Source organism: Hylobates moloch, unplaced genomic scaffold, assembly GCF_009828535.3.
Source record: "Hylobates moloch isolate HMO894 unplaced genomic scaffold, HMol_V3 SCAFFOLD_9, whole genome shotgun sequence".
In the NCBI taxonomy this organism is placed as follows: domain Eukaryota; kingdom Metazoa; phylum Chordata; class Mammalia; order Primates; family Hylobatidae; genus Hylobates; species Hylobates moloch.
Window position 1 is genome coordinate 12344709 of NW_026652284.1, and position 71514 is coordinate 12416222.

General features: G+C 49.5%; 1 protein-coding gene across 1 annotated transcript; it reads right to left on the minus strand.

Moving 5' to 3' along the window:
* Positions 1-17657: 17657 nt before the first annotated feature.
* Positions 17658-60334, minus strand: LRRC38 (leucine rich repeat containing 38). The gene is made up of 2 exons (XM_032758979.1): positions 59145-60334; positions 17658-18781 (listed from the first exon to the last, which is right to left on the minus strand). Exons 1-2 carry the CDS (start codon positions 59773-59775, stop codon positions 18528-18530), a joined length of 885 nt encoding a protein of 294 aa, XP_032614870.1. The 5' UTR covers positions 59776-60334; the 3' UTR covers positions 17658-18527.
* Between the last annotated feature and the right edge of the window lie 11180 nt (positions 60335-71514).

Below are 71514 nucleotides of genomic sequence, written 5' to 3' on the forward strand. Positions count from 1 at the left end.
CAAAAGCAGCTCGGGGCTGGTAGATGGCAGACCTCAGAAGAGACTTCTGGGTGCCTCTCAATACCCATTCTCCCCTTCTTCCCAGTTGAAAAACAACAGTAACAACATTTCAGCTAGTCACATAACTCCCCAGCTAAATGACATTTCCCAGCCTCCCTTAAAGGAGTTATGGCCTGAAGGCCAAGTTCAAAACAGTAAGAAACAAACCCAAGTGTTGTGTGGAACTTTGGGGAAGTCCTCTTTTTAAAAAAATTTAATTAATTAATTTATTTATTAATTATTATTATTTGTGGGGGGAGATGGAGTCTCACTCTGTCACCCAGGCTGTAGTGCAGTGGCGTGATCTTGGCCCACTGCAACCTCTGCCCCCTGGGTTCAAGCGATTCTCCTGCCTCAGCCTCCCTAGTAGCTGGGACTACAGATGCCTGCCACCACGCCCAGCTAATTTTTGTATCTTTAATAGACACAGGGTTTCACTATGTTGGCCAGTCTGGTCTCCAACTCCTGACCTCAAGTGATCGCCCACCTCAGCCTCCCAAAGTGCTGGATTACAGGCGTGAGCCACTGGAAGTCCTCTTAAAAGGGAGTGGGGGTGCCCTCCCCCTCTTTCCCTTCAGTTCTTTCTTCTTGCTGGCTAGGATGGTGAAGTGATGACCGGAGTACAAGCAGCCATCTTTGACCATGAGGTTCCTGGAAGTCAGAGCCACAGTGAAAAAAACCTGGGCTCCTGGAATTGTGGAGTGGAAAACAAGTCCTCTACTGACCACCCAGTCTGAGAGAGAAATAAGCTTCTATCTCGTTCAAGCCACTGTTGTATTTTTTTGTTGTTGTTTGCTTGTCTGTTGTTATTTGTAGCCAGACTCAATCCTGAGTAATATACGGGATTTTTCCTCCTGCTTCGCCATTAGCCAGCTTTATTTATTTATTTCTTTATTTTGAGACAGGGTCTCACTCCGTCACGCAGGCTGGAGTGCAGTGGCACAATCTCAGCTCACTGCAACCTCCGCCTCCCAGGTACAAGCGATTCTCCTGCCTCAGCCTCCTGAGTAGCTGGGACTACAGGCATCCACCACCATGCCTGGCTAATTTTTTGTATTTTTAGTAGAGACGGGATTTCATCATGTTGGCCAGGCTGGTCTCGAACTCCTGACCTCAGGTGATCCACCCGCCTCAGCCTTCCAAAGTGCTGGGATTACAGGCATTAGCCACGGTGCCTGACAGACTATCCACAATTTCAAGCATCCACTGTGAGTCTTGGAATGCATCCATCTTGAATAAGGGGGACCTACTGTATTGCATTAAAGAATACCCCCATCTTTTCAGGGATCTCAGGCCCCTCTGCTGGCTTGGAGTAGACCCGAGAGCTCCCACCTAGACAGCAGGAGGTGACAAGACCTGGGGAACACATCAAAGCTGAAACCATGCTGGGGAACACAGTCACTTTTCTGGAGACCCATGACACAAATGGCCAATTTTGAGGAGCCACAGGCATGGCTGGAGTTTGCAAATAAGGAGTCTTGACTGCAGCCCAGGAAATAGCATCAAGAAACTCAATTTAGGAGCAAAATGTGAAGAGTCAGTGGTGAGCAGGGGGCAGCCCTTTTGGAGGGCAAGTGTACACCTTGCCAGCAGGGACTGTGAATTGGAGCCACCATTTGCTGCAACGCCTGCAGTTGGAGTTACATGCTAGTGCATGCCTGGGCCATCTGGTAAGAGTATAGAGAGCCGAGGGGAAGGAGCTGCATCCCTTCTGTAGGTCTCCTGGCTGAGACCAGGCTCCCCCTTACCCCGAGCCTTGCCGTCCTAAAAACAACCCATCTTCACCCCAGCTGGGTCAAAGCAGGTGTTCTAAGAGCTTTGCTTCGTTTCCCCAGGGTGCTGGCCTCCCTGTTGGGGCATGGTTCAGGACCAGACCCTCCACTAAAGAGAGGCTGTGACGATGAGGACAGGAAACACTGCAGCCAGAAGGTTCTTTACCTGGGCCTCATGATGGGGCCTGTTTCACCTGAAAGAACCTGGACCCACAGCGTCACACGTGGGAACCCAGGCAGCTCTCGGTTACCTGCCCTGGTGAAGCGTTTCTCAGTGGCGCTTCAAGAAGAGCAGGGACTGCAATCTGAGCCCCTGAGGTTGAGGCGTTCTCTTCAACTTACGCACTCCAGCCTGGGCAACAGAGCGAGATTCCGTCTCAAAAAAAAGAAAAAAAATTGTAGATGGTGCCAAACCCTAAATATACTAGGTTTTTCCCTATACACACATATATATCTATGATAAAGTTTAATTTGAAAGTTAGGCACAGTAAGAGATTAACAACGATCATTAATAAAATAGAACAATTATAACAATATATTGTAATAAAAGTCATATGAATGTGGTCTCTTCTGTCTCAAAATATCTTAATATTTTCAGACTATGGTTGGCTTCGGGTAACTGGAACCTGAGAAAGCTAACTCACAGGTAAGGGAGACACTGTAGCTTATTATAACTCAGAACCAAGAAAGAAATGAAGGAGGGCAAGCAGGGAGTCGACGGTGCCACCAGATTGGGAATCCAAGCTGCTTTGCTCTTCTTTCTAAAGCGGTGTAGGTAAGGCTTTATTTACTTACTTGTTTACTTGTATATTACTGGAGAGAGAGAGCTAGAATAGCAAGGGGGCAGTATTCTTTTTTTTTTTTTTTCCTTTAAGACGGAGTCTTAAAGTCTGGTTTTCTCACCAGCCTCCAAGAGGAGCTGGAGAGGAGTCTGGTACCACTCTGTACACAAAGCCAGAAGCAGGGAGGGGTGAATGGGATGAAGGGACAAGAAGCCATGCGCCACTTCACACCCCCAGGATGGCTGGAGTCAAAAAGATGGACCATAGTCACTGGCGCTGAAGATGTGGAGAAACTGGAAGCCTCGAACATTGCTGGTGAGAATGGAAAATGGTGATGTCACTTTGGGAAATAGGCACTTCCTCAAAGCATTGAACAGTGTTACCGTGTGACCCAGCAATTCCACTCCCACATATACACCCAAGATAACTGAAAACATATGTTCATAATAACAATATGTACATAAATGGGCCAGGTGGGGTGGCTCCCACCTGTAATCCCAGCACTTTAGGAGGCTGAGGCAGGTGGATCACTTGAGGTCAGGAGTTCAAGACCAGCCTGGACAAAATGGTGAAACCCCGACTCTACCAAAAATACAAAAATCAGCAGGGCATGGTGGGGCACACCTGTAATCCCAGCTATTTGGGAGACTGAGGTGGGAGGATTGCTTGAGCCTGGGAGATTGGAGCTGCAGTGAGCCGAGACTATGCCACTGCACTTCAGCCTGGGTGACAGAGTGAGACCCTGTCTCAAAAATAAAAATAAATGTATACAAATGTTCACAGAAGCATTATTCACAAACCAAAGAGCAGAAACAATCCAAACGCCCATCAGCTAATGAATGGGCAATCAAAATGGGGTCTATCCACACAATGGAATATTATTCAGCCATAAGAAGGCAGTGCTGGCCAGGTGCAGTGGCTCACGCCTGTAATCCCAGCACTTTGGGAGGTCGAGGTGGGCAGATGGTTTGAGCCCAGGAGTTCAAGACAACACTTGGCAACACGGTGAAACCCCTTTCCTACCAAAAATGCAAAAATTAGCCAGTGTTATAACCCAGTCTCAAAGTAAATAAAAATTTTAAAATAAATTTTTGTTAAAAGGAAGTACTGATTCATGCTGCAACATGGATGAAGCTTGAAAACGTGGTGCTCAGGGAAAGACGCCAGACACCCAAGGCCATGTACTGTATGATTCCATTCATAGATGTCCAGGATAGGCAAGTCCACAGACACATTGGTTGCCATAGGTTAGTGGCTGTCAGAGGCTGGGGTAAGTGGGGAATGGAGGTGACTACTAATGGGTAGGAGTTTCTTTTCGCAGTGATGAAATGTTCTAGAATGAGACAGTGGTGATGGTTGCACAACCTTATGAATACTAAGAACCATTGATTGTACACTTTAAAAGGATGAACTTTATGGTATGTGAATCATAACTAGATTTGGGGTTTTTTTTAGTCTTCCTAGTGCTCCAAAGGAATGGTTTTTGGTTGGTTGGTTGGTTGAGACAGTGTCTTGCTCCGTTGTCCAGGCTGGTGTGCAGTGGCACGATCACAGTTCATTACAGCCTCAACCTCCTGGGCTCAAGCCATTCTCCCACCTCACCCTCCCAAATAGCTGGGACTACAAGCACATGCCACCATACCCAGCTAATTTTGGTATTTTTTGTAAAGATGGGGTTTTGCCATGTTACCCAGGCTGGTCTCAAACTCCTGAGCTCAAGCAATCCACCCAGCTCAGCCTCCCAAAGTGCTGGGATTACAGGTGTGACCCATCGCACCCAGCCTAACTCTGTTTTTAAATGGGGGCTCCGGGAAGGCGTCAGCAGCATCCTCGTGGAGGCTGGGACAGCCGCAAAGCAGCTCCTCAGGGAGAGGGCAGGGCGGGCTGAGAGCCAGCTGGGTAGAGCTGATCGGAAGAGGGAAGGAGGCTGGATGGGTTGGGAGCGGCTTCAGTGAGGTCAAAGGCTCTTGACACCTCGGTGAGAGGCGGTCACTGGGGATAAAAAGGGCTAGGACAGCCTTGGGCCGACAGGGTGGACCAAAGACCTCCTCCCCTTTCCGTCTCCAGCCTGTCCAAGCCTCTTTTGTCTTCTCCCTTATTCTCTGCTTGGAACATTCTTGCCTGCCCTGCCTCTGTGCCTCATACTCACCCACGAAGCCGGGCTAACTCCTTCTCAGCTTTCCACCTTCAGACACAATGCCCCTCCCACAGCACCAAAGAGGAACAAAGCCAGGTGCGAGTTAAAGCAGTGAAAACAGATGATATCCAAACAGTCGCCGGAAGGGCTGAGCTCCACCCTGATTTGTGTAGAGGGGACCGGGTGTTCTGAAGGCAGAGGGAGGGAGGGAAAGATAGGCTTAGTAGAGCCTAGAAGTGAAAAATCACAAAAGGTTGGTCGGTGCGAATGTGACGAGACCAGTGTCTTCGGGCTTGCAATGACTAAAGTCAGGATTCTAATTCCTACAGAGTCTGGGAATTGGAGGTCCCATCCTTCCTGATTACGTTTCAAGGAATGGCTGTAAGTCCTGGAGAAAGACACTTCTGAGGTGCAGGAGATACAAATGCATCTCAAAGGGACAGAAGAAGAGTTTACCATAAGCCCCTTTCAGTAAATGCGCTAAGAAAGGGAGGCCGGGGTCCTATGTCAGTTGCTGGACTGGCAGCCTGGGCTTTCCTAGGCAGGCATCTCGAGGGGGTGCTGGCGTCATGCTAGAGTCCAGCCATCTCTGAGTGCAGGTGTTTGGATGGAATCGTTATGTGCCGAGAGTTCCACAGTTCTTGCGAGGGGCCCTTTTCCTGACCCCTGACCCTGAGATGGTCCCAGTTCGTGGCTCCCCAAGCAGCCCATGTTTCCTATAGAAACTCATTACATTTGTTGCAGACACTTATTTGTCTTCTCTGATAGAAAGCTGCTTGTGGTTAGAGCCTGTGTGTCCTGTTTGCTGCTCTGTGACCAGTCCCTTGCATAGGTTAATAATAAATCACAAATGAATGAATGAATAAATGAGTCTCAAGTCAGAAGCATCTAGGATAAGGAGGATTTAGTCAGGACAAATGGGGGAAATGGGGGAAAAGTGCAGACTCAAATAACATGGGTGCATATTACACCCTCCCTTGAAGCACTGGAGGGCTGGGAACAGGTACCGTCGGCATCAGGTGTTGATTTGAGGGTCGACAGGAGCTGTGGGTTTTTTGTTTTGTTTTGTTTTGTTTTGTTTTGTTTTGTTTTGTTTTTGAAACAGTCTCACTCTGTTGCCCAGGCTGGAGTACAGTGGGGCAATCTTCGCTCACTGCAATCTCCATCTCCTGGGTTCAAGTGATTCTCCTGTCTCAACCTCCCGAGTGGCACGATCAGGGCTCACTGTAGCCTCCGCCTCCTGGATTTAAGCAATTCTCCTGCCTCAGCCTCCCAAGTAGCTGGGATTACAGGTGCCTGCCACTATGCCCAGCTAATTTTTGTATTTTTAATAGAGACAGGGTTTCACCATGTTGGCCAGGCTGGTCTCGAACTCCCAACCTCAAGTGATCCGCCCACTTCGGCCTCCCAAAATGCTGGGATTACAGGTGTGAGCCACTGCACCTGGTAGTGGAAGCTGTAGGTTTTTATGCCACGCTTGAAATTCTGCACCGTGGACTGGGTTGCTCCATGCTGGCCTTTCCTTGGATGTAGGAATCAGAGAGGGGACCCCAAAACAACAGAAGTGGTTAATTTCACACCGCACAGCTGACGAGGCGCATTCCCCCTCCCTCCCTCTCCTGCTCTCACACTTGTTTCCCCCATCAGGCAATCAGTCACCAGAAGATTCAGGATTAGTGAAAGTATAAGCTCTTCGAGGGAACCCATCAGAATGACAGTCATGGCTCAGAATCTGAGAGAGAACAGATCTTTGGGAAACTGAATAACCCGCACAGTGTACCGACCGCCTCCTTCCTCCAGGGACAGGTGGTGGACAAGGACAGATGAAGGACATCCCCTTCCCGCTGTCCCTGGGTTTTAAGCCCTTTTGGCACAGAAAGCCTGTCCAAGTAATTAACAGAAGTAATTAGAGGTCAGATGGTCACAAATGGAAATCACTCAGTGCCCAGCCGCCGATGCCAAGGCTGGTGGTGCCAAGGAGGCAGGAGGGCTCAGAGGGGAGAGGGCGGCCTGACCAGACATGGTGATCTGACTGAGGGGCTTATTCCCCCGGCCTCTCACAGGAAAGGCAGGGTGTGAAGTCTGGGGGTTTGCGTCTGTAATCAGCAGCCTGAGGTACAACGGGAATAGGCAACTGCTAAGAAAGGAAACACCACAAACGGCTCCTGCTGTTGCTACAGCCTTGGGTTCAGAACCGTGCCCTCGGCAAGATGAAGAAGAGGAATTTTTCTTTAATGAACTCAGTATGAGTCTTGTAAATCCTTCCTTGGTCATATTTCTTACACATTATGTGTGGCTTTCACATCTTTGGAAAGGATAGGACATTTATGACCCACCCATCTACCCATTCACCCATCCATTTACCCACCCACTCATCCACCCACCCACCCATCCACAGCTCAGCCACCTACCCATCCATCCATTCATCCACGCACTCACCATCCACTTCACAAATATTAATCAGGCTCCTGCCAAGCTCAAGGCAGGGCTAGGCTCTGGGCATGCAGGGTAAGCAAGACAGGCATGGACTTTGTTCTTGAGGTTTATAATCTAGCAGGGGAAAACAGTATACAAGCAAGCATCAAAACCCACAAAGCCCACACAGTCGTGAAAGCTGTAAAGACAAACAGGGTGACAATGCATTAGAGGGTGTATTAGTCAGGGTTCTCCAGAGAAACAGAACCAATCGGATAGATAGGTAAATAGATGATGATGATGATGATGATAGATAGATAGATAGATAGATAGATAGATAGATAGATAAATAGATGATAGACGATAGATAGATGATAGATAATAGATGATGGATGGAAGGATGGATGGAAACATAGATAATAGATGATGGATGGACAGATAATAGATGATAGAATGATTATAGATAAATGATAGATGACTGACGGATGGATAGATAGAGAGAGAGAAAGAGAGAGAGAGATTTTTAGGAGAATTGGCTCATGGGACTAAAGAGGCTGAGGAGTCCCGCAGTAGGCCGTTTGCAGGCTGGAGAGCCAGGCAAGCTGATACTGTGGTTCAGTCCAAGTTCAAAGCCTGAGAACCTGAGGGTCACTGGTGCAAGTCCTAGAGTCCAAAGACCAGAGACCTGGAGTTCTGATATCCAAGAGTAGGATAAGAAGGCATCCTAGCGGCCGGGCGCAGTGGCTCATGCCTATAATCCCAGCACTTTGGGAGGCCGAGGCAGGCGGATCACGAGGTCAGGAGATCGAGACCATCCTGGCTAACATGGTGAAACCCCGTCTCTACTAAAAAATACAAAAAATTAGCCGGGCGTGGTGGTGGGCGCTTGTAGTCCCAGCTACTTGGGAGGCTGAGGCAGGAGAATGGCGTGAACCCAGGAGGTGGAGCTTGCTGTGAGCCGAGATCACACCACTGCACTCCAGCCTGGGCAACAGAGCGAGACTCTGTCTCAAAAAAAAAGAAAGCATCTTAGCTCCAGAAGCCAGAGGGAGGAGTGAATTCGCCTTTTCTCTGCCTTTTTGTTCTGTCCCAGCCCTCAATCGATCAGATGGTGCCTGCCCACATTGGGTGAGGGCTGATCTTCCTTACTCAGCCCACTCACTCAAATCCCAGTCTCTCTGGAAACACCCACAGGCACACCCAGAAGTAATGCTTGACCAGCTACCAGGGTATCCCTTAATCCAGCCAAGCTGACACCTAAAATTAACTGTTGCAGAGAGTGGTGACAAGTGAGGGTTTCTTTGGCTGGGATGGGCAGGGAAGGCCTCTCCGAGCCGAGACAGTGACCGGGAGGCCTAGAAGGAGCAAAGATCTTGGGGGAAAGCATCCCAGGCAAGGGGACAGCCAGGTGCAAGGACCCTCTGGCTGGAGCAAGCTAGGCCTGGGTCAGAAACCGAAGGAGGACCGAGGGGCCGAAGGACATGAGTTATGGGGACAGGGACAGGGCAGGCTGGCAAAGTCTGGGACCTCTCACGACAGCAGTACAGAACCTAAGGGCTGGCTGGGTGGGCAGCAGGCCCAGCTCAGCTGCCCCCTAAATACTCAGGTAGAATGTGAATACTCTGATATTCGGTTTGAATATTTTGTTACTCTGCTATTCTAATACTTAGGTAACACTACTTCCAAATATTCTATTAGAACCACTTCAACAGTTGTGGGTTTCTGAAAAGATCAACTGCAATAAACTCTAGCTTGAGCCCCAGCTTGGGCTCTGCCATGCCTCCTCAACCCACCTTGGACTTACTTCCTTAAGGCAGGCCACACAGTATGGCCCTCTGCAGGTTAGGAGCTGCGTCCGTGTTCCTCAGTTCATGCTACAATCAAGGGTTCCTGTCTGCCAAGCCTGCGTCAAGGCTTGGTATTTACTGATGAGTGACACCCATTAGTCATGACCTCATGGAGCTTACAGTCTAGGGCATCTCTGGGGACAGAGGATTCCATGGGGAGGAGGGGAGATGACCCAGGGGGTCCCAGACCCTGCATTTCTCGCCGTTTCATGCAGCAGCTCCTAAGGGTGTGTGGAGTCCACGGCTTTCTGGTCACCAACAGAAAGAACCTTGCAGCTTCCCTGGCGATCAGGAAAGAGCAGAGGTGCAGGCTCACAGCCATGCACTGTCCCACCTGAGCCTGATCTGGAGTTAGGAAGCTGGCCAGCTGCTGTGGCTTCAGGGCCTTCCCTGCCCCAGGGAACCTAATTTCTTACATTGATTTTGTTTGTTTGTTTTTTTTGAGACGGAGTCTCGCTCTGTTCCCCAGGCTGGAGTACAGTGGCGCGATCTCGGCTCACTGCAAGCTCCGCCTCCCGGGTTCACGCCATTCTCCTGCCTCAGCCTCTCCAAGTAGCTGGGACTACAGGCGCCCGCCACCACGCCCAGCTAATTTTTTGTATTTTTAGTAGAGACGGGGTTTCACTGTGGTCTCGATCTCCTGACCTTGTGATCCGCCCACCTCGGCCTCCCAAAGTGCTGGGATTACAAGCGTGAGCCACCGCGCCCGGCCACATTGATTAACCTGAGTGGAGGAGGCCGATGAAAGGGAGGTTTTGATGTCCAGATAAGAGACTGGAGAGATGGGGAAACTGGGGCAATAGGAGGAAATCTGGCCCTAGGTTGGCCTAGGGAATAGGTCTGACCTCGCGGAGGGGACACTGTCCCTGTTTCTGGGAGAAACGCTGTGGTCCTGTGGGGTGAGTATGAGCCAAAAGGAAGCTCATTCTACGAGGGCACCTCCAGGGATTGGCAGTTTGGGATTAAACACCTGGGCAGGGGCCAGGTGCAGTGGCTCATGCCTGTAATCTCAGCACTTTGGGAGGCCAAGGCAGGTGGATCACCTGAGGTCAAGAGTTTGAGAGCAGCCTGGCCAACATGGTGAAACCCTGTCTACTAAAAATACAAAAACTAGCCAGGCGTGATGGTGCATACCTATAATCCCAGCTACTGGGGAGGCTGAGCCAGGAGAATCGCTTGAACCTGGGAGGCAGAAGTTGCAGTGAGACGAGATCATGCCTTTGCACTGCAGCCTGGGCGACAGAGTGAGACTCTGTCTCAAAAATAAATAAACAGCTAGACAGGGCGGACAGTTTCAGGAAGAGAACCCCAAGAGGGCTGGTGAAGGCCATACTGCCCCAGGGTAACGGTGGGCCCTCAGCAGATACCCTGGACACTCTGTGGTCAGGAGTTAGGCTTGGCTTCAAGCCCAAGAAAGCCTCCCCATCCCCAGAAGTCCTTAGTGCCCACGGGCTGTAGCACAGAGCATGGGAAGGCACACTTTCACTGGGGTGAAATCTTGCATTCAGGTGGTGGGATGACCAGGACAGCATAATTTGGATATTCATGTGGCCTCATTTGTACGCCCAGGTGAGTGGACTCTGGGGACGTGTGGGTCACATGTGTAAAAGCCGCCTCTGACATTTATGCAGATTCTCGAGCACTGAAGTGCAGCTGGGTCATTAAGCCAACAGCAGGGGGGCCTGGGGACTAATTATGAAACAGTAAAAATGAGAACTAAGGTCTTCAGGCTGCCGGCTGTCCATTCTGTTATCTGATGCTGGGATTTGGGCTCTGATGCTAGGGTCCTCTTGCCACTGCATCCTCTTCCATGCACCTGTGAATTCTCAAGGAGGCACCACCAGGATTCTGAAGGAGGAGAGAAGGGAACCCACGTTTGCGGGGAAGTCCCTCTCATTACCTCACTGTGCTCTCACTGACTGCCAAGAAGTCAATGTGACTGTTTCCCAGAGGAGGACCCGTGGCCCTAAGAGAATCCACAGCATGTCCAAGGCCACTCGGCTGTGAGGACAGAGGGGATGCTCCGCTGAAGGGCTCTGTTGGAGACCAGTTAACAGGCGATTCCTGCTGTGATTATTCACAATCAGAGACTCAGATAGGGATGAGAGCTCTGTGCTGAGTGTCAAACTCTGAGAGAATGATTCTCGGAAAACCAACTCCCAGCTCGGGTTCCAATGGAACTACAGAGAGCAAATGAGTTCATGACTACTGGTCCTGAATGTGAGTATAAAGTTTTACCCTAAAAGTACCTTGTATTTTTTTCCAAGGCCAAAATATAATAACTCATTTGCACCCTGGAAAGGTATGTTTATAAAAAAAAAAAAGATTGCATTTGCAAACAGTAGAGAACACTGCTCTTTTTTATTAAAAAAATCTTTTCCATAGAAAAACAATGTAAAGTTTGCATGTGTGTTTATTGGTCTGGGGACTTAAAGAACAAAGATACCTTGTGGATTGCAGACAAATGAAACCCACAGAGGTTTGCTTTGGGTAGGTTTCACCATACAGGTGTTTCAATAGACCACTTTGTAAATAATAAATTACTTAACACTCAAGGCCACTAGAGGCCACTAAAAAGGAGTTTATGGCCAAGGCACAGGGCTGGTGGCTGGCTCAGTGAGCAGTGGCAGGATATTAATGAGACTCAGAGCCTGGATGTGCTCTGGATCCAGTTCAATGTAATAGAGTTAGAAAACCACCTGCCCCCAGCCACTGACTGCGCCCAGGATTCATGCCTGTAACTTTGACCATCTGAGCCTGTAGGGACATTGGGGAGGAGGGGGAGGGTGAGAGGAGGCAGTGGCAACAGCAGCATGGATGTTCCATGCAAACCCTTCTGTGTCACCAGGGAAGGCAGTCTGAGTACATGCATTTCTTAGCCTCTCTTCCAGGATAAAGCCTAGTTTGGACAAGCACTGCAAGGTTGAAGTGTTGCTGCATCCTGGGGCCAGAGCCGGGGCCTGTGGCCACCCCCTTGGTCCCTGCTGTGGTACCCAGAGTCATCTGGAACATCTGTGAAGCCAGGACGAGAGTGCATATACCCTCCAGATGCTGATATCTAAATATTTACAAGTCACAAATACAGATATACTGTTTTTTTTTTGTTTGTTTGTTTGTTTTTTTTTTTTTTTTGAGACGGAGTCTCGCTCTGTCACCCAGGCTGGAGTGCAGTGGCGCAATCTCCGCTCACTGCAAGCTCCGCCTCCCGGGTTCACGCTATTCTCCTGCCTCAGCCTCTCCGAGTAGCTGGGACTACAGGCGCCCGCCACCACGCCCGGCTAATTTTTTTTTGTATTTTTAGTAGAGACGGGGTTTCACCGTGGTCTCGATCTCCTGACCTCGTGATCCTCCCGCCTCGGCCTCCCAAAGTGCTGGGATTACAAGCGTGAGCCACCGCGCCCGGCCTCAGATATACTGTTAAAAAAAAATGTTCTGGCCAGGCACGGTGGCTCACGCCTGTAATCCCAGCACTTTGGGAGGCCAAGATGGGCGGATCACGAGGTCAGGAGATCGAGACCATCCTGGCTAACACGGTGAAACCTGTCTCTACTAAAAATACAAAAAAATTAGCCAGTCATGGTGGCGGGCACCTGTAGTCCCAGCTACTTGGGAGGCTGAGGCAGGAAAATGGCGTGAACCTGGGAGGCGGAGCTTGCAGTGAGCTGAGATCGCGCCACTGCACTCCAGCCTGGGAGACACAGCGAGACCCTGTCTCAAAAAAAAGTTCTATACAGTTACCTTGACAAAAGTACCTTCTTTTTTTTTTTTTTTTGAGATGGAGTTTCGCTCTTGTTGCCCAGGCTGCAGTGGTGCAATCTCGGCTCACCGCAAACTCCGCCTCCCAGGTTCAAGTGATTCTCTTGCCTCAGCCTCCCAAGTAGCTGGGATTATAGGCATGTACCACCATGCCTAGCAAATTTTGTATTTTTAGTAGAGACACATCCCTATGTTGGTCAGGCTGGTCTCAAACTCTGATCTCAGGTGATCCGCCCACCTCGGCCTCCCAAAGTGCTGGGATTACAGGTGTGAGCCACTGCACCCGGCCAACAAAAGTACCTTCTTAATGACTTCGAAGACTAGGTTTAAATGGTAAATTATTAAATTCTTGGAAATCTGCTGCAGAATATGGCATTGTGGGGACAGCTGAGCTGATTGAAGCCTGCTCCCTTTCTCTTCCCACTCCCAGCTCCATCCTGCACCTTAGAGGTCTATACACACCTGTGTGGACATCCCACCCTCACATCCAACCTCTATTCATCCTGTGTGGCCACTCAGCCTGCTCTAAAGCAGGGATGCTGGGAAGATGCCCACATCCAAGCTTGGAATCGTTTTTGCCAGAAATCGGGGGCCCCAAGTACCCAAAAAATGTTCTAGAAGGGGACATGTTCTGGGTGGCCACGGATTCCTTGCTCCCTGGGGAAGAGTATAGCTGGAGGAGGACTGGAGCAGGGCCCCCTAAAGCACTGGACCCAAGATAATGCCCCTCTTGCCCAGGTCCAAGGGCTGTACTAGTGGTACCTGCTGTCATCACAGCATTCATTACTGATGAATTCGATTGTGATGCTGGAATCCTCTAGTCATAAGCTCTTGAGAGCAAGACAGTAACACGTTTTGGTGGTTTTGACTCTTCACTGGGGGGGATCTGAGATGTTGGATTTGAGGCTTGGAATAAACTCATCTTGGGTGCATATGGCAACTGCAGGCTGCTTTTCCAGAAGCTCGGCATGCAGCCTCAAGAAATGTGTCCCTCCACGCTGTTCTTGCCAGGCCTGCACTTGCTGACCTAAGAAGGGAATGCAGGTGGCTAAGAGAGGCAGTGCACGCAGGGGTCAGAGCACCTGTGGCCAACTCCTGCTCCATCACTGACGGGCTGTGTCTCCCCGGCAAGTTACTCCCAGACTCAAACCAGCTCTCTCAATGGCAAAATGGAAGTGATGGAATCGTAAAGACTAGGTAATAATGGTACCTGCCTCATATAGTTTGAGTGGCTTACATGAGGAAATCCGCATAAGGGCTTGGTCCAGCATCTCATACAGAGAATGCCTCTAATACACATGAACTATGAGCAGAACCAAGAGCACAGGCTTTGGAGTCCAATAGCCACAAGTCTTTTTGGGCTCAGTTGCTTCCTGTAATCTACCTACTTTCTCTGAGCCTCAGCTTCCTCATCTACAAAACTGGGACGATAGTGGCTCTTACGTGGAGTTGTAAGGATGCCTACATAGACCTCAGGTTTGTGGGGTAGCTAGTGTGGCAAACCATTTGTTTGTTCTTTCAACCAATACCTATGCTGGCTGTGCCACTGCTACGTGCCGGGTATGGTTTTTTTGTTTGTTTGTTTTTGTTTTGTTTTTGAGACAGAGTCTCGCTCTGTCGCCTGGGCTGGAGTGCAGTGGCATGATCTTGGCTCACTGCAACCTCCACCTCCTGGGTTCAAGCAATTCTCATGCCTCAGCCTCCTAAGTAGCTGGGATTACAGGCATGCACCACCACACCCAGCTAAGTTTTGTATTTTTAGTAGAGACGGGGTTTCACCATGTTGGCCAGGATGGTCTCAATCTCCTGACCTCATGATCCGCCCGCCTCAGCCTCCCAAAGTGCTGGGATTACAGGCATGAGCCACTGCACCCGGCCGTGCTGGTCATGGTTCTAAATGCTGGGCACATGAGCTGCCCAACTCTCTGCCCTTGGGGAGCTCAAGTTCTAGTCCAGGAAGGTAAACAATAAACATGTAAACAAACACATAGATCAGATCATGGTATGAGCTGTGCAGACAATAATATAGGGTGGTGTGATAAGGCTGACACTGAGGAAGTAATGCTTGAGTGAAAACCCAAATGACACCTTTGGAGATGTGGGAGACCCTAAACTGGTATGTAGCATTGTCACTGTTAATAATGGCAATAACTTGAGACCCAATCAATGGCAAGTCGGAGAGCTCTAAATCATTGCCTATTGTTTGTGCAATGTCATGTCTCAAAAGGCATTTCCCCAGTTAAGCTGTGGCTCCTGGTCAGTTTATTTTCTTGGGACTGACTGCAGATCCTCCCCACCCCCAGGTCCCCCATGATCTCAATGTTTTATAAAAATTTTATATCCAGGCAGTAAGGGACCATTTTAACTGGACATCTTTTAAAGCTCCTGTTCTTCCCAATAATCACGTTCACTCCAAAACTCTTTGGTACAGCCAGCAGAAATGACTGCCCCTCCCCTGCTCACTAATTTATTCCGCGAATGAACCCTGGCCCCGGCGCCATGCAGGGCTTGTGCTTTTTTTTTTTTTTTTTTTTGAGACAGAGTCTTGCTCTGTCGCTCAGGCTGGAGTGGTGCAGTGGCAGGATCTTGGCTCACTGCAAGCTCCACCTCCCAGATTCATGCCATGCTCCTGCCTCAGCCTCCCGAGTAGCTGGGACTACAGGCGCCGACCACCACACCCGGCTAATTTTTTTGTATTTTTAGTAGAGACGGGGTTTCACAGTGTTAGCCAGGATGGTCTCGATCTCTTGACCTCGTGATCCACCCGCCTTGGCATCCCAAAGTGCTGGGATTACAGACGTGAGCCACTGTGCCCAGCCTCGCTCATGCCTTCTAAGGAAACTACTGAACCTGCTGACCAGCATGAATCACTTGAGGCAGACAGAAGGAATAAAGGAGACTCATAAAATGGGAATTCATCCACTAGAACCTATTAGAACAAGGGTCTAGTGCTATTTCCCCAGCTTAGGGTACCATGTCCCCAGGACTCTTGGAGGTACACATTATGACTTTGGTGGGGGCCAAAACCCAGTTGGGTTCATGCCTTTGAGTCTCAGGTAGTGGTGCTCCTGGGGTAGAGAGCAGGCCATGGCAGCAATTCCAACCCCACGTAGGTCTCAGCTGAATCTGTGGCCAGGCTGGGGAGGTGCTGACTTTAGATTGTGTGTTTTGCATCTCAAACTCCCAGGGGGAGCAGTATATGCACCAAGGGTCAGAGGCCATAGATGGGGCTCTCACAGGAGCTGAGGTTGCCACGGAGTCCTGGAAGATGCCACTCACTACTCCACTGACCCAGGGTCTCTGTGAGAAGGTAGCCCTCCTGAGCCAGCGGTCTCCTCCACTGGAGACTGCAATGATGGGGAGCAGAAGGGTGACCCAGAGTCTCCTCTAGGCTGAAGGGGAGAAAAGGGTGGAGAAAGAGAGTGGGAGAGTAGGAAAGAAGGGACGAGGTTAGGAGGCGGGAGAAGGGGGAAGCAGGATTCAGCCCAAAAGCCACCCAATCAAAGGCATTCTGCGATGTGATGGTTAATTTTGTGTCAACCTGACTGGGCCATGGGGTACCCAGATATTTGGTTAAACTATTTCCAGGTGTGTCTGTGTGTTTTTGGATGGGATTAACATTGGAACAGGTGGACTGAGTAAAGCAGATGGCCCTCCCCAATGTGTCAGGCCTCATCTAATCCAATAAGGGCCTCAATACAACAAAAAGGTGGAGGAAGGAAGAATCCACTGTTTTTCTGCCTGACTGCTGAGCTGAGTCTTCTCCTGCCCTTGGCCTGGGACTACACCATCAGCTCTCCTGTCTCCAGCTCACCAACTGCAGATCATGGGACATCTCAGCCTCCATCATCTCCTGAGCCAATTCCTTACAATAAATCTCTTTTTCTGTCTGTCTGCTTTTGGTTCTGTTTCTCTGGAGAACCCTAACACACCCCACTACCTCCGCTGGAGTGTCTTCTCCCAGTGACTCTCTGTCAAAGGACCTCGTTTATTTCCTTAATGATACTTATCTCTACCTGCAATGGTAGTTTTGTTTCCCTGCTTGTTTTATGTTCTACCCATAAGAATATAACACACAAGAGAGCAGGGAACCTGTGTTTCCTATCCAATGCATAGCCACAGTGCCTGGACCAGTACCTGGCACTCAAGCACTCGATAGCTATTTATGAGGGCAAAGATGGAAGGGAGCAAAGGAGGAAAGAACCAGGAATATATGATAGGAAACAATGGAGAAACGATTCTCAAAAATATCTCGAGAGTTGGTGTGAGGCCCTCATCCAAGTCTCAGCCCCCAGCCTCATCCAATGCTGCTAGCACAAGCTATCTTGTATTAACCCACTGGGGTGTTAAGACTTGTTTGTTTCATATTGTCTCTGAACCAAAGTGCTGCATTCCACATCCTGGAAAATACTTTTTTTGGTGCCTGTCATAGCCTGTGCACCAAAGCAATGTCACATACACCCTAAGGGCCACTGATGGAAGTTTTTCAGAGCCCAAGTCCCAGTGTTTTGTTTGTTTGTTTGTTTAAGCATTTGGTTGATCCAGTGCAACATGTTGATTGGAATCCTGGCCTCCGGGCAAGTTTACCAAAAGTTCCGGAGATCTAGAACTGTGCTGACATAGAGAGTAGCCGGGAAGGGACTCAGGAAGTGGGTGATGGAGGAGAACAACCTGTCTGTCCTTCAGAAGGAAAAATGATGCTGAGCAGAGAGACCATCACAACTGTACAAAGCAACTAATCCTTCCTCTACAAGTCGCTACCGCTTAGGATAAAGATCAGGGTTTGAGTTATGTCAAGTCAAAGTTTTCCCAACCAGCTTACCAAAATTAACAACAGACACCCTCTGACCAGTTCTTAGCTTCTTCATGGGTCCATTTCGACCACTATAACAGAATACCAGAGATTGAGTGGCTTACAAACAACAGATATTTATTTATTTCTCCCAGTTCTGGAGGCTGGAAGTCTGAGATCTGGGTGCCAGCATGGTTGGGTTCTGGTGAGGGCCTGCTTCTCGGTTCATGGGCGGCTGATTTCTTGCTGCATCCTCAAGTGTTGGAGGGGTGAAGGAGCTCTCTGGGGCCACCTTTCATGAGGGCACTAATCCCATCATTTGGGCCCCATCCTCATGACATGATCTAAACCTAATCACCTCCCAAAAGCCCCACCTCCAAATACCATCACATTGGGGATTAGGTTTCAACATATAAAATCTGGGGGAACATAAACATTTAGTTTATTGCACACGAGTTTATTAGTTCTCAGTGTAACACCCCAAGGTTGCTGAGGCCTATTATATAAGGATCAAGGTTCTCATTCTTGTGGTGAATGATCTGAATTTGAATCTCCACTGTTTGAGCTGCTATTTCTTGGGAGGAAGGCAGATGTTCCATGATCTCCCAGTACAGGTCAGAAAAAGAATGGCATAAAATCATCTTTGCCATTGAAAGCTGCCAGTCTTCATATCTCCTGGGGGAGGCTTTTAGTCATCAGCCATGAAGGCTGACTTGGTCATCTTCTCCCCCAACACACACCTCAATCTGAGAGGCAGGTTATGCTCCAGGAATAATTCCCTCCATCCTTCCTGGGCTTCTGTGCTCTGCTGATTCTAAACTCTGAGATCGGTGGTCCCAGGTGTACCCAGGGGCCAAGACATGGAACAGGCTCTGTTCGTTTCACGGACGGTGGCCAATGCTTTTCCATTTTCAGCATTTCCCTCTCTTCTTGGAGAAAGCTTCGGGTTCAGTGCTGGAGAGTAAGGAGCGGGAGGGAGGAGGTGGCTCAGTCATCCTCGTCCTCATCTTCATCCTCCGCATCTTTGTTGGGTGCACACCTCTGGAAGCACTGCACCACGGTGGCCAGAAAGAAGCTGGAGATGATGGCCGCAATGGACACGGCCACGCCGGAGAAAATGATGATGAAGAGGTCTGTGAGTGACAGGCTGAACCTACACTCGCTGAAGCTGGCCTCCGACAGCTCACGCAGGGATACCCTCCTGCTCTCCATGGGCAGGGAGCACTGGATTTCATCGAGGCCTGAGAAAAGGCAGGCAGAGGAGAGAGAGATTTAGACTGCAGCTCAAGGTTGCCTAAAAGTTGACAAGGCAGGTGCTTACAAAGCCAGTAATGTGCAAGCATCCTCCCAAAAATAAAAGGGGGTAAAAGACTTATTTAAACGGAATTTAAACTAAAAAAAAAAAAAAAAAGCCTTAGAGTGATCACCATGGGAAAAAATTGGAATGTGCTGGTCTTCACTGACCTATTTTCAGGTTTTTCTTTTTTTTTTTTTTTTGAGACTGAGTCTTGCTCTGTCGCCCGGGCTGGAGTGCAGTGGCGAGATCTTGGCTCATTGCAAGCTCTGCCTCCTGGGTTCATGCCATTCTGCCTCAGACTCCTGAGTAGCTGGGACTACAGGCGACTGCCACCACGCCCAGCTAATTTTTTGTATTTTTAGTAGAGATGGGGTTTCACCGTGTTGGCCGGGTGGTCTCGATTTCCTGATCTCATGAGCCACCCACCTCGGCCTCCCAAAGTGCTGGGATTACAGGTGTGAGCCACTGCACCTGGCCTCTTTTTGGTTTTTTCTGTTTTTTGTTTTTTGTTTTTGAGATGGAGTCTCTGTTGCCCAGGCCGGAGTGTAATGGCATGATCTCGGCTCACCTCAACCTCCACCTCCTGGGTTCAAGTGATTCTCCTGCCTCAGCCTCCCGAGTAGCTGGGATTACAGGCGTGCGCCACCACACCTGACTAATTTTAGTATTTTTAGTAGAGATGGGGTTTCACCACGTTGTCCAGGCTGGTCTTGAACTCCTGGACAGGTGATCCGCCCACCTTGGCCTCCGAAAGTGCTAGGATTACAGGCATGAGCCACCATGCCCAGCCAGGCTTAGTACTCTTTTGATTTTGAATTACTCAGAGCGGGGATAGAAGGGCACCATTATCTGTTTCGGGTTTAGGACCTCTGTAGACCCTAATCCAGACCCGGCTAGTAGCAGGAGTGGAGGTTGGGGCAGATGCAGTGGGATGGGTCAGTGCCAACTAGTGGACAGACCCTTCACTTGGTAGTGCCATTTTCCAAGTTAGATACTATCTTCCTCTTCACTGTCCTCTGAGTGGAAGTGAAAGGAGGGTTAGCATTGTATTGTAGGAACCCCACAACCCCAAAAGGATTTTCCCTTGACAGGGGTGGAGAACATAAGGGTGTATCTGAAGGTGGCCTTCAAATAGTGCTTGGTACTTGGAAGCTTGGAGGAAGCTTCCATGTGCTTAGGAATCACCTAAAGACTGTTAAAATGCAGGTTCCAAGGCACCACCCATGGGGAATCTGATTCAGTAGGTCTGGGGTGGGGCCCTAAACTCTGCATGTTTAATAAGTACTTTTAATAACCAGGTGATTCTGATGCTGTGGATCCTGAGACCCACTTCAAGAAGCATTATTTTCTAGTTGTCAGAGGAGGTTGGCAAGGGGTTTGAGAACTTCTAGGACACTCACTTCCACTAGGACCAGAGGAGCCCTTTTTTTTAAAATTTATGTATTTATTTATTTTTGAGACAGAGTCTCGCTCTGTTGCCCAGGCTGGAATGCAGTGGCACAATCACAGCTTACTACAACCTCCACCTCCTGGGTTCAAGTGATTCTTGTGCCTCAGCTTCCCGAGTAGCTGGGATCACAGGTGTGCGCCACCATACCTAGCTAATTTCTATATTGTTAGTAGAGATGAAGTTTCACCATGTTGGCCTGGCTAGTCTCAAACTCCTGGCCTCAAGTGATCTGCCCACCTCGGCCTCCTAAAGTGCTGGAATTACAGGTGTGAGCCACCACGCCTGGCCTTAGAGGAGCCCTTTAAAACTGTGTTTTATATGTTAGGATTGTCTTCCCAATTTTACTTGAAGAGTGTTTGACTAATTTATGAAGACATTTCAAACCCTCCAGCCTAGAAAAAGACCACAAGTGAGTGTGTGCTGAGCGAGAGCTTTATAATTAATAACACATACATGCTACATGGGCCTTACCACAGGCCGGGTACTGTTCTAAGCATTTGGCTATATTGATTCATTTAATCCTTACAACCACTCCATGGGGGTGGGTTCCATTATCATCCCCATTTTACAGATGGGGGAACAGGCTCAGAGTGGTCATGTAACTTGCCCAAAGCTGTACAGCTAGTATGTGGCTGAGCCTGGATTACAAGTCAAGCAAACTGTCTCCAGAGACTTGGCCTGTAGCCACTGTGTCTCCAAAACGAAGAGGAAAGGGGAAGAAAGCCAAGAAGAAAAGCGCCAGGGATGCAGGTGATACAGACACAGGAAACTGATGCTTTCTTCCCGTGGCTGCCATCACATGACAGTGACAGAAGTTGCCAGTCAGCTGGTGGTATCTTAGCATAATGGGCTTATAACATTTTAGAGACACCTCCCGAGGATGGTTCCCTTATCACTAAACTACTGCTTTTGGGGAATCCCACCTGCCATCAAGTGCAGTAGAAGGCAGCTTTGAGAATTACAGACAGGTGGATTCTGTACCCTCCATCTGCTTATATGAATCAAAAGGGAGACTTGCCTGAGACGTGAGAAACTGGGCACCATGAGAGGTGGCTCTCCATATGCTCATTTATTCATTTAATAAGAACATATTGGTCAGGCGTGGAGGCTCACACCTGTAATCTCAGCACTTTAGGAGGCCGAGGTGGATGGATCACTTAAGGTCTGGAGTTCAGGACCAGCCTGGCCAACATGGTGAAACCCTGTTTCTACTAAAAATACAAAATACAAAATTAGCCAGGCATGGTGGTGTGCTCCTGTAATTCCAGCTACTCGGGAGGCTGAGGCACAAGAATCACTTGAACCCAGGAGGCGAAGGCTGCAGTGAGCCGAGATAGCCCCACTGCACTCTAGCCTGGGCGACAGAGCGAGACTCCATCTCAAAAAAAAAAAAGAATGTATTGAAGATGAGATTTCACCATGTTGCCCAGGCTTGAATTTGTACTTCTCTTGGGCCAACAACCGGGTTGGTGATATACAAGGCAACTAAGTCCTCTACCCTCAGAGAGTGTAAATTCTAGTGCAAGAAGATAGACATTCATTTATGCCACAGATATTTTTGAGTATTTGCCATGTACGAGGCCCTGGGGATACAGCAGGAAACAAAACAAAGCCTTTGCCTTCATTCAGCTTACATTTTAGACAATAAATGAATAGTTCAAGACATATGTAAAATGTTTAGGGTGAAACGTCAGGGTAGAATGATAAAGAAAGTCTGGGACAAAGAATTGTCTTTAGAAGGGGTGGTCAGGAGGTATTATTTCAGCTAAGGTCAAAAGGATGAGATGAAACTAGCCATGAGAAGAACATTCTAGGCAGAGACAAGAAGCTGGGAAAGAGGCTGGGTGTGGTGGCTCATGTCTATAATCCCAACACTTTGGGAGGCCAAGATGAGAGACTCACTTGAGCTCAGGAGTTCGAGACCAGCCTGAGCAACATAGCAAGACCCTGTCTCTACAGAAAATTTAAAAATTAGCCAGGTCTGGTGGTACACACCCGTAGTTCAAGCTACTCAGGAAGCTGAGGCAGGAGGATCATTTGAGCCTGGTAGACTGAGGCTATGATCACGCCACTGCACTCTAGCCCAGACAACAGTGAGACCCTGTGTCAAAAAAAAAAAGAAATGTTGGGAAAGAGCTCAGCATTCGGGGAACACAATGTAGCCAGGGGTAGCTGAGTGAACATAGGAGAATTTAGCATCAGCTTAGGTGAGAAACATACCATGTGTTGAGATAAAGCCCCTGATGGTTAAGGTCTCTGAATAAATATTATGAACGGAGCCCCCTCATCGCCATTACCAGCCCTCCTTGGACATGAACCAAAGAAATAGCTTATGTTGTACAGAGCTGCTAAAGCTGTTTGTTACCAAGCATAATCATCCTGACTGATACACAATATAAGCTATGTACAAATTCAAATGATGACCATGATTTTACAAACCTCGGTTATAAGAGAATGAATTGTATTAGAATGCATAAAGAGTTCAGATCTTTTGTTTCTGATCTGGAAGAGGAGAGAAAAATAAATAGAGTAGTAACTAACAGTCATGTTGCACTTACTCCGTGCAGATCTTGTTCTAATCGCTACACACGTTTTTACTCACAACAATCTTATGAGGTAAGTGCTGTTGTTATGTCCATTTCATGGATGAGAAAACTGAGAGCATTTGCATAGCTTGCCTTTGGCAATGCAGCTTCACAGTGATGAAGCCAGGATTTGAACCCAGCCACTTGGCTGTGGAAGCTTACTCTTATCCTTTGATTAACAAGGTGCCCTTTTCTCAGTGAGAAGAGCCAGAGAGAGAGAGAGATGCAAGGACGCCATTTTGACATGAAGCTCAACTGCCTTCAGCCTCCGCTTGCCTCTGGCTTTGTTCAACTCTCAGGAAAACCTTCACTTGCTCTCTTTTTTAGTGCTTCCAGGTTTCATAAAGCTGACCCTTAACCCATTTCCAGCATTATGTGAAAGTTGAAATGATTTCTTCACACCTCAATAATTAGCAGGCTTCTGTCCTGGAAAAAGCAGCCCTGCTAATTACACAGCAACCCTGCAACCACCATAGGGGGTTTTGTGTGCCTTTTTTTCTCCATCTCAGAAACAGAAGATGGAGGAATAGGGTCTGAGCATCCTCCTTCCTTCTGTCCTGCCCCATCTTTTATGTAGTCTACAGCCAACCCATGGATGCTTCTGTCCCATGGGAACCATTGCCTAGCAACCAGACTCTGCGTTCCCTCCTCTCCCGGAATCAGTGTCTGCTTTATATACCCAAGGAATTAGCTGGACCAGAGGTCTGCAGGCCTCCCCAATTTACACTTGATTACTGTTTTTGACTCTTTCTTTTTCTTAAAGAGGCCAAACTTCTCCTGAGAATTTTAAATGCATTTGAATAAAACAGGAGAGCTTTATCTTTTAAAAACTAAAAATAAAAACAGGAGCACTTTAAAACAAAGTTATACTGGGGCTTTTTTTTTTTTTTTTTTTTTGCAGACACTGATGTCTTCAATGAAAAAATGGAAAAACATCAATCAATCTGCTTCCTAACAGCCCACCCCAGCCAAAAATGATATGAAAATAAATAAGATGGACACCAACAGACTGTGTGAAGCACAGACGGTTTCTAAAGCCAGCAGATTATTTGCAGCCTCCAAACTAGTGACAGATCATTATTTAGCTGGAGAAATTTTCTAGAAATCCTCATCTTCAGGAAGCGGTATCAGCTGGAAAACCACCACAACCCAACAACATAAGTCCATGGCGCCTCCCGTTTAAATCCAACCTTTGCAAGCCACCACTTCCCAAGTCAGTTCTGATTTCCACAATGTTCTTTGTGCCTTGAGACTCATCTTGGCATTTTTACAAAGTGATAATTTTAGAAAATGTCATCTCACATTTCTCTGTGGCTAGAAGAAATGGGCTTGTTTGAAAAACGGTGCACACAAGCCCACCAGGGGCAGGGACTTCGGAATGGCAGTGCTTAGTGGGGCTTTCATGATAAGATCCACTGACTTGATGAGCTTTCATAGCTCACAAAGGGCAGAGAAATAAGAAGAGTTGGACAAAGAGAGTCTGCCAGGCAGGGAGGGCCCAGCACAAGGCTGAGGGTATTGCTACAAAAGCTGTCTATAAAGGCTGTGAAGCCAACAGCACAACTCTGGACTTGGCAAAGGCAGACTCCAGGGTCCCCTCTTCTCACCTAGGGGACCTTTGTTTAGACCAGGGTTTCTCAACTTGGCCGTTACTGACATTTGGGATAGGATCATTTTTTGACATAGGGGCTGTCCTGTGTCCTGTAGGATGTTTAGCAGCATCCCTGGCCTCCACCTACCAGATGCCAGCAACATCCCCCACCCAGTGTGACAATCAAAACTGTCTCCAGTCCAGGCGCGGTGGCTCATGCCTGTAATCCCAGCACTTTGGGAGGCTGAGGCGGGTGGATCACCTGAGGTCAGGAGCTCGAGACCAGCCTGGCCAACATGGCGAAACCCTATCTGCACTAAAAATACAAAAATTAGCTGGGCATGGTGGCGCATGCCTGTAATCCCAGCTACTTGGGAGGCTGAGGCAGGAGAACTGCTTGAACCCAGGAGGTAGAGGCTGCAGTGAGCTGAGATCAGGCCATTGCACTCCAGCCTGGGTAATAAGAGTGAAACTCCGTCTAAAAAAAAAAAAAAACTGAGGATCACTGCTTTAGACTGAAATGCTCTACTAAGTATATAGCTATTATGTAGACTTTTAAATTTTTTTGTAAAGACAGGGTCTTGCTATGTTGCCCAGTGATATGGTTTGGCTGTGTCCTTACCCAAATGTCACCTTGAATTGTAATAATCCCTAACTGTTAAGGTGGAGATAATTGAATCACGGGGTTGGTAGGTTTCCCCCATACTGTTCTCCTGGTTGTGAATAAGTCTCAGTACCATGATGTTTTCATAAATGGGAATTCCCCTCTACATGTGCTCTTGCCTGCCACCGTGTAAGATGTGAGTTTGCTCCTCCTTCATCTTCCACCATGATTGTGAGGCCTCCCCAGCCATGTCGAACTGTGAGTCCATTAAACCTCTTTCCTTTATAAATTTCCCAGTCTCAAGTATGTCTTTATTAGCAGCATGAGAACAGACTAATACACCCAGGCTGGTCTCCAACTGCTGTCCTCAAGCAATCCTCCCACCTCAGCTTCACCAAGCTCTGAGATTAAAGGTGTGAGCCACCAGGCCCAGCCATTAGGTGGCTATTATGGCCTAAACATTTAGATCCGTAAAATGCATATGTGGAAGCCCTAGCCCCCAGTGTGATGGTATTTGGAGGTGAGGCCTCTGGGAGGCAGTTAGGGTTAGATGAGATTAGGTAATTAGGGTGTGGCTGTCCTGATGGGATTAGTGTTCTTCCTTCGCACCCCCCACAAGATGGAGTCTACTCTGGAGTGCAGTGGCGCAATCTCGACTCACCACAACCTCTGCTTCCCGGATTCAAGCGATTCTCCTGCCTCAGCCTCCCAAGTAGCTGGGATTACAGGCATGCACCACCATGCCCAGCTAATTTTTGTATTTTTAGTACAGACGGGGTTTCACCATGTTGGCCAGACTGGTCTCAAACTCCTGACCTCAAGTGATCCACCCACCTTGGCCTGCCAAAGTGCTAGGACTACAGATGTGAGACACGGCATCTGGCCAGGGATTAGTGTTCTTATGTTTTTATTTTTGTTTTTTTTTCAGACGGAGTCTCGCTCTGTCACCCAGGCTGGAGTGCAGTGGCATGATCTTGGCTCACTGCAAGGTCCGCCTCCCAGGTTCACACCATTCTCCTTCCTCAGCCTCCAGAGTAGCTGAGACTACAGGCACCCGCCACCATGCCCGGCTAATTTTTTTTGTATTTTTTTAGTAGAGACAAGGTTTCACTTTGTTAGCCAGGATGGTCTCGATCTCCTGACCTTGTGATCTGCCCGCCTCAGCCTCCCAAAGTGCTGGGATTACAGGCATGAGCCACCGCGCCCAGCCAATGTGTTCTTATAAGAGACACCAGAGAGCTCTCCCAATCTGTCTCTGTCTCTCACTTTCTTTCTCTCTTTCTGCCATGTGAGGAGCCAGAAAGAAGGCGACCGTCTGCAAGCCAGGAAGAGAGCCCTCTCCAGAACCCAGCCGTGCTGGCACCCTGATCTCAGACTTCCGCCCTCCAAAACTGTGAGGAAACAAATGCGTGCTTGTTAAACCACCAATCTATGGTGTTTTCTTATGGCAGCCTGAGAAGACTAAGATAGTATAACCTTCTAAGATGGGCCTATTTTTAGTCAATAAATAGACATTTCGTTATTAAATGGCTTCCTTTAATTCATGCATTAAGCAAAACAGGTGAGGCTTTATGCTACATGCCATGCAGGATACAAAAGGAAGGAAGGAAGGGAGGATGGAAGGAAGGCAGGGAGAGAGGGAGGAAGAGAGAGAGACAGAGAGAGGTGGCCCTGGCCTCATGGAGCTTAGGTCTTACAAGAGAGGCATTGGGATACAGGCACAAAAGAGGACACTTAAAGTACAAAGTGCAAAGCCTGGCCAGGCACGGTGGCTCACACCTGTAACCCCAGCACTTTGGGAGGCCGAGGCGGGTGGATCGCCTGAACACGGGAGTTCGAGACCACCCCGGGCAACATGGTGAAACCCCGTCTCTACTAAAAATAACAAAAAAACTAACCAGGTGTGGTGGTGCACGCCTCTAGTCCCAGCTACTTGGGAGGCTGAGACAGGAAAATCGGTTGAGCCCCAGAGGCAAAGGCTGCAGGGAGCCGAGATCACGCCACTGCACTCCAGCTTGCGCTGCCGAATAAGACTCTATCTTGAAAAAAAAAAAAAGGAAAAAAGAAAAAAAAAGTGCAAAGCCCCACAAGACAGGTCAAGGGCAAGCTCACAGAGGGGGCTTTGGGGGCTGGATCAGCAGGACAGTGGAAGGATGGGCTGGCATGTGGCACATGGAGGTGACGATGGGATCCCTGCGATGTTCCTACTTGACCTTGGAATGTTCTCCTCTTCCCGACCCATCCCTTCAGCTGTCTAAGTTAAGAATAGCGAAGGAAAGCCAATACTTCACAGCACCTGGTGTGTGCCTGGCACACTCGAAGCTTCACAAAACGTACTAGCCTTGTTTATTCCTCAGGCCAACCTGATCGGAAGGCCACTATAAGTACCCCCATCTTACAGCTGACCAAACTGAGGCACAGAGAGGGCAAGTGACTTGCCCAGGGCCACGTAGCAGGGAAATGCCGGAGCTGGGCCTGACCCCAGCTGGTCTGGCTCTGGAGCTTGGCCACTGCATCGTGCCTCCCACTCTCCCAGGCATGAGACCTGGGGCTGCACCAGCCTGGCCCAGCCCCTCCCAACAAGCTCCCTCGAGGCACAGTGTCTTTTTTTTTTTTTTTTAATTTTATTAATTTATTTATTTAATTTTGAGACAGAGTCTTGCTCTGTAGCCCAGGCTGGAGTGCAGTTGTGTGATCTCGGCTCACTGGAACCTCTGCCACCTGGGCTCAAGCAATTCTCCTGCCTCAGCCTCCCGAGTAACTGGGATTACAGGTGAATGCCACCACGCCCAGCTAATTTTTGTATGTTTAGTAGAGATGGGGTTTCACCTTGGCCAGGCTGGTCTCAAACTCCTGACCTCAGGTGATCCACCTGCCTCGGCCTCCCAAAGTGCTGGGATTACAGGCGTGAGCCACCACACCCAGCCCAGGCACAGTGTCTTCTAAAGAGATGGCCTAGAACTCTCCAGCCACCCTTCTGGTCCCACTATGAGCTGGAAAGGCTGGGAAGGTGAAGCCACCAGGCATCCAGGGAGCACAGCTTCTGGACACCCTTGTCAGAAGGGCTCCCTGGATGCCCTGAAATACAGAATGGAGAGATGCTGCCCACATTAGGGTTAGGACAGACCCCAGGCTGGACCACTCCACCACATGGTCCCTGTGTGACCCTGGGCCAGGCCCAGCCACCCTGAGTGCCACCTCGAGATGACACTGTGAACATGAAACAAGGGAATATCCGAAAAGCTCTCACCACAGTACCGGGCCATGCACATGCTCGAGAACCCTGTGGTTAGCATTGTTCAGATTTGTGAAGTTTCAGACTGAGCCTGTGTCTGACTCCAGATATATGAGGAGGGTGCCCATATTAGGGTGCTCCGGAGAAACAGAACCAACAGAGAGGAGAGAAGCGGGGAGGGGAGGAGCAGGGAGGGGAGGGAAGGGGAGGGGAAGGGAAGGGAGAGGGAGCCAGCACGCGCGTGTGTGTAGAGAGATTTATTATAAGTATCTCTAGTCATTCCTCTGCTCAACACCCCTCAGTGGCTCCCCAGCTCTCTTAAAATGAAATCCACAGTCCCTATCACCCCTGCTAAACCCCTCCACTCCACCTTGCTTGCTGTTCCTCAAACATCCCCGCGCAGGCCACTGTCAGGGCCTCTGCACCTGCCTGCTCTGCCTGGCTCGCTCCTTCCCTTTCGTCAGGTGACTAGACAGTCACCTTCTCAAAGAGGCCTCCCTGCCTCCATTCAAAGCAGCCGCGCTCCCCACCCCATCATCCTCCATCTCCCCGTTCCCTCTTTATTTTTCTCTGCACAGGTATTTATTTTCTGCCCCCCTGCTCCTCCCCCACCCCCATGTCGGCTATGTGAAGTCCATCGTTTTGTTTTGTTACCTGCTGTATTCCTAGTACTAGAACCTGTAAACAATATTTTTGAATCAACATATGAATAAAGACAGGATCAGGGAACGTGGCTTAGATGTGTGGCCACAAATGGGTTCTGAAACCAGCTCCCCCATCAGACAGATGGATCCCCAGTGGCTGATGGTTCTGGACCGGCACAGGCCCCTGCCTTCTAGGACAAAAGTTCTTTCCCCCAGATTCACCAGCAGGTAACATGCAACTCTCTGGAGTAGAGAGAAGCTGTGTATGTTTTCATGCTTTCCTCTCTTGAGAGGTGGAAATTCTCATTGATCTTTGGAAACAGAGTGGAGATGCATCAGCCAACCTCTCTTGCACCCTCACCATATGCCAGATATTCTTCTAAGCAGTCTGCATTGCCTGCTCTCCTTTAATCTACAAAACAAACTCTGCGGCTGGTACTGGGATGATCCTGGTTCACAGACAAGCAAACTGAACAGTTATGTTACCTGCTTGAGGTTATCCAGCTAAGAATGGAAGCGCCAGGATCTAGAATCAGGTGGTCTCACCCTAGTGCCTATGCAGTTAGACAGTACCCTTCCCTGTTGCCTTAAGAATGTTTGCACAGGCCAGGCACGGTGGCTCACGCCTGTAATCCCAGCACTTTGGGAGGCTGAGGCAGGGGGATCACCTGAGGTCAGGAGTTCAAGACCACCCTGACCAACATGGAGAAACCCCGTCTCTACCAAAAATACAAAATTAGTCAGGCGTGATGGCGCCTGCCTGTAATCCCACCTACTCAGGAGGCTGAGGCAGGAGAATCGCTTGAACCCAGGAGGCGGAGGTTGTGATGAGCCAAGATCACGCCATTGTACTCCAGCCTGGGCAACAAGAGCAAAACCCCATCTTAAAAAAAAAAAAAAAAAAAAATACGGCTGGGCGCAGTGGCTCACACCTGTAATCCCAGCACTTTGGGAGGCCGAGGCGGGTAGATCATGAGGTCAGGAGATCGAGACCATCCTGGCTAACACGGTGAAACCCTGTCTCTATTAAAATACAAAAAATTAGCCGGGTGTGGTGGTGGGCGACTGTAGTCCCATCTACTCAGGAGGCTGAGGAAGGAGAATGGCGTGAACTCGGGAGGCGGAGTTTGCAGTGAGCCAAGATTGTGCCACTGTACTCCAGCCTGGGCGAGAGCGAGACTCCATCTCAAAAAAAAAAAAAAAAAGAAGAAGAAGAAGAAGAAGAATGCTTGCACAAGTTATTGCCAGGACACTAAGACCCAGAGGGTCCTACAATTATGCCAAAGCTGCACAATGTCTTGTCAATCTGGTTTGGGGCTCATGCGACCTCCATTGGTGGCCTGAGCCTGGAGTACTCAGGGCAAAGAGCACTAAAAGGTCATTCTAGGGGGGTTGCATGCTGTGTTTGTTTTTTGGGCTGCTGTTACAAATCACCACAAACCGAGGGGCTTAAAACAAATTTATTCTCTCATAGTTTTGGAGGCCGGAATTCTGAAATTAAGGTGTCAGCCAGGCTGGGCTCCCTCCGAAGGTTCTGGGGAGAATCCTTCCTGGCCTCCTCCAGCTTCTGATGGTTCTTTTTTTTTTTTTTTTTTTTTGAGAAGGAGTCTCGCTCTGTCACCCAGCTGGCTGGAGTGCAGTGGTGTGGTCTTGGCTCACTGCAAGCTCTGCCTGCCGGGTTCAGGCTCACTGCAAGCTCTGCCTGCCGGGTTCAAATGATTCTCCTTCCTCAGCCTCCCGAATAGCTGGGATTACAGGCGCCCACCACCACGCCTGGCTAATTTTTGTATTTTTAGTACAGATGGGTTTTGCCATGTTGGCCAGGCTGGTCTCGAACTCTTCTGGTGATTCTTCACATCCTTTGGCTTATGGCTGCCTCCCTCCAGCCTCTCCCTCTGTCTCCATACGGCCTCTGCTCTGTGTCTCCATCTTGCAAGTCTCCCTCTGCCTTTCCCTTACAAGGACCTCTGCCATTGGATTTAGGACAGTCCTACCCTCAGTCCAGGATGATCTCATCTCCAGATCCTTCAATTAATTACATTTGCAAGGACCCTTTTTCCAAATAAGGTCACATTCATAGGCGCCAAGACTTAGGACTTGGACACGCCTTTTCGGGGGATGCAATTCAACCCACTATAGGAATCACATATTTCATAGCCACCTGTTGCCCTCTGGCTTCTCCCCCTTCATCTCTCCTGAGGCAATTCCCCAGCTTCCTTTTGGGGGCAATCATCTCTCACCCATGAAGCATGTCTTGGTACATCTTTTTTTTTTTTTTTTTTTTTTTTGAGACAGGGTCTCACCCTGTCACCCAGGCTGGAGTGCAGTGGCACGGTCTCGGCTCACTGCAACCTCCACCTCCCGGGTTCAACTGATCTTCCCACCTCAGCCTCTCAAGTAACTGGGGCTACAGGTGTGCACCACCATGCCCAGCTAATTTTTTTTATTTTTGGTAGAGACAAGATTTCACTATGTTGCCCAGGCTGGTCTCGAACTCCCAGACTCAAGCGATCCACCTGCCTCAACCTCCTAAAGTGCTGGGATTACAGGCGTGAGCCACTGCACCTAGCCTAACTTTCTTAAAATGTGTGGCCCTCTCCTAGCATAGAGGTCGGTACCCAATCCACACGGAGCCAGAGTCTGTCTGTCCCAGTACTGAGTCTTGGGTGGACTGACAACATACACAGCTGGAACCCATTCAGTCCAGCCAGCAGCCCCATCCTGCAGAAACTGTCCATTGGTTCTGCGTTCTCCACCTGCAGAGCTGCCCCATTCTCTTCTGAGCCTGCTTCTCCAGGCTTCTCTTCAATTCTGTGAACTATCTGACATCCCTGCAACATATTCCTTCCCTGCCTGCATTAGTCAGAGTTGGCTTCCGTTGTTTACGCTCAAGATACCCAACCGATGGATTCTAGGACAATGGAATTCAAGAATGAATTGGGCTCCTGTCCTGTCAGCCTTTGTCCCACAGCCACAATCATTTAACTGGGTCCTGTTGTTCTATAAAACCACGTGCTTGGTGGCACAAGGGCTTTGGGAGGCAGTAGGAGTCATGCAGCTCACCTCCCCACAATAGGCAGGCTCAACTGGTGAGAAGTTGACTTCTTCCCACCTTTTTTGTCTTGTGATGGGTCTACCTCCAACCCACTGAAACCAAAGTGGGCTCCATCTCATTCTGGCCTATGAAGAACAGGGCCCACAGCGCCCTCCCCTTATAACCACAACTTCCTTCTCTTCCAGGGCACATTCAGAAGAGACAGGCATCTCCCTTGTGCAGGGCGGCTTGGTGGCCTGCCCGTCACCACCCGTCTGGGCTCCCTCCCCTTGAGTGATGACTTCTCCCTAGGAGCTGACACCTGAGCTGGAGAAGGTGAAGAGCTGCCATTCTCCAGAAATAGACAGTGACACAGCGGATGTTAGATTGAGATTAATCTCTTGCACCGGACCAGCCCCTTGCCAACAAACAGGCCTGCAGCCAGAGGATCCCTCAGGGCCTTTCCCCTGATCTGGCCTCCTGGGAACTGCGTAACTCAGATTAACAACAGGCTCTGGTAAGTGCTTTTTGTCATTAAAAATATTTTTTTGTTTTCTTACCTCCACTCATTAGGCAAAGCTCACATATATACTGAGACAATAAAAATAATCAAAGAGAAGGGAGAATTAAAAAAAAAACAGTTAACACTTGGCTTATACCTTTCTAGATTGTGTGTGTGTGTGTGTATGTGTGTGTGTGTGTGTGTGTGTACATAAATCTACCAAGCAGAAATATACTCCACCACTCTGTTGGATAACCATACTGGGAACATCTTTCCATTCAACAAATATAAGATATCATTTTTAATGGCTGCAAGGCATTTTATTGTGTAGATGAGCCATGATTTACTTACCCAACCCCAGGATCTTTCCAGTTTTCTCTCCTAGAACTAATGCTGCTATGAACAGCCTTGCACACATTTTTTTTTTTTTTCTGAGATGGAGTCCTGCTCTGTCACCCAGGCTGGAGTACAGTGGTGGTGGGATCTCAGCTCACTGCAACCTCCGCCTCCCGGGTTCAAGCAATTCTCCTGCCTCAGCCTCCTGAGAAGCTGGAATTACAGGCACTTCCCACCATGCCTGGCTAATTTTTGTATTTTTAGTAGAGACGGGGTTTCACCATGTTGGCCAGACTGGTCTTGAACTCCTGACCTCGTGATCCGCCCACCTCGGCCTCCCAAAGTGCTGGGATTACAGGCGTGAGCCACCGCGCCTGGCCAAACACATTCTTAATTATTTCCCTAAGATACATTCCCACAAGTTGAAGGTTGTGGGTGAGTCCTTGAACTTGCGCCAACACTGGATTTTGTCACTCTTTCATCTTTATCAATCTGATAAGCCATGAAAGGGTATATTGTTGATTTAGTTTGCATTTATCTGATTATTAGGAGAGCTGAACGTTGTATTACGTGCTCACTGGAAACTTGGATGTGTCCTTCTGTGAACTGCCTGCCCAGGAGCTATGGCATGAGCTTTGCAAGTCTTCCCAAGGTGAAAGGCCGTCATGCGAAGGGGGGATTGGAGAGAAGTATGATGGATCCAGCCCACCCAACCCCATCCATTTCCACAACCTCCAACTTGTGGGAATGTGTCTTAGAGAAATCATGAAGAATGTGGGCAAGGCTGTTCACAGCAGCATTGCTTCTAGGAGAGAAAACTGGAAACCTTCCGGGGCTGAGTAAGTAAATCGTGGCTCATCTACACAATAAAATACCCTGCAGCCATTACTGCAGCTACAACTTCCAGGGAAGGCAGATTCTTCCTTCCATGGCCTAGAGGAAGGACAAACATAGAAGGTTCTCCAGGGACCACTGGGCATTGGTCCCTCTGCTCCTGGCAAGAGCTTAGTACTCCCCATCACTCTCTTCTGCCTTCCCCTCCCTGGCTAAGAGAGCCCAGCCTATGCTGGTAGAACACCTTCCCCTGCCCTCCTTGCCAGCCTCCAGGAACTCCAATCCCAAAGGCCCAGGAAATAAGAGCAGCTTTTTGGCCTTTCACGCCCACAGCCAGCCTTGGTTTCACAGCATCATAAAAGATCTGAAGTCACCTTTGATATCTCTCACTTCCTCTCCCTCCCCGCCCCTCTTCTTTATTTTACAGATGAGAGGCCCAGAGAACTTGGGCAATTTGTCTAAGGTCACTTGGAATCTGGACTGGAACCCAGGTCTCCTGACTCCCTGTGTAGTGCTCTTCCCAGGCACCAGGTCCTTAATTCACTCTGAGCATCTGGGGAAGCTGCACGTGCTACAGTCGCTGCTGCAGCCACTTCAAGCCGCAGAGAAATGTTATTCATAAGGAGGCAGCCCGAGAGGGAACTGCAGGGCTTGCTTCTTTCCCGGGGACAGAGGTGCCAGGAACACCAGCTCTAATTTCTGATAGTGCTGACCTGTGGACTCCACCACCACTTTCATTAAATATCGACAGTTGCATAGGGGGAGAATTCCCAATTAAACTCCTGTCTCGTCTCCACCACAGACACTTCGTCTGATTGAGTAATAAGCTGATTTTGCTAAGAGGAAGCTGCACCTGCAGCTTCAGGTCAAGGGCTCACCCTGGCTTGTCCTGGCTCCACAGAGTGTGCCCTGTAGAAGGGGCAGTGCAGTAACGGGGACCCTGCACCAGGGGTGTGACCTGTGTCTGAATCCCACACACTAGCCTGAGTGCCACCCCTCATCTTAAAACACTGACATACGTCGCACACATAAGCAAGGAAAACCGACTGACTGTTCACGTGATTTTTGTAATCTGTCCTTCCCTGGTAAGAAATGAGCAGATCTGTCGCCCAGGCTGGAGTGCAGTGGCGTGACTTTGGCTCACTGTAACCACCGCCTCTCAGGTTCAAGCAATTCTCCTGCCTCGGCCTCCTGAGTAGCTGGAATTACAGGCAAATACAAAAAATGCCTGGCTAAGTTTTGTATTTTTAGTAGAGATGGGGTTTCACCATGTTGGCCAGGCTGGTCTTGAACTGCTGACCTCAGGTGATCCACCTGCCTCAGCCTCCCACAGTGCTGAGATTACAGGCGTGAGCCGCTGTGCCCAGCCTTATAGAAAATTATACTCTTAGGGAAAAAGCATGAGTTTCCACTATCCCCACTGATGTCACCATCACCCCCGCATGTCCACCTCCACCCCCACCCGCTCCATCATCCAAAATAAACACTTCCTATGAGTTGAGCCCCAGGCCGAGTACTAGGGATACTAGCCTGTGTCTGGTGACTATGGATGATTTGGTTAGAGAGAACCTTCTGGTTAGGCAGTGTGAGGAAATCCAGGAAGGGTCCATGAGTCTGGTACCTCCCATAGCCTGTCATGGTGCTCAGAGCTCCACACGGCCTCTGGATGGTCAGGCATCCACTGTGGCTCCCTCCCAGGCCTGCCCTTCTAAAGCACCCACTGTCCCGAATTCATCTATAATGGTGTGCTCACCGGCGCGCTGGAAGAAGAGACATGCTGTGTCTCAGGATACTCAGGGGTGTGTGTGTCCCCTCCCATGACACTGTCAAGCAGGCATCCTACTGGGAAGTAATATTTCTAGAAACTCCTGCTATTTATCAGGAACTATGATGAGTACTTCCCGGTTACCATTTAATGTAACCCTCTTGCCCAACAACCCTTCAGGGCAATGGTTCTCCGCTGGGGGTAATCTTGCCCATCAGGGGTATTTGTCGATGTCTGGAGACATTTTTGGTTGTCACACTGGGTAGAGCGCCAGTAGCATCTGGAAGGTGGAAGACAAAGATGCCATGGAACGTTCCACACTGCACAAGACAGCACCCACAACACAGAAGTAGCCAGCCTCACTCACGCAGCAGCTGTGCTGAGCATCAGATGCCCTGCCTTGGGGTATTTTTAAAATCCAGTTCAAAATTTTTTATTTTTTATTTTTTAGACAGGGTCTTACTCTGTCACCCAGGCTGGAGTGCAGTGGCATGATCTCAGCTCACTGCAGCCTCGACCTCTTGGGCCCAGGCGATCCTCCCACCTCAGCCTCCCAAGTGACAGGGATAACAGTCATGTGTGACCCCACTCCTGGCTAATTTTTTGTATTTATTTGTAGAGATAGGGTTTAGCCATGTTGCCCAGGCCGGCCAAAAATATTTTTAATTATGGTAAAATTTATAACACAACAATGTGAAGGTAGCTTCATGCTAGAGAAACAAACTGTCCACTTGAAAGTGGCTAAGATGATATATTTAAATCTTAGCCATTTTCTTTTTCTCTTTTTTTTTTTTTTTTTTTGAGACGGAGTCTCCCTCTGTCGCTTAGGCTGGAGTGCCGTGGCGACATCTTGGCTCACTGCAACCTCTGCCTCCCAGGTTCAAGTGATTCTCCTGCCTCAGCCTCCAGAGTAGCTGGGATTACAGGCATGTGCCACCACGCCCAGCTCATTTTTGTATTTTTAGCAGAGACAGGGTTTCATCATGCTGGCCAGGCTGGTCTCGAATTCCTGACCTCAGGAGGCCTGCCTCGGCCTCCTAAAGTGCTGGGATTACAGGCGCGAGCCCCAGCGCCCAGCCAAATCTTAGCCATTTTCAGATGGAAAGTTTCTCTAGCATTGTTACAGTCACATTGTTGTGCAACCATCACCACCATCCACCTCCAGAACTCCTTCCATCTTCCCAAACTGAAACTCTGTCCGCATTAAATACTAAGTCCCCATTCCCCCTCCTCCCAGGCACAGGCAAATATTATTCTACTTTCTCTTCTATGAGTTTGACTACTCTAGGTACTGCATACAAGTGAAATCATACAGTATTTGTCCTTTGTGATTAATTTCACTTAGAACAATGTCCTCAAGGTTCATCCGTCTTGTAGTCCACGTCAGAATTCCCTTGCTTTTTAAGGCTGCATAATAATCCATTTCATGGATAGACAACATGTTGCTGTTACATTTATTTGGAGGAAAAATATAATGCAAAAAATAGAGAAAATTTTCATTCTTAAAAAAAGGACTTTTGGCCAGGTGCGGTGGCTCACGCTTGTAATCCCGGCACTTCGGGAGGCCAAAGTGGGTGGATCACCTAAGGTCAGGAGCTCGAGACCAGCCTGGCCAACATGGCAAAACCCCCATGTCTACTAAAAATATAAAAATTAGCCGGGCGTGGAGGCGGGTGCCTGTAATCCCAGCTGCTCAGGAGGCTGAGGTACAAGAATCACTTGAACCTGGGAGGTGGAGGTTGCAGTGAGCCGAGATCACACCAGTGCACTTCTAGCCTGGGAAACAGAGTGAGACTCCATCTCAAAAAAGAAAAAAAAAAAAAAAGGACTTTTTAAAAACATACCATTACCCAGCCCTGAAACTCTATGAATTCTTCTCTTACTCATCCAGGACCTGTTTAACTGGCACCTCTGTAGACCCAGCAGATCTCAAAGTGCAGACAAGCCAATATAATGTAGCGTTCACAATTCTATTATAAAAGATGTGATGCATCTCTGCTCTGCCACTCCCCTGTCTCCCCTGACCCAGGCCTAACCTCTGATCACATGAGGCCTGTCTCTCTTGGGAGTTCCCTGGGGGCCACGCTATCCCTGGGATGGGGACTCCCCCTCTGTCTTTGTGCTGTGTGCGACAGTTATGCCAGGGATATCTTCCTGTGAGTGCAGGCATCTTACCCTCAGCTCACAAAGTGCTCTCTATGCTTCAAATAGCTTCAAAACCATTTACCAATAAAAGCAATTCTGATTTTCCTGGCAAGTCAGAAATCAAGTTGCTTTTTTTTTGTATTTATAATTTTTCCAGCAGCAGGGACCAGGGAAGACCCAGGTTCCCAGCACCAGATATCTACACCTGGTGGTCTTCAGTGGGGCTCAATGCTGCAGCAACTGCTGTTGCCAGGGCCAGAGTTGCGGTACGGGGAAGTGACCTTGGGGTGGGGCCTTTGGGGTGGGCAAGGGGAGGTTTCACGAGAAATGAGCCTACACAGGTGGAGAAGACCTCGCCATTATCTGACCTTCTACTGTCACAGTTGGGGACACAGAAGTGAGGTTACTTCCCTGGAGGAGATCCAGACTGACCCCCTAAGTCATCCACATGCTAATCCTCAGAATCTGTGAATATGCTGCCTTGTAAGGCAGAAGGGGCTTTGTCGATGTGATTAGATTAAGGTTCTTGGGATGGGGGAATTATCCTGGATTTGCAGGCAGTCCTGATATAATCACAAGGGTCCTTATAAAAGGGAGGCAGGCGGGTCAGAGTGGGAGAAAGAGATATGCCGATGTTGAGAGGTCATGGGGAGGTGCCTGAGAGCTGGGGAGTGCCAGCAGCCTCTAACCTGGAAGAGCAAAAGGACACAGATGTCGTGATTTTAGCCTATAAGACACATTTTGGGCTGGGCCTGGTGGCTCACGCCTGTAATCCTGGCACTTTGGGAAGCTGAGGTAGGTGGACCACATGAACCCAGGAGACGGAAGTTGCGGTGAGCCAAGATCGCACCACTGCACTCCAGCCTGGGCAACAGAGGGAGACTCTATCTCAAGAAAGAAAAAAGAAGCATTTTGGACATCTGACCTCCAGAACTGGAAGGTAACAGATTTGTGTCATTTTAAGCCCCTACAACATGGTAGTTTGTTCCAGCAGTGATAAGAAACTCACACATACCCCCAGGTTACACAGTGAGTCAGTGGCACAGCCGAGCCCGGGAGCCAGCTGTCCGCACCCTCAGTTCCACCCACGTTCAGCAGTTCCTCATTGAGACACATCTGTAGCTCAGTGTGAGCCTCAGGAACTGAGTCCTTTGAGTGTTAACACCGATTGACTGCAGTGACAATAACAGTGGCGTTGACGTGCTCTGTGTGCCAGGCACTGTGCTAGACTTTTTTTTTTTTTTTTTTTTTCATTTCTTCCTTGCTATATAATGTGGTAGGCTTTTTGCAGGGATTCTCTCTCTGGCCCTCATGATAGACTTGTGAATATTTTTGTCCATGTTTTATACATAAGAAAACTGAAGCACATAGCAGTGAAGCAGTCTGCCCAGGCTCACACAGCCAGTAAATAAAGGCACTGAATTTAAACCTTGGTGGATCGAAATCAAAAGCCTGTGTTCTTAGCCACTGTGATGTATCTATCCCCCTCTAAGGAGTGTCATGCAATATGAGGGGAGCAGTGCTGAACCAGGAACTGGGGGTCTTGGCTCTTGCCTCGGCTTCTCACTAGTTCGCTGTGTGGCTTTCTGCAAGTCACTTGGTCTCTCTGAGCTGTGGTTTCCTACCTGAAAATGAAGAAAGGCAGGTTACATGACCCTACAGTTTAAGCGATTTGTCTTCCGGAATGTTGGCTCCAGGAGGGCAGAGCCATGGTCAGCCTCGCTATGTACTAGGCAGCTGGACTTGACTTTGCTTTCAGCAGGTGTTTGGTCTGCTCTGGTTTCTGCTAATATGTTCAGGTCACCTTTGGTTTAGCCCCTACGAGGCCAGGTTCTGAAGTGGGGAAGCTAAGTTTGGCTCTCAGCCTAAAGCAGGAGCCATGGACACAAGGGGGTGGGGATAGAAGTTTCTGATATGAGATTTGAGACCACAGAAGGGTCAGGGACAAAGATCCTGGAGCCAGTCTCTCTGGAGCACAGAGCAGAAGCATGACAAATATTCACGAAGGAAAGAATGAGGATGAGCTGGTGACACACACGGTGGGACAACCCCAGCATGTCTGGGAGCCCAGGCTGCACGGGCCCACAGGAAGAGCTGTAAAAGTTCAGTGTTCTGGCTCAAGGGGAGCTGAACATAAACTAGATGTACATGATACGTATTTAGAAGCCAATTCTGGTTGCTGGTGGGTGATCCAGTTTCTGACAAGGATCCGGTGTGAACAGAATGAGACCTGAGACGTGCAAGAGGCTGGGAGCTTTGCATGTCCTCTGCTGCAGGCTTAAGGGCTCTGTCTATTTAGGTTCAGAAAGGAACGTGGTGGGGAGGGGGAGGGAGGAAGAGGAGTGACTGCTCTGGGTATCAAAGCAGGTGCCATCACTGATTTATAAGCACCTTGGACCCTCCTTCATGACCTACTCCTTCTGCCAGCAGAACCAGGATAGGAACCCCAGAAAGAATCACAGGACTCAAGCACCCTGGGCAGAAATCCCACCCAATACCTGATGCTCCTTGCAGCACCACTAAGAAGTGGTCATTTGGACTCTGCTTGAACGCCCCTAGTGATGGCAACCTCATCACCCCCCAGAGGCAGCCCATTTTCAGGGCCCTAATGCGGTTAGACAGTTCTCATTATGGTACATCAAATTCTGTTTCCTTGTAGTTCCCAATCACGGGCCCATCTTCGGAGGTCAGAACAAGTCTCCTGTGTTCAGTGACAGTCCCTCAGGTGCCTGCACGCAGGCATTGTGTTCTTCCAAGTCTCTACTTTTGAGAGTTGTACATCAATTTTCTTATAACAGCACAGTCTTACTCTCCGAATACAAAGAGTGTCTGGCATTTTCTAATGAACAGGAAACCCAGGTAACGGCTTACAAATTTTGATTAGAAGGGGTCTGGGGGCCTCAACCTTCCTACTCTCTGAACACCCCCATCCAAGCATCGCCATGTCTGAGATTCTATACAAATTCATGCCTCAATGATCAGCAGTGCTGATCAGATATATATATATATATATTATGGAGAGAGAGATAGAGTCTCGTTCTGTCACCCAGGCTGGGGTGCAGCGGCAACATCCTAGCTCACTGTAACCTCAAACAATCCTGGCCTCAAGTGATCCTCTTGCCTCAGCTTCCCAAGTAGCTGGGACTACAGGTGTGTGCCACCAAACCTAGCTATTTGTTTTTTATTTTTATTTTTTTGTAGAGACGGGGTTTCACTATGTTTCCCAGGCTGGTCTCAAACTCCTGGGCTCAAGCAATCTTCCCACCTCAGCCTCCCAAGTGCTGGGATTACAGGCGTGAGCCACCTTGCTCAGCCCCCTTCTGTCTTTACCGCATTTATCTCTGGTTAAGCCTCAAGTTGCTAACAATCCAACAAGAACCAGTTTACCATACTGGCTTCTCTCAGCAAGGGGACAGTTCTGGAGGCCTCTTCCTCTCCATTTCTCCTCCCTTTGCCTTGGCCCAGCATCTACCCACCGAGTCATTCATCCCTTCAACACATATGTATGGAGCACCTATTACCTGCAAGTGCAGTCCTAGCACTGTGGCTATAACACTGAACAGAACAGACAAGGCCCTGCTCTTGTGGCTACAACTGAGTGAAACAAACAGACAATGGGTAAATGAGTAAAATGTATAACATGACCCATAGGGACTGGTGCAAGAGGAAGAAGAGGAGCAGGGGGACAGAGAAGGAGAGCCACAGATGGTGGGGTACAGGGTTCAATGGGGCTGAGGCCCAGGGAGAAGGTGGCACTTGAGAAAAGGTCTGAGAGCAGGGAGGGGCCGAGTCATGCTGACACCCAGAGGGAGGTCATCCTGGCAGAGGAAGTAGCAGGTGCAAAGGCCCTGAGGTAAGAAGGTACCTGATGAGCTCAAGGAATGACAAGGAATCTGGGATGCCCAGGCCAGCGTGAATGAAGGGAGAAGAGCAAGAAATTCGGTCAGAAAGGAACTAGGAGGAGGACAGATCACAGGCGGCCTTGTGAGCCTCTGGAAGGACTTTTACTTCTGCTCTTCATGATACAGGAGCCCCTGGAGAGCTCTGAGCCGAGGAAGAACATGACTTGATACCTGACAAGCAGGGAGGGGTCACTGCTCCAGAAAAAGCTCTCATAGGAGAAGAAGGTAGGAGTCAAATTTGTTTTTAACAAGTGTTTAATCCACCCTGGTTTCCACTAATATGGTCAAGTCACCTTTGATTTACCTCCCTCCAAGTCAAGGTTCTGACTCAGAAAGACTCACTAAGTTTGGTTCTCAGCCTGAAGCAAGTGTGGGAGCTTGTGGCTAAGAGACTCTAGTTTCTGACGTGAGCTTTGAGGGGCCACAAAACGGTCAGCAACAAAGATCCTGCAGTCACACCTCAGCTCTGCCACTTCTTGGCTGGTGACCAACTTACATGAACCTGTTTGCACCTCGGCTTCCTCTCTGGGGGAATCACTCCACATAAACTGGAGCGATTCTGAAGACTTCATATGAAAAAAAAGGAAAAAATAGCTCATGATTAATTTTTCCATTGATTACACGTTGAAATGATATTTTGGGCCAAGCACGGTGGCTCATGCCTGTAATCCCAGCACTTTAGAAGGCTGAGGCGGGCGGATCACCTGAGACCAGCCTGACCAACACCAAGAAACCCCGTCTCTACCAAAACTACAAAATTAGCTGGGTGTGGTGGTATACGCCTGTAATCCCGGCTACTCAGGAGACTGAGGCAGGAGAATTGCTTGAACCCTGGAGACGGAGGTTGCTGTAAGCCAAGATTGCACCATTGCACTCCGGCCTGGGCAACAAGAGTGAAAAACTACATTACAAAAAAAAAAAAAAGAAGACATTTTGGATATGCTGGATTAAATAAAATATCCAAGTTCATTTCATCTGCTCATTTTTCTGTTTTAAATATGGCTGCTGGAACATCTGAAATTATCTCTGCAGCTTGCATTCTATTTCTATCAGGCTGCGCAGCCCAAGAGTTTTCAGCTCAGCGCCTGGAATCAAGCAGACAATTGACAAAATGAAGCCAGGGGAGGAGCCTGCTCTGGGGCAGGAAGCAGAGCGGACCCCCAACCAAAAAAAAAAAAAAAAAAAACAAGAGCCCAGTTTGTGTTTTAGTGCTTATTTCCCCACATGAAAACCAAGGAAAGCAATGTATTTGGATATTATAAAATCTGAGGGCTGAGAGGCCAGGCGCAGTGGCTCACACTTGTAATGTCAGCACTCTGGGAGGCTGAGGCAGGCAGATCACAAGATCAGGAGTTCAAGACCAGCGTGATCAATATGGTGAAACCATGTCTCTACTAAAAATACAAAAATTAGCCAGGTGTGGTGGCGCGCACCTATAGTCTCAGCTACTTGGGAGGCTGAGACAGGAGAATCCCTTGAACCTGGGAGGCGGAGGTTGCAGTGAGCCAAAATTGTGCCACTGCACTCCAGCCTGGGTGACAAAGTAAGACTCTGTCTCAAAAAACAAACAAACAAAACTTGAGGGCTGGACCCAATCTACAGGCTGTAACCCACTCCCTGCCTCTGGCAAGTGAGCTGTTAGCATTATCCCCTGCAGGTGTTTCCTGGGGTGGCTGCAACACGATACCACCAACTGGGTGGCTTATACAACAGAAATGCTTGTCTCCGAATTCTGCAGGCTGAACATCTGAGATCAAGGCATCGGCAGCGCTGGTTCCCTCCAGGGGCTGTAGGAAGAATCTGTTCCAGGCCTCCCCACTGGCTCCGGTGGTTTGCTGGGAATCTCTGGCTTTCCTTAGTTTGTAGGTATAGCACTTCTACCTCTGCCTTCATCTTTACATGGCCTTCTCCCGGTGTGCGTGTCTGTCTCTATGTCTGTCCAAATTCTCCCTTTCTATAAGGACACCAGTCATACTGAGTCCAGGCTAACATCTACAACGATGATCCCATTGCATTTTGTTTGTTTGTTTGTTTTTGTTTTTTTGAGACAGAGTCTTACTCTGTCGCCCAGGCTGGAGTGCAGTGGCATGATCTCGGCTCACCATGCAACTTCCGCCTCCCAGGTTCAAGCAATTCTCCTGCCTCCATCTCCCGAGTAGCTGGGATTACAGGTGCCTGCCACCACACCCAGCTAATTTTTGTACTTTTAGTAGAGACGGGGTTTCACCACGTTGGCCAGGCTGGACTCAAACACCTGACCTCAAGTGATCCACCCACCCCGGCCTCCCAAAGTGTTGGGATTATAGGCATGAGCCACTGTGCCTGGCTGCATGATCCTATTTCTAAACAAGGTCACATTCTGAAGTATTTAGAGTTAAGACTTCCATGTATGAACTTGGGGGTGACTGGGAGACACAATTCAACCCATAGCATCCTTTTCCATTGCTCCTTGCTCAATTCCTTGCAGGAATTTGCTTCCTTTGTCAGGATCCCGGCATGGCCCACTCAAACAGAGTTATTTGAAGTGAGTCTAACAAAGGGGCTGGTTACAAAGCTGTGTACTGGATTTAGAAAGTCAACAGGGATAGTGCGGTATGCCAGGGCTCAGGCCAGTGGTAGGGGTGGTCTCACGGCCCCAGTCTGAAAAGATAAGGGGAGCGGGCAGTTACGAGGCAGAGAGGCATCAGGACGGGAGCTGTGTGCAGCCTTCCAGACCACAGTGCGACTCACAGGAGGTTGCTCGCAGTAGGTATGCACGCTTTCCATATGTGTATTGTGAAAGGAAAATAAATCTCACCCAAATCACTAAGCCAAAGGGAAAAGTCAAGCTGGGAACTGTATAGGGTGAACCTGCCTCCCATTCTATTCCTAAATAAGATAGCTACAAAGATTGGCAGGGCGCGGTGGCTCATGCCTGTAATCCCAGGCCGAGGGATTGGGAGGCGGAGACAGGCGGTTCACCTGAGGGCAGGAGTTGGAGATCAACCTGGCCAGCATGGAGAAACCCCATCTCTACTAAAACTACAAAAATTAGCTGGGCACGGTAGCACGCACCTATAATCCCGGCTACTTGGGAGGCTGAGGCAGGAGAATCACTTGAACCCGGGAGGCAGAGATTGCGGTGAGCCAAGATCATGGCACTACACTCCAGCCTGGGCGACAGAGTGAGACTCTGTCTCGGGAAAAAAAAAAAAAAGCTACAAGATTTAAAAAGAAAAGAAAAAACTACATACCTCCCTCACAATTTGCCCACAAGGAAATTCTCTGTGGACAAAGGGCAGACAGAACTCAAAGTCATCTCTCTGCTCATATGAGACGAATGCCCATCTGATTGCTTCCTTTGCCCTACTGTTTCACTAAGCCAGACTGTGGCATAAGTGACTATTCCTGTAAATTGTGCATTCAGCAAAAGGCTAATCGGAAACTTAAAAGAATGAAACTGTTTGTCTCTTATTTACCTATGACCTGGAGGCCCCCTCCCCAATTCAAGTTGTCTCACCTTTCTAGACCGAACCAAGGTACATCTAACATATATTGACTGATGTCTCATGTCTTCCTAAAATGTATAAAACCAAGCTGTGCCCCGACCACCTTAGGCCCATGTCGTCAGGACCTCCTGAGGCTGTGTCATACACGCATCCTGAACCTTGCTAAAATGCACTTTCTAAATTGATTGAGACCTGTCTCAGATCCTTTTGGTTTACAGTATTATACTAAAATAAAAGGTTATAAAGTGAATGCCAGAAAGCATATGAAAGAGAAATTTTAAATGATACGACATTCTGGAAAAGGCAAAGCTAGAGGCAGCGAAAAGATCAGTGGTCACCAAGGGTTGAGGAGGGAGGGGAGAGGAATGAGTGAGTGGGGCACAGAGATTTTCAGGGGCAATAAAACTATTCTGCATGATTCCATGATTGTGAAGGATTACATGACATAATCCCTTTGTCAAAACCCATGGAATACGCAACACAGAGTGAACCCTCATGTAAACTTGCTGTGGGCTTTAGTGAATAATCACGGTGACATTGGTTCATCATATTGGTTTATGTAATATATGGTACAGATGTGGCATACTAATATAGATATATATACGCATATGTATTAGTATATACTAAATAGCATGTGGCATACTAATATATATGAATATATACAGCATATAGAGTATATATACTATATATGTACTTATGGCACAGATGTGACATACTAATGCAAGATGTTAAAATGGGGAAATTGTGCAGGGTGGGGGGTAAAGGGAAATCTTTACTGTCTGCTTAATTTTCCATAAACCTCAAATTGCTCTTAACAAAGTCTATTAATTATTTTATTTATGTATTTATTTTGAGACGGAATCTCACTCTGTTGCCCAGGCTGGGGTGCAGTAGAGCAATCTCAGCTCACTCCAACTTCCAACTTCTGGGTTCAAGCAATTCTCCTGCCTCAGCCTCCCTAGCAGCTGGGATTACAGGTGCACGCCACCATGCCCAACTAATTTTTGTGGAGTTTTTTGGCTTTTTTTGTTTGTTTTTTTTGAGATGGAGTCTCACTCTGTTGCCCAGGCTGGAGTGCAGTGGCGCGATCTTGGCTCACTGCAACTTCCACTTCCCAGGTTCAAGCAATTCTCCTGCCTCAGCCTCCCTAGCAGCTGGGATTACAGGTGTGCGCCACCATGCCCAGCTCATTTTTGTTTTTGTTTGTTCGTTTGTTTGTTTTTTGAGACAGAGTCTCACTCTGTCGCCCAGGCTGGAGTGCAGTGGCGTGATCTGCACCACTCCTGGGTTCACACCATCCTCCTGCCTCAGCCTCCCGAGCAGTTGGGACTACAGGCACTTGCCACCACAAGTGGCTAATTTTTTTTTGGGGGGGGGGGGGGGGTGGAGTCTTCCTCTGTCACCCAGGCTGGAATGCAGTGGCACGATCCTGGCTCACTGCAAGCCCCGCCACCCGGGTTCATGCCATTCTGCTGCCTCAGCCTCCCCAGCAGCTGGGACTACAGGTGCACGCTGCCACGCCTGGCTAATTTTTTTTTTTGTATTTTTAGTAGAGACGGGGTTTCACCATGTTAGCCAGGCTGGTCTCAGTCTCCTGACCTCAGGTAATCTGCCCGCCTCGGCCTCCCAAAGGGCTGGGATTACAGGTGTGAGCCACAGCGCCCGGCCAAAGTCTATTAATTATTTAATAAAATAAAATAAATAAAATAAAACCACCTTTTCACCCAGAGAAAATCACTATCGGCACTAGGCTGTCGATCCTTCTGGTCACTTTTCTAGGGAACTTGCTTCTTTCCCCTGACCTCGGGGCTCCCATACCTGCCCCCCGCTTGCTTCCCCAGCCTTGCTGCTCCCAGGCACTGGCTGGGAGGGTTCCTCACCCCCTCACCACCTCCTCCCTCTGACTCCTGCACACACAAATGAATGCTGGAGCCGGGGTTTCCCATCAGCAAGCAGTTCTTGTGGCCTGGACCATCACCCTCTCTTCTTGTCTGGCTGCCCTGTTGCTATTCTGTGGCTTGCCATGTGACTTGGGAGGGGAGATGGGGAATGATCTATAAACCACTGTCATTTTACTGGGCTAACACCAGCCCTCCTCATTTGCAAACACTCCATTCTCTTCTAAAGATCTTTCACATCTGTGTTTCCTTGATCCTCTCGACAAACCTCAGGATGACAGGCAAGGGAACAAAAACCCAGGGAAGTTAGGTGACCTGTCAAGTGAAGGAGGTCCTGACCTTCGGCTCTAAGCAACTTGCCCCCCTCGAGGCGACCACCTTCAACTTTCACTTCTGATGTAGACGATCATTTCTGATGTAGATGATCTAAAAGCGCACCTCATCTCATTGGGGTCTTATGAAAAAGCAATGCTATTCTTTCCAATAACTCAAGGAGGGAGTTTTTTTTTTTTTTTCAAATGAAGACGGGAACATACTCTTGCACCTCCTGATTTGAAAGGGAGCTCCTGGGGTGGTGGGACATTTGCCACAGGGACCCACCCAGGGGACCTTTGCTGGGAGCTTCAGACTCTTTCATCCTGTGCCCTGGAGGAGGCTGACACAAGAGGTCCCAGCATCAGCTTACATCAGAATGAAAAGGGGCCCTCTTGGTCACCTAGAGCAGGGATCTACTCTAGGTGGTCCGTGGGAGGAACATGTTTTGGAGTTCAGCCAGCACTCTAAATTGTTTATTTATTTATTATATTTTTATTTATTTGTTTATTTATTTATTTATTTTGAGGCAGTCTCGCTCTGTCACCCAGGCTGGAGTGCAGTGTGGCGCGATCTCGGTTCACTGCAAGCTCCGCCTCCCGGGTTCACGCCATTCTCCTGCCTCAGCCTCCTGAGTAGCTGGGACTACAGGTGCCCACCACCACGCCCAGCTATTTTTTTTTTTTTTTTTTTTTGTATTTTTAGTAGAAACGGGGTTTCACCATGTTAGCCAGGCTGGTCTCGATCTCCTGACCTCAGGTGATCTGCCCACCTCGGCCTCCCAAAGTGCTGGGATTACAGGCATGAGCCACCGCGCCCTGCCCACTCTAAATTGTTTATATACCTATATTCTCTGCTGACTCCAACTGGCTGCTTCTGCTAACCTCACCCAGCTGACCCCGGGGGCATCTGGGGTCTCACTCCTTCACTCCTTATCTGGGAAAATCCACTCTCTGAGAGATGAGAAGGCTGAAGCTGAGAGAAGCATGTGACTCGGAGGACCCACGGGGAGCTAACGTTGGAGCCAGGAGTGGGACCACCATCCTTGGCTGTTCAGTTTCTGTTGGCCTTTGAGAAGCTGCCCCTTTATCTTCAATGGCCCATAGCTCCCTCAAGGTCCCGACTCCCTGACCTTGACATTTACCACATATCCAGCTGGGAGGATGGAGAAGATGGGATGCCAGAGGACTCTTGACTGGCAGCCTCCGACACGCAAGAGCCAGCCAAGAGCCGCTGGGAGGATGCGCTTTCACAGATACTGCTGTCTGCATGGGTTGTCACACATTTGGGATTTGACAGGCAATTCCTTAGTTCATTGGGTTTTGTAAGCCTGTATATGTATGTGGTCTGTTTGGCCACATTTCTGTGCTTTAAACAAAGACAAAATAATAACAGCTTCTATACGTGGTGATGGAGGAAATTGCTCAAAAGCTTCTTTATATGACTCTCACTTGAGGTCAAAGGAGAGATGCTATCACCTGCATTTGACCAGGGGACACTGAGGACCAGGAACATCAGGGGACTTATCTGCCATCGGACAGCTCATTGGAAGCACAGACAGTCATGGACGCTGGGGGTGGCCTGCCCAGCCCTGCCCCAGACCCACGGTAACCACGGTACAGATAGGAAAACAGAGAAAGCCCATCAATACACGGAGAGAAAAACAAGAAATCAGCATGAGGCTGGCTGGGCACAGTGGCTCATGCCTGCAATCCCGGCACTTTGGGAGGCTAAGGTGGGTGGTTAACTTGAGGCCAGGAGTTCGAGACCAGCCTAGCCAATGTGGCAAAACCCTGTCTCTACTAAAAATACAAAAAATAGCTGGGTGTGGTAGTGTACACAGCTGTAATCCCAGCTACTCAGGAGGCTGAGGCATGAGAATAGCTTGAACCCGAGAGGCAGAGGTTACAGTGAGCTGAGATTGCGCCACTGCACTCCAGCCTCGGTGACATAGTGAGACTGTGTTGAAGGGAGGAGGGGAGGGGAGGGGGAAAGAAAGAGAGAGAGAAAGAAAGAAAGAGAAAAGAAGAAAAGAGAAACAAAGAAGAAAGAAGAAAGAAAGAAAGAAAGAAAGAAAAGAAAAAGAAGAGAAAGAAAAGAGAAACAAAGAAAAAACAGTATGAGAAGCAGAGACAAGCATATGAGCGAGGAAAAGGGGTGCTGTTTCCTGTGCCCCAGTTCTGCTCCCACAACTTGCTGGGGCTTGACTGTTCAGGACAAAGCATTCCTGGCCACACTTGCATCCTTAGGAGTAACCCTCCTATTTGCTTACTCCAGATGACATTGGTTTCTGTTTCTGTGAACTGATAAGCAAAGCTGTCCGATTCAGCTGGAGTTAAACTGAGACCTGTGGCCTCAGCATCCTGAACTCTGTCCATCAGCCACTCCTGCTGTGCTTAGCAGAGGAGGGAAGAACATTCCAGCCGCCTCTCCAGGGCCCTCTCCTCTCCCAGCACCACTCCCACAGATGGGGGCAGAGTAGCCGCTCCCTCCCTCCTGCATAGCAGGAGCTGCGGCTCAGGGGGCTACTGGGGATTTGACCAAGATCAAAACAACCCAACCTAGGAAAGAGATCACAACAATCCAACCTAGAAAAGAAACCCTGAGAACGTGCATTCTGGGCCCTGCCTTGGCTGAAGGCAATCCGGATATGCTTTGCTGACCCGAAGTCACCGAGGGGTATTTGCTGAAAACAAAAACAAAGGCCAGTGATTTGGGCCCATCCCTGGATGACCCTTAGGAGTGTGCATTCCTTGGCTCACTCACTCCCACAGCCCCACTGAGACCCTCCTAGTCTCCTACGCAGGATGCGGCTGACAGCAGCAGGCATGCTGGCCTCTTGCAGCCTGCATTTCTAGTGGGACAAAATGTGTGAATTTGATAATGTCAACCTCAGTGAGTGTTATGACGTGACTACAACAAGAAGATGTGACCAAGAGTGATGGAGTAGGGGTGGGATGGTCAGGGAAGGCCTCTCGGAGGAGATGATGCTTGATGGAAGACCTGGTGATGAGGAAGATCAGGGTGGGGAGAGGTGTCCTTCCAGGCAGAGAGAGCAGCAAGTTTAGGGGCTCCGGCTGGATACTGGCACTTGGGCGTGTTCTGGGGACAGAACAAGGCTGGTGTGGCACAGGTGGGGAAGGGGCAGGGAGGGAGGAGAAACGATAGGGAGGGGCCCGTCTGGGCTGTGGGAGGGAGCTCGGTTGATTCAAAATGCAATGGAAGTCACTGGAAGGTTTCCAAATACGCCCTGTGTTGTGTGAGCCTCTGGGGATTCAAGGAAGAACAAGACACACGTTGCATCCTCAAAAAGGGTCAGACATGTGACCTGTAATGTCAGGCAGTGGTCACAGGACAAGCACAGCATCCCAGGAGATCACACTGGATGGGCTTCCAATCCAGCCTCAGGAGCTGGAGCTCAGAGAAGAGGTGGAGCATGGAAGGTTAAGCGGGAACCAGAAGGGTAAAGAAGTCAAGGCAGGGAATGGGGAGGAAGAAAGAACCCCAGGACAGGTAACAGCACAGGCACAGAACTGCGGCATCACAGCCCATGATGTTTCCCAGGACCGAAAGGGATGCACTTGGCTGTGATCTTACTGTGGCCATACTCGGGATATGAGTTGACTCAGAACCACCAATGCTCCTGACCCAGGGACTCAGCACAACTCCCAGCACATGGAGGTCCTGATGCATTTCTTTTTCTTTTTTCTTTTCCTTTTTTTTTTTTTTTTTGAGACAGAGTCTCGCTCAGTCACCCAGGCTGGAGTGTAGTGGCATGATCTCGGCTCACTGCAACCTCCGCCTCCCAGGTTCAAGTGATTCTCCTGCCTCAGCCTCCCAAGTAGCTGGGATTACAGGTGCGTGCCACCCTGCCCAGCTAGTTTTTAGTATTTTTAGTAGAGATGGGGTTTCACCATCTTGGCCAGGCTGGTCTTGAACTCCTGACTTCAGGCGATTCGCCTGCCTCGGCCTCCCAAAGTGCTGGGATTACAGGCCTGAGCCACCACGCCTGGCCCTGATGCATTTTTACAGCCCACACCAGCCCGAAGGTTGATAAGGCCGGCCAAGCACCTCATCCCTGCAAACCATGTTCCAGACCACAAGATGCTAGGACAGCAGGAACTGTGCAGCCACTTGGCTTAAAGGGCTTAACCCTTTGGGTAACTGAGCCGGCTGGAACTTGCCTGCCATACCTACTGGTGATATGGTCCTCTCCAAACCAAATCCCCTCCTGGGTTCCCCTGGGGCTATCTGTCCACTGTCTTATGTTGTTCAGCAAAAAGGTTTCCCTTTGAGTTCACTGGTAGAGTAACTGGATGAGTTGAACATTTTCAGAAAGATCTGGTTTTGGGGGCCAGAGTAGGATGACCCAGTGGGGGCTCTCCAGGGAGCAACCAAGGCAGACCCCTCGGTGAGGTTACCTTAGGTCAAGCTTGCAGTTGGCTTGGCACCAGAAAGCCAGACCACAGTGCCCATAAGAGCTGGCACCTGGCTCCTGGACACTGGTAATGGTGAGAAAGGTGACACCCCAGTGACTCAATTCTAAGAGACAAGTTAAGCGTGCAGTGGACTGTGGCACACAGGACAGGCACCGACTCATCAACGGCAGGACAGAGGTCACTTGCATGAAAACTGAGACTTCAGTAAGCCTCTGCCCAGGAACACAGCTCTCTCCGGTATAAACACACACAAAATGTTCACTCGACCAGTGAGCAAATAACGCAAATTAAAGCAATAAGCAGATGTTGTTGTCTTGCCCATCAAATTGAAATACATTTTTTTTAAATGAGAATAGAAAACATCGGGGGCCAAGCGCGGTAGCTCACGCCTGTAATCCCAGCACTTTGCCAGGCCGAGGTGAGTGGATCACCTGAGGTCAGGAGTTTGAGACAAGCCTGGCCAACATGGTGAAACCCCATTTCTACCAAAAATACAAAAATTAGCTGGGTGTGGTGGCGTGTGCCTGTAATCCCAGCTACTTGGGAGGCTGAGGCAGGAGAATCACTTGAACCTGGGAGGTGGAGGTTGCAGTGAGTCGAGATCACACCACTGCACTCCAGCCTGGGTGACAGAGTGAAACTCCATCTCAAAACAAACAAACAAAGCAATGGGAAAGGTGTGGCTACACCTGTACTCTCTGCTAATGGTGCCAGACAGCTGGCACCATTAATGCATTCAGGGGTTAAAAAAAAAGCATAGACTTGGCTGGGCTCGGTGGCTCACGCCTGTAATACCAGCACTTTGGGAGGCCAAGGCGGGCAGATCACCTGAAGTCAGGAGTTCGAGATCAGCTTTGTCAATGTGGTAAAACCCTGTCTCTACTAAAAATACAAAAATTAGCCAGGCATGGTGGTGGGCGCCTGTAATCCCAGCTACTGGGGAGACTGAGGCAGTAGAATAGCTTGAACCTGGGAGGCGGAGGTTGCAGTGAGCTGAGATCATGCCACTGCACTCCAGCCTGGGTGGCAGAGCGAGACTCTGTCTCAAAAAATAAAAAAGCATAGACTTTCACCCTGTGTTTCCACCCCAAATAAAATAACCAGAGGCTTCCACAGACTTGCCATGTGTAAGGATATTCAGCTCAGCACTGCCCACATACAAAAAATACAAGGAAACAACCCACACTTCTAACAACAGAGGATGGGTCCAATTAATAAATCTATAAAATGACCTATTCTTAAGGCCATTTCAAGTTAAATCCTCCGACAACTGTAACGACAGGAAATGCTCCCAATTCAGTAACAGAAAAAAATCATTTTGCGAATGTATAGTATAATATCAATCTGTTTAAATATACATATATGTAAGAATACAACTAGAATAAAATATAGCAAAACTTTAATAGCAATGGGATTCTGGATACCTTTTATTTTCTTCATGATACTTTCGGCATTTCCCCGGTCTAATAACAGGAGCCTGTTATTTTTATCATCAGGAACATAAAGCTGCTTTTATTTTCTCAAAGAAGAAAAAGAAATAGAGTCACCAGGGAGAAAGGACCAGTGTGACCTTCAGGCAAGCGCCGGGTTTGCCCCTTAGGCTGAAATACCATTTATGTTGTCAGTATGACAAGAACTCCTCGTTCCTCTGACCATACCAGGCCCTCACAGTGTCTGACATCAGAAAACGGAAGTAGAGCTTCAGGGAATGGGGAATGGCTCCCCCAGCAAGCCCCAAATCAGATCTGGTAAGCTGATGGGGTTAAACGATGTGACCTGCCTACCATGATGCCCTTCCTAGACAGGATGGTGCCTTCAGGGTCTGCCCCATGGGGGCCCCAAGCCCCTGAATGCTCAGATGCTCCAGATGTTCTTTAGTGGATCTTTTCTGGGAAGCTGTCTCCACCCAGGAGACAGGGTTCACAGACCCAAGGCATGACATGTGGTTCTGTTTAATTCCGCCCCAGTCCATCCTTCCTCCCAGCCTTGCCCTCCCCATACCTCCACACGTCAAGGTTGTAGAGCGAGAGAATCAGCTCGAATCTCTTTCCTAGTGCTGTAGGCTGTGACCTTCAGGCCACACGTGGCTGCAGCTAGAAAGGGAGGTGCAAGAGGGTGCCTGGGTGAATGCAGCCTCCCATCTTGACACCTGCAAGTGCCCCTTCTGTGATACACTCCCAGGCACGCTATGGGCTGTGTCAGATGCTCTGTGCCCCTCCAAAGCCAAGCCCAGAGTCCAGTGACCCCTACGAAGCCTCATGCCCACTGGCCTCGGTTTCTCAAACCCAGAGGCATTTTCTCCCTATGGCCCAGGACCAGGGCTAGGGACAGCATGTGTAAAGTCCTTCCACACTGTGACAGCATCTCAGGCCCATGAGCCCAGAGCCCCAGTGCACCCAAGAGCTCTGCCCTCCCTAATGCACAGAGACTACGGCCCCCTGAATTCCAGCAGAGGGGTCTTTGGAGGTCACGTGCCTCCCCAGGCCTCGACTTCCTAACTTTTAAAACCAGGTCAATCTCCCCTTCCCTAATACTGTAGAACTTTAGACTTAGAAGGAGCCTTATGGTCCTCCTACCTACACTCTTTGTTTGTAAGAGAAAAATCGAAGGCACAGAGGACAGGCAACTTATACACAGTCCCACAGTGAGTGAGTTACTGCGCCACAGAGCCAGCGAAAAGCCCCAGCTCTCTCATGCACAGGAATCCCCTGGAGGTGTGGAGCTTGCTAAAATGCAGATCCCCAGGCCTCAGCCCCCTACCCCCAGGCCCTCATTCAGTCATAGATCTGGGGGCCTGTGAATCTGCACTTCACACAAGCTCCCCTGGCGATTCTCATGCAGGTGGTTCTCAGGTGACGCTTTGAGAAACACCACGGTGCTCCCCACTTTTGTGTCTTTATCTCCTGCCCACTTCGCTGGGCTGCTGTGCAGAGAAGATGATGGACGACATGAAAGGCTTTGAAGATCACTGCCGGGTGCAGACAGTATCCTTGCACTGCTTCCTGGTCTCCTCTGAGCCCTCCCTACTCTCCCGCTCTGCCCTGGCTTCCAGATCTGGAGCCCTTTCTAATACTTAAAAAGAGATCAGCCGGGTGTGATGGTTCACGCCTGTAATCCCAGCACTTCGGGAGGCCGAGGAGGGTGGATCACCTGAGGTCAGGAGTTCAAGACCAGCCTGACCAACATGGAGAACTGTAATCCCAGCTACTCGGGAGGCTGAGGCAGGAGAATCGCTTGAACCTGGGAGGTGGAGGTTGCGGTGAGCCGAGATCGCACTGCTGCACTCCAGCCTGGGCAACAACAGTAAAACTCCATCTCAAAAAAAAAAAAAAAAAAAAGAGATCATCACTGTCCTTTTGGCGATACATTGTCCTAAACTGCCTGGAACCCACTGTCTCACAGGAGAACCACCAGACCAGGCCCCTGTCACCCAGAAGGATCAGTGATGTCGGGGGGGGCGTGCTGGGGATTTTCTCATTCTCCCTCTTTTTTTTTTTTTTTTTGAGACAGAGTCTCACTCTGCCACCCAGGCTAGAGTGTAGTGGCGCAATCTTGGCTCACTGCAACCTCCACCTCCTGGGTTCAAGCAATTCTCCTGTCTCAGCCTCCTGAGTAGCTGGGATTATACGTGCCCGCCACCATTCCCAGCTAACTTTTTTTGTATTTTTTAGTAGAGACGGGGGCCTCACCATGTAGGCCAGGCTGGTTTCGAACTCCTGACCTCAAGTGATCTGCCTGCCTAGGCCTCCCAAAGTGCTGGGATTACAGGCATGAGCCACCACGCCTGGCCTCATTCTCGTTTTCTATGCCTATCTGAAAGAACTGGGTGTGGGTTCAACACTCCTGAGTTCAAGCTCATCTCAGCCACTATGTAACCTGTGCAAACCTCTTCACTTCTTTGCACCTCTTTTGTTTCTTATTGGGTAAGCCATAGGTAAAAGTACCTGCCAGGCACTGCTGTTGTATTAAAAGACACAGCTCTTATAAACTACAAGGTGGCTTGCACCCATAAGGTAGAGTGGTAGGGTTGCCAGATAAAATACAGGATCCCCAATTAAGGTTAAATTTCAGAAAAACAATAAATAATGTTTTGGATACGTCCCAAATATTGCGTGGGACCTACTTATACTAAAATATGATTTGTCATGTATCTGAAATTCAATATTAATTGGGCATCTTTTTGGTTTGTCGTATAGTTGTATTTTGGTTTTTGCTGATTGGCTGCGGGGTATTCTGGCATCCCTTGGCCCTCCTCCCCCCAGCAAGGCAGTTCCTCCTCAGTCCTCAGACTCAGATTCCCCCAGCCCCTAGACCATGGAAGAGCCTGGACAGAGGGTACCACTGGCCCTTGACAGCCTTTCCTTCCTCCTCTCTGCTGCATGCTCTGGAGCTGAGTGCTCCCCATCAGCCCTGTGGCCACAGGGGGAGGCTCACCTGGCAGACAGCACAATGTCTGCAGCTGTCACAGCTAGACAAGGTCACAGGGAGAACGATTTGGGCTCTGTCTTGCTTCTCTGGGGGACAAGGGGGCAGGGAGGCAAGGGAAAGCAAGGATAGGATCCTCTTTACTCCTTCCTTCGGTTTCCTCCCCTGGAAGACGCAGAAGGCCTGCCTAGAAAGCCCTGGAGCTTTACCCTAATGGAGCCTGCTTTTCTCCTGCAGGAAGTGGGTGGTCCTCACGGAGGAGGTACTGGGAGCTAGGAGATCCTGGTGCACCCCTAGCACTGGGTTTAACCCTCTGTGTGATCTAAGGCAAGTTACATCACTTCTCTAGTCAAAACAGGATAATAACAGCACCAATTAAAACACTTATATAGTACATACTGTGAGCCAGGCACTGTTCTCGGTCCTTTATAAATAATGCCCTTTTAATCCTCCTAACAAGCCTAGAAGGTGGATACTGTATCAGCCCCATTTTACAGATGAGGAAACGGGTACAAAAAGATCACACAATCAGTAAGAAGTAGAGGCAGGATTTGAAGGCAAGCAGCTTGGCGCCCGTCTGGGCTCTGAGCTGTCTCTGCGAAAAGTAGAAAAAGCACAAATGCAGGAGGAGGAGGGAGGGGGCGGTGAACACCTATTGAGCACCTACCACATGCTAAGTAAGACAGTGTCCTTTACAGAGATGATCTCATTTCACTCTCACAGCAAGCACGGCAGAGGACACCATGACCACATTCTGAATCCAGATGCAGAGAAACTGAGGCTTGGAGAGGTCAGGGACTTGCCTAGGATTATAAACCTGAGTCCAAACCTGAATGCGGGTCTCACTTCAAGGTATCTGCTGGAACCTCCACCACCCATCCTGCATCTGGCTTACAGTTTAGGAGACACTCTCGGGCCACACAGCATGGACAGTGGCAGTGAGACCAGAGCTGCTCGTGGCACTGCACCCTGCAAGGTGCCCTGGAGCTGTGTCCATCCTCTCCCTACTGGCTGAGCCAAAGCCATACCCCTAACCTCTGTTCCCAGGGCTCTGGACACGGCTCCTCGCTCTGAACCTGTCCATCCTTCCTCCAGTCTTTCCTATCTGAGCCCAGTTTCTTCCCTACATCACAGACAGCAGGAGAAGGAACATTTCACTTCCATTGCTCATTACTTTCACCCACATCACCTTGTTTGGATCTCGACAACCACCGGGTGGGATGGACTACGCAGCATTACCCATGTCTTGATTTCACTCAAAGGGAAGGTGAAGCTTAAAAAACTGGAGTGAACCACCCAGAGTCTCCCTGATTTTAGGCCAGGACTTAAATCCATGTCTTCAGATTCCAAATCCAGGGCTCTTTGGAGATCTCAGAGGTCAACGCAAGAATTCTAGAGATGAGGAAACTGAGGCCCAAATGGGACAAGTGGCCTGTTCAAGGTCACAGTCACCATGGCAGGAGTGAGACAAACCCACAGCTCCTGACTTCATAAAACTTTGCCTTCACCTGGAAGACAACTGGAGCCAATAAACCAACCCAACCAACAACAGGGGTGAACGGTGCCAACCCCACTGAAAAGGAAAGGCGGGAAAAAAAAAAAGGAGAGGCGGAAGCAAGCAGAACCGAGGTGCACCCCATCCCACCATGAGCTCTTCATCTGGTCACTCCTGTCTCCAGGACTGAGCCTGCTGGTGGGGAGGGTCTGGGGAGCCAGACAAGTGGATGAGGACAAAGTTTTTTTTAGAGAGTCTCGTCTGTCGCCAGGTGAGTGCAGTGGGCAATCTCGGTCATTCACGCCATTCTCCTGCCTCAGCCTCCCAAGTAGCTGGGACTACAGGCGCCCGCCACTACGCCCGGCTAATTTTTCTGTATTTTTAGTAGAGACGGGGTTTCACCTGTTAGCCAGGATGGTCTTGATCTCCTGACCTCGTGATCCGCCCGCCTCGGCCTCCCAAAGTGCTGGGATTACAGGCGTGAGCCACCGCGCCTGGCCCGAGGACAAAGTTTAAAGGTGGGGACTCTGCACCCTGCAGGCCAGATCGTTTTAGGAATTTCAGCCAGCCTGGGCTGAAAGTGATGACTCAGGGGCCTTCATTTGCTGAAGAGTGAGCACCCCGAAGCATGGGGTGTGTTTGATGACAGTCGGGAATGAAGATATGAATGCAGGAGTTCAGCACACAGGTGAACAGCATCCTTGATTTCTCCGTAAATGGGAAAAAAAAAGATATTCTGAAGCTAAATCTGCATGTATGTCACCTTTGATGATGTGCGCCTTGCAGCTGTGGTTCCAGTTCTGCTGAAATCTTGGGAGCAAGGTGAGAGGCAGAGTTCAGCTCTGAGAGGTCACTGCGGGCACTGGTGCTCACAGGGTCACAAGTGGAAGGCTGGAATCCACTTGGGAGAAGGACACCCACCTGACTCCCTCCGCCCTGGTGTTCCCTTCTGCCAAGTGGGTTTGTGTGCCCACGCTGCCATTGGAAGGGTGCACCAGGAAAGCAAAGGGGGCACCAGCCCACTACATTTTGGTTCAGCTTTTTCACATCTGGCTGAAAAGCCACAGAGAACTACAAATCATTACTGCATCATTGGCTCTTAATGGGCTGCCATTATTCCTCATCAGAAATCTTCCTCACCCATATTAGACAGAAGAGCAAACAAGCTGAGAAGCTGAGAGGCCGGGTTAGGCTCGGGAGGCTGCTGGAGAGCCCTTGGAATTGGCTGACTCCCCGAGCACGGTACTGGGAATACGGCCGATTCCCATAGAGTAGGCTGCGTTCCGCTTACCAGGGACCCGTAAGTAATCCACACCCGCCAGTCCTAGGACCCAAAGCCCAGGGAGATGATCCTGGGCATCCCGAGAACGGGAAGGTCCCTAACTTGGGAAAGTGAGTTACTGGAGAAACAGGGGAAGAAGTACAGCCTCAGGGTTCAGAAACTCCAAAGAATTCCAGATGTATCCTTCTCCACCCACTTCCCCAGCAGAGACCCAGGAAAAGTTCAGGATCCCCCAAGCCTCCTCTTCCAAACTCAACCCATGCCTCCTCGCACGCAGACTGGGGTCTGGGGTGGCGTCTCCCTGCCCCCCTCCCTCCCTCAGCCTAGCCGGCTCGGCTCACCTTTGGGCAGTTTAGATGCGTTCTCCTGGATCCAGGAGAAGAGGTGGGCGAAGTCACAGTCGCAGAGCCAGGGGTTCCCGTCCAGACGCAGGGAGCGCAGCGCGGGCAGCGCGGCCAGGGCGGCCACGCTGAGACTGCGCAGGTTGTTGTCGTTGAGCTCCAGCACCTGCAGCGACTCCAGGGTCTCGAAGGCGGCCTCGTGCACGCCCGCCAGGTTGTTGTTAGCCAGGCTAAGCTTCACCAGCCTCCCGGCCGAGCGGAAGGCGCCGGCGCCCAGCTGGGTCAGATTGTTGTAGCTGAGATCGAGGAACACGAGCTTGGCCGAGCCGCTGAACGTGCCCTCCTCCAGCGAGCGCAGCGAGTTGTTCCTGAAGTCCAGGTAGACCAGGTCGCCGTAGAAGATGAAGAAGTCCTCGGGGATCCGCTGGATGCGGTTGCCGGCCACCAGTAGCTTGCGCACGTCAAGGGGGAAGGGGTCTGGCACGCTGGGCAGCCCGCGGTCGCGGCAGTCCACGGTGTGCGGGTCCGTGCAGGCGCAGCCCGCGGGGCACGCGTGCCCGGGCGCGAGCAGCAGCAGGAGGCTGCAGAGCCCGAGCGCCGCGGCGGCGCAGGCTGGGGCGCGGGGGCGCATGGCCGGGGGGCCCGCGCCGGCCGCGGCGACAAGGAGGCGGCTCTCGGAGAGAGCCCTGGCGCGGGGCGGCGTGGTGAGGCACTGGCTTCCGGGCGCGGGGAGCCAGAGGGCTGCCCGGGCGGGGAGGGCGTGCGCCTGGGCGTGCGGGGGCGATGGAGAGCAGCGCGGACGGACTAGGGAGCCGGGACAGCAGGGATGGAGAGGGGAGGGGCGGGAGGGAGGGGCGAGGGACTCACCAAAGGGTTTACCCGGACAGGAAATTAACCCGCTAGAAAAATCCCTTGGGAGAGGCAGGAGCGGCAGGGGTGGCCGAGTGGCCGTCGCCAAAACGCGGCGCCACCCTGGCAGCTGATTTCCGAGATCTGGAAGTAAGACGCCGCGCGCACCGGGCGGGCTGCACTCGACGTCTAAGTTCAGTTACCAAGCCCAGGAGCGGTTTCCCTAAGGCGTGTCCCGGGCGTGCGCCCTGCCCCCTCGCGCCCTCCTGGTGCCAAAGCACGCTCCCTGCACGCCACCCTATGTCGCCAAAGGGAGTGGGACCTGGGTCACTCTGACTCTGCTCCGGGGGCAATCCCCGCAGGTTCTCGGGTGCCGCGCCAGGCGCTGCTGGTCTGAATTTGGGCGGGGTTCCAAGGAGAGAGAGATAGTGACTGGTCTTCCCTCTTCCCTCCCCCACCTGCACTTGAACCATCTTAGGCCGGAGGGTCAGTGAGGCAGGTGGCTGCCAGATCCCCTGCTGTGGCCCGAAAGAAGGCCAGGGCCAGTCAGCACTTTCCATGCTGGCCCCGAACTTCTGGATGGAACTGGCATCCACGCAAGGATCAGCTGCCGGTCTGACAGGTCCAGCAGCTGAGGCTCGGAGGCCTGGAGTCACCAGGCCTGGCTTCCAAGCTGTGTGGCCTCAGACCAGTACCTCTGCCTCTCTGGACCTGGTAGCTCCATTTGTGAAGTGGAAAAAGGTAATATATATCTCACCAGCTTTGGGGGAGGACCAAGAAGTCAAAAACAAAGTTCAAAAATTATCTTTTCCTCTCTCCCCCTCAAAACCCCACCTTGGATAGCCTAGGGAGGCACTCAGGAACGTGCCAAGGCTGAGATGAAAGGACAGTGAGGAATTGCTGACGTCAGCCTCTGACACTGGCAGGAAAATTCCCTCTTCACCACCCCGATGCCAAACTCCTTTCTTTCTGTCCCACCTCATTCTAGAAACTTCTGTATGGGGAGGGGTCCCCACAGAGCTACCAAGAGATTGTACCGCTGTTGGTTATTTTGGTCCAAATGCCCTAGAATTGACAGACTCCCACTAGACCAAAATAACCCAGGGAACAGCTGTTAGGCAGCAGGCCCCCAGAGACCCTGCCCTGGCCCCCCGGCTGTGCTGGGGATTGGTGGAGCCTCGGATTCTGAAGCCATAAAGCTAAGCCCTCGGCCTTCTTCCAAAGGTACAGGCCGACTTGATGCCTCTGAGCCATGGGATGAAAAAACTGATCCCCGGGGATGGAGCCAAGAGCTCAGCAGATGAGCATATTTGCAGGAGCCCTGGGGAAGAGGCGGGGGGAGACCCAGGGGGAAGCTTTGAGGCACCTGGAGTCCTGCAGCTCTTCCCCTACTTACATTCCCGGCCACTAAGCCAGACCTCCCTGAGTTCTCCATCTCTGTCTCCACTCTCCCAGAGTGCCCAATTTGCCGTTGCCATCCCCAACTTCAAGGGCTCAGCTTCCCCACCCCAGTCTCATGCTCTTGAAGAGGCAGGTGCCCGGGGGAGTGGTCTGAATGCTCCCAGAGTGGATGAAAATGCTTCTGCCTACATAAATCATGCATAAATTATTGAAGAGTCACACAAAGTGCAGGCAGGTGGCAGAATAAACACATCTCCCACCCTTGCAACTCTGCAAAAGCAGCCTGAACCAAACTGTTGCACCCTGCCAATCTCAGGCTTGATTCTGGCTGCTCCCTCCTGTACTGAGAGGAACCTATTACTGGTTTGAGCCCTTAGCATCATGGTTTCATGACACCCGCATTTGGCTGGGCTGCCATCTTGCACGTGCATGCCCATGTGTCTGTATGTCTGAGTGTGTACACAAGCCCTCCCTGCCAAGTGGTCTGGTTGGCTGGAGCACTGGCCTATATGAATCAAGACCCTGGGTCTGGTCCTGGCCCCACCACTAGCCACAGAATCTTTCACAAGCCACTTGATCTCTCTGGGGACTTCTTAGCCCGGGTCCCCAGATACTATGAAGAGGAGGTCTTTTCAAAATTTAAAAAAGTCTGGTGAAAATTAGGCCTTTATCTTTGAGGCGGTCTCCCGGATTAAATACTGCAATTCTTGCCAGGGAACTTAATGGTAGCACTAGTCCTTTTGTGCAGAACCGGCATTCATAGGTGACTTTAAGAAAAACAGAGATGAATTTCTACTTAATAAATGCAAGTAGTTAGTTGACAAGGGCTTGCAAAACAGGGGAATGCATGGTACTAAAATATTAAGAGGGGCTCTTGGTAACAAAACTGTTGAGAAATACCATTCCTAGCCTTGATTTCCTCATCCTGAAACTAAGGAAAAAATACCTTTCTTCTTCCTTTCCACAGACAACGTGAGGGCCGCATGGGGAAGTATTTGTATGGGAACATGATTTGAAAGGTCTTTGGAGAAATATTGCAGACAAAAGTGGCCACAAATCTTGCTATGGCAGGAACAACTTGTTTCCTCGAGTGTCCCCCAAAGTTCCTTGAATCCAAATGTAAGCATTCTTTCCATTAATATCAGCAGAACTAGACATGGTTGGGCTTTGTGGGGAGCAGGGAGGTATCTCAGATTCCAGAGCTCCCATCCCTTGGGGGAAATACAAGCTTTGCCACCTCTAAATTTTTGCCCCAACAAATAAAACAGAGCCATGACCTCAGCAAGGTCACAATGTGAGTCAGTGATAGGCGCTGGAAATAGAACACAGGCATTCTGAGTCCCCACCTGCGCCATTCACCAATTCACCCACTCACCCACTCCCCAGGAAGGGAATCTCTTACCCTTGAGGGCAAACATTGCAGGTAACAAACATTCCGGTAATAGGGAGGAACGTTGAGAGATTCCACTTGTCAGCTCTGTTTCTGTATGTATTCTCAGAGTCAGCACACTTTGTAATTCCTATTCAAAAGGCTCAAAGCAGGAGTGTGGCAAATACCCAAGGTATCCCTATGATTTAAAAACCTGATGTCATGCCTTCCCCAACCCCCACCCCCAGCGGAATCCTCACTCCTCTCTGTGTTCTCCGAGCTACAGAGCACGTCATGTCTCACTCTCCATCCCTGTCCAATTCCCCATGAGGTTGGGCCTTGGGAAGCTATGTGCAAGGCGGTCCCCAGGAAACCCACCACGCGATGCCTGGTTGGCTGTAAGCAAGAAAAATTCAATAATAAGAATATCCCCCTTTGTTCACCAGACTGACCTCTAAATTAGCCAAAATCCTATGCCTCGAGTTGTAAACAAGATGCTGCCAGTATTTTATGTGCAGAAGTTGAATTTAGGCGCAAATGCTAGGTTTGAATAAGAGTATGACTGGTGTTTGGTGATGTCATTTGCGTTACTGGCGTATTTCACCTCTGATCAGCACCTGGCTGGCCTGGCCAGGGAGCGTGAGGACATCTCATGGGCCCCAGGAAAGGAGACACGCTCTAGCCTTTTACTTGGGGCAGCCTGCCTCGATGGAACAGGCTCCCTGCTCCACAGACACAGCTGTGTCTTTGTCACCAGCCCATTAGCTGGCTGCAACTGCAACTCTGATGTTCCCGTCCCATGGCCGCTGCCCTTTTTAGCTACCACCGCTAGGGGGCACCACCTGCTGCCCGCACTGCTCAAAACTGAGCGCTCCTCTCAATGCAGTTTACTCTCTGGAGCAAGGCTGGACCCACGTTTTAGAAGAAAAACTCCCGCCTCTAGTTTCGCCTCTGGAAGCAGGAAATGAATATTTCACCAGCCTAAATGGGAGCCAGGGTGGTGGTAGCCGTTGGGAATGTGGGTTTGAAGTTAAACAGATCTTGGGCAAGTTGTTTAACTTTTCTAAGCCTCAGTTTTCCCATCTAGGAAATGGGATAATACTAATGTCTACTTCACTGGGTTGTTATGAGGATGAAATGAGGTGGCTGTTGAGGGCTTAGCAGTGAAACTGACAAGTAGTGGAAACACAATAAATGGTAACTGCATGATGATCTATTTCTCTCTCTTTCCACATGGAGCAAATAAAGGTTTCGTGTAGACGGATATTCTTCAGATAAAGAGCTTACGTGTTTGTTTCTCTGGAATATATTAACTAGCGATGCCCTAACATTCTAGGGTCAGTTGTAGTAACTCTCCCTGCCCTGAACCACTCCCTACTCCAAGTGTATCCCATCTGAGACAGACACAGACACACACACCCCCGAGCCCTCTCCAGCTCTGGTTGACTTTGTGATCACAGTTATGGGGGAGCGGCTTCCCTCCCTCTGGCCCGCTGGCTTGGTTGGTCTGAGCGTGGGCAGGCTAATGAGACCGAGGACACAGGGTCAGTCTCTCAGCCTGGCACAAGGAGACATCTGCTCTCTGCTCACAGCCGGGGCTCCTAATGCTGGCCAGCCATCCAGCAAGTGTGCGACCTTGGGTAGGGTTGGAGGAGGGTGGAGAGAGTTTCACCCTGTCTGTCTCAGGAGGAGAAAAACGAGAATCCAAAGCGCCATCCTCCCATAGGTACGAGTTGCAAGCCCTGGGAAGCCTGGGAGTCCTCGTTATGTGACCCTCTCTGGATCCACTGGCAAGCCTCCCTTGCCTCTACCTCTCTGCATCTGCACCACTACCTCCTGAACCCAAACCGGCATCATCTTTTACAGCAGCGGCTGGCTGGCCAGCTGGCTCCCACTCTTGCCCATCCCCCACCCACACAATATTTAAGGAAGCCAAAGTGACCCTTTGAAAATACACATCCGATCAAGTCACCTCCCTGCTTAGACACCCCCAGTGACTTCCTGTGAGTGGCAGGCAGCCTTCTAAGATGACCCCCAATGATCCCCACCTCCAGGTATTCCTTGAGTGGAGGTGGGACCCATGACTTGCTTCTAACAAATAGAATATGGCAGAGGCAATGAAGGTCAGTTCTGTGTTCAGGTTCTGTCTTGCTAGCAGACTATGTCATCTCCCTGAACCATTTGTCTCCTGCACAATTTGATGAGGACAGCTATTCTGTTGGAGAGACCCTCATGGTGAGGAACAGGGTTGGGGGTGCTCAGATCAACAGCCCCCTGAGGAGCTGAATCCTGCCAACAACCATGGGAGCTTGAAGTGGGGCTTTCCCCAGTTGAACCCAGAGAGACTACAGCCCAGCCAACACCTTGACTGCAACCTGTGACACTCCCTGAAGGAGAAGACCCAGAGAAAGCCTGCCCAGACGCCTGACCTGCAGAAACTGTGAGCTTTGAAATGTGTTTTGTTTAAAACTGCTAGAAGGGGGTAATTTGTTACATAGCAATAGCTAACTCATACACTAAGGAACTTGGAACAAGAGCCCACCAGATCCTGCATGGCCTGGCTCCGTGTTCCTTCCCCCACTCCCCTAATTTGGGACCCCTCTTTTCTTGGTTCACCACACTCTAGTCTTTTCATACATCTAATTCCTCATGTTTGTTTCCACCACCAGACCTTTGCCCTTTGCTGTGCCCTCCACTGGAAGTACTTCCTTCCCAGCTCCTGGCATGGTTGGTGCCATTTGGTCTCTTGGGCTTTCTCAGCCCGAATGTCACCTCTCCAAACTGGCATTCACTGACCTCCTTTCTCCAGTCACTCTCCCGTCTCCCTAAGTTGCTTCCCTTCTTTTCCTGGCTTCAACATGTTTATTACCCCCTGGCATTTCCCAGATTGCTGGTTTGTTTACTTATTCACGCTACCTTCCGCCACTAAAATGGAACCTCTATAAGGGCCAATCTTTTCATTCTTTCTTTCTTATTTATTTATTTATTTATTTAGAGATAGGTTCTTACTCTGTCACCCAGGCTGAAGTCCAGTGGGGCAATCATGGCTCACTGCAGTCCCAACCTCCCAGGCTCAAGGGATCCTCCCAGCTCAGCCTCCCAAGTAGCTGGCACTACAGGCACATGCTACCACACCTGGCTAATTTTTTTTTTCTTTTTTTACTTTTTGCAGTGATGGCAGATCTCACTATGTTGCCCAGGCTGGTCTCAAACTCCTGGGCTCAAGTTATTCTCCTTCCTCCGTCTCCCAAAGTACTGAGATTACAGACGTGAGCCACTGTGCCAGGTCAGGCTCAATGCTTTATTCCAGTTCCTAGAATCAGCCCCAGAACACTCAAGAATTGATTAATTAACTAATTATCACCTGTAAATGATGCCTGTCAACTAGCCCACCAGTTTCTCAGCAGTATCTCACCTAGAGAAGCTCATTCACCGTTTCTGGTAGAGCAAGGAACTTCATCCCTCCAAAGACAGCCTTAGCTCTCTTTCCCAGCAAGGAATGAGATTACGTGGGGGAGCACAAAGCACTCCAACTGTACCCCTGAAGTAGCCTGGGAGTTTGGGGCTCCCCCAAACACATATCTAGTTCCTCTTCATCAAAAGCCTATGGCACCCCATAAATGATGTCATCACGTCCACCTTTGTGCCTTTATTCATACCCTCTTCCTGGCTTGCCTCTCACCATGTTCCCAGTTTGCTTAAGTAAATTTGGCCTCCTCCAGGAAGTCCTTCTAGAATTACCCTGAACAATTCCCTGGTTCCCTTTATTCTCCATTCCAGGAGAATAAGTGCTATGCTAGGTATGGAGCATAAAGAGGGCACAGGTGTAGCCTCATGCTCAAGGAGCTCAAGGCTCAAGAGACAGCCACAAGAAGAAATAACCACTGTTTCATTAGAGTTGGGACTTACGTGTTGGTCTCTAAAACTCGAATTCATATAGTGTTATTAAGTATACCGAAATAGAAGCTGTGCATTTGGGTAGAGTCAGAGCCAAAAACCTTGGCCCTTGAGGCAGTTAGCCCATATTCAGATCCTGGCTCCATCCCTTCTAAGCTGCTGTTCTTCTGCAAGTGAAGTCACCGCCATAAGCCTTGGTGGTTTCATCTGTAAAATGGGGACCCGCCGTATCTACCTCATAGGGTTATTGTGAAGATTCAATGAGATAATATACAAATTAACATTTGGCACAGCACCTGTGGGATTCTCAATACATAGCAGCATCTGAAGATGGGAACATTCTCATCCATTTGGACACCTCCAGCAAAAAACTTCTCTTGCCTGCTTGATATTCTAAAGGAAGGCATTGAACTGGGTCCCGGGGAGACCAAGACAGAGTAAACAGCCTCACAACCTTCTTGAAGAGACAAGCCACCCGCAGCAAGGACTTGTCCTGTACGGTAACTGCCAAACAAGTACTGTGGGTTAATAAATGTCACAGGCATTTGGAGGAGTCAGGGATGTCTGGGCCGGGATGATTGGAGAAAGCCACATCTTGACACAGTGGACCGTATTTTCCAAATCAGCTCCAGAGCATACGGCCATGTGGCTACACGCTTCTCTACCCCGGCGCACGGGGTTCCCTGCCAGTCCACTTGGCAGGCCCCTGCTTACTCTCAAAAATGCCATGCATTCCTCCGTAAGGCCTCAGCCTTCCCAGGTACAGCCAAATTCTTTTCTCCCTTGTATCTTTCCTCCTTTGTGTTACTGTCCCTTGCATGCAGTGTGGTATTTATTGATAACATGTTTCTCTCCTTTCCCGGATTATTACTCGGCTCTAGTGTGAGAAAGAACAGGTCCTCCCGAGCAAAGACCATGTCTTCTCCGTGTTTATATCCTGGAACCCATCATAGGACCCCACACAGGGCAGGTGCTCAAGGTATCTCTGCCAAATGAACGAATGAGCGCGTGCGTGACAAGCAAATGCTTCTACCGTGTGGAATGATCGGTAGACAAAGCATTTGAGTTAGGATTGCCTTGGAAGGCTCTAAAGGTGCAGGTATCTGCGATGCTGCTGCTGCCCTATCTGTTTAACCCCGCAAATACCGCAGAAGGCGGCCTCAGGACTTCCCCTCCTTGCTCATGATCTCCCCTCCTGATAATAATGAAGGTGACCTGTGCACTCTCACACCCATATGCAACACTGCAAAGACCCCGTACACCCATGCTCTCAAGTGAGCCTCAGAGCAGCTGTGTCGGGGGCCCACGTCTTTGTGCCCATTTTACAAAAACCTCTGGTGGGTGGCTGATTACTCACCCTTTCACAGCTGAGTAGCCCTAAGGATACTTGACATTTCAAACCCAAAGACAAGTTTCCTGTACTCCTTTTACAGCCCTTGTGGCCTACAGCGCAGGGTTATCTAATGATGGGAGGTCATTCGTGGCTGGTGATCGCGTGGACTGACTGATTAGAGGTAGGGCCTCAGAGCCTGGAATTTTACATTTTATTTTGGATCAATAAAATAAAAATTTGACAGCTGAAACACTGCTCAGCAAACATACCTGACTGCTGGTATGACTGGCCTCCTCTGCCCTCACCCGGCCCATCCTGCAGACGTGAGCACACACTCATGTGCACGCACCTCCCTCCTTCCAGGTAAGTCCTTCTGAGACGGCAGAATAGAAAATGGCATAACCCAAACGTAGAATGGTATAAAGCCACCAGAATTCTTTCTAGTACATGCAGAGGCACACACAAGGCTGTTTTCTATAAATTTGTGTGCAATTTGCATATATTTGCATATGCTCCCAAAGCTATCTCACTGAGTTCTTGAAACAAGTAACAGGTAATGCCACTCCACCTACGCCAGCCAATGGCAGAAGTAGAGACACATTTGCCATCCAGGCAGCCGTGGCTTCTTCTACCCTGTAAGTTATTCTAAATTAGCATAAAAGCATTGTTAAGTATTAATATTACTGAAGACCCCAAAGGCTGGATGGAGAAAACATGACATGGATGCAGTCATAATAATAGTGCTGCCGGGCGCAGGGGCTCACGTCTGTAATCTCAGCACTTTGGGAGGCTAAGGCGGGCGGATCGTGAGGTCAGGAGATCGAGACCATCCTGGCTAACACAGTGAAACCCCATCTCTACTAAAAATACAAAAAAAAAAAAAAATTAGCTGGGCATGGTGGCATGCGCCTGTGGTCCCAGATACTCGGGAGGCTGAGGCAGGAGAATCTCTTGAACCCAGGAGGCAGAGGTTGCGGTGAGCCAACATCGCATCACTTCACTCCAGCCTGGGTGACAGAGCGAGACTCCATCTCAAAATAATAATAATAATAATAACAGTGGTAATAATAATCTCTAATACTGAGCACATATATGTCAGGCATTTCTCTATGAGCTTTGAATATATTATCTTAATCTCCTCAATAATCCAAAAGGTAGGTCCAATTATTACCATTTTACTGGTGAGGAAGCTGAGATCCACAAGGTTGAGGCCATATGGCTTGTCAGTGATTCAAACACAGGCATTCTGACTCCATTCATTTATGGGCCAATATTAGTTTAAGCACCTACTATGAGCCAGATATTATTCTAGGCACTAGGAACACTGCAGTGAAGGAAAAAGACCAAGTCTCAGTTGTCACAAAGCATTAGTATGTGTGAGTTTGGGTAAGGTTGGGTGGGAATAAAGAGACCCCAAAATTTATTAGAGAACAAAGAAGTGAATTTCTTTTCTTTTTCCCTTTTTTTTTTTTTTTTTTTTTTGAGACAAAGTCTCACTCCATGGCTCAGGCTGGAATGCAATGGCACCATCTCAGCTCACTACAACCTCCGCCTTCCAGACTCAAGCGATTCTCCTGCCTCAGTCTCCCGAGTAGCTGGGATTACAGGTGAGCACCACCATGCCTGGCTACTTTTTGTATTTTTTGTAGAGACAGGCTTCCGCCATGTTGGTCAAGCTGGTCTTGAACTCCTGACCTCAAGTGATCTGCCCACCTCAGCCTCCTAAAGTGCTGTGATAACAGGCATGAGCCCCAGCATCCAGCCTGAATTTCCTTCTTGAGTAGTAATTCAAGGCGTATGTCCCAGACTGATGGACAATCTTGCCCTAGCCACATGGTCATGTGGAAAACCCTGGTCCCTTGCACGTCATTGCTCTTCTAAGCACCTAGGACACTGTCTTCACCAGCTTAGGTGAGGCTGGGCTGCCACCACATCCTTGTGTAGCCACAGGAAGGTGGAAGGGAATTCAGAGAGGCCACACCTACCATGCTCAAACCTGGGCCTGGGAGGGGCAGGCTTTGTTTCTGTTTCCTTTCTGTAGGTGAGAACCTAGGCCTGTGAACCCATCCTACTTCAAAAGGGGTTAAGGAATGGGGTTTAGTCAAGAGCCAAGGAAAAAGGGAGAATGGATTTGGGTGGGCAACCAGCAGCCTTTGCCATGAAATGACATTCACAAGGCAAATACATTTGTTGGATGATGTCACAGAGCAATAAAGGCAACGAAGATAAAGCAGAGGAAGGGCTGGAGAAGGATGGGGTCACATTTTTAGACACAGTCATCAGCTCTTAATCACTGTCCTTAACTGACCCCCAGTTCCACCCATGCTCACAGTGACAATGACGAAGGCTTAGAAGAACCTCAAGCACTTCCCGAACCAAATAAGGTCAACTTATGTCCAGCCGGGTAGCCAGGTACCCTGGCGAAGCAAGAGTTTACTGGACTAGACTTGACCTTTGTAGAGTCTCTCATGCCTTTTGTCAAGGAATTTTTATTTATTAGTCATTTTATTTTCATTAAAAAAACTTTTAGGGTAGCTAAGGAAGGTATAGTCATCTCCCTTTGATGAAAGGAGAACTTGAGGCTTGAAAATGTTCAGTTAAAAAACAAACAATTAGTCCAGGCGCAGTGGCTCACACCTGTAATCCCAGCACTTTGGGAGGCCAAGGCGGGTGGATCACGAGGTCAGGAGTTCAAGACCAGCCTGGCCAATATGGTGAAACCCTGTCTCTATTAAAAATACAAAAATTAGCTGGGTGATGGCGCACTCCTGTAGTCCCAGCTACTCAGGAGGCTAAGGCAGGAGAATCACCTGAACCCGGGAGGTGGAGGTTGCAGTGAGCCGAGATCGTGCCACTGCACTCCAGCCTGGGCTACAGAGTGAGACTGTACCTCAAAAACAAAAACAAAACAAAACTATTGAGCTCCTATATTTGTATCCCAAGGCTCCAGTGCCTTGTGATACAAAGGCAAATGGGAAGTAGTTCCCTAGACAACTTGACGTGTAGTGTGGTATGCAGACATAGAAGCAAATAATTTTTCAAAATATACAATGATAAAAGTATGTACAAAATACAGCAGTACAGAGGAGGAAGGGAATAATAATTCTACTTGGGTAGAAAGGATCAAGAGAAGATATTACAGTAGAGGTGATGGCTGACCAGAGTTTTGAAGGATGAATAGGAGTTCTCTAAGCAGATGGGGAATCTGTTCTAGGTAAGGGAAATATGTTCTAGAGAGAGAAAACTGCATACAGAAAGGCATAAAGGCATAGAGGTCTAACAGTGTGAAATGCTTCATGAATTTGGCTATGAACATTTGAGAAAGGCTCACTAAACCTCTACAATGGGTGCTAGAAAATAACCAAGGTCTCCCAATTCCTAGTCCGTACTAGTTTTTGACCTTTTTTTGCAGCATCTGATGGCTGTGCACAAGCATTTTACACTTAACCTTTGCCAAAGGGCCAAGAAGCAGTATGTACAAGCATTTTAAAAGCTGTGATCACAAAACTGAAATTTCCACT

Bases quoted from the DNA above. Each gene is read 5' to 3' on its own strand.
- LRRC38 (XM_032758979.1), bottom strand. From the start codon at position 59,775: ATGCGCCCCCGCGCCCCAGCCTGCGCCGCCGCGGCGCTCGGGCTCTGC. The intron at 18,782-59,144 runs GTGAGCCGAGCC...GCCTTTTCTCAG, and splicing joins CGCATCTAAACTGCCCAAAG to GCCTCGATGAAATCCAGTGC.